The sequence below is a fragment of the Heloderma suspectum genome, chromosome 2, assembly GCF_057233095.1.
Source record: "Heloderma suspectum isolate Gila_16-S chromosome 2, 16-S_ref, whole genome shotgun sequence".
NCBI lineage: Eukaryota > Metazoa > Chordata > Lepidosauria > Squamata > Helodermatidae > Heloderma > Heloderma suspectum.
The window spans coordinates 164269877-164330824 of NC_139459.1; the positions used below are offsets into that span (position 1 = coordinate 164269877).

Here is a 60948-nt window from a genome sequence, read left to right on the forward strand (position 1 = left end):
CCCAAGGAGCAGTTCATTCAAAATAAAACTTTAAAATAACTCCCCCAAGATTGAACAGATTAATAACAGGCTTCTTGATAGTCTGATAGGCTCCTGTTCTTCCTAATCATGAAATATCCAAATGAAAAACATTCGGAAATGAAAAGTTTGGGCATTGAGCAGCCATAGGAGCTGACTCCACAAATGGCCTCATAAAGCCAGAGGGAAAAGCAGAAAGCTTGTCTCGGACCTTACCTTTTGACAGCTTAGCATGAGCCTCTCTCCCAGCTCATCTGAGCAAAAGCTTTGCACAAAATGTTTAGTGCACAGCAGTTGAACATGAGTGTAGGGAAAGGCCCTGACTGCCCTCTTAGCCTGTGAAACAGCGATATTTGTACAGCTCCGTGGGCACATGCCACATCCCCACACCTCAGCTCCAACGTTGTTAGGTGGCTTCAACTCTGTCACATAGGGCTTACTATTACTAGCCTACCTTCCAGGATTGTTGTAAACACTGCTGAGATGTATACGAAGTGCCTGGAGCACATAGGGAAAGGTGCTATAGAAATATTGAGTAGGATTCACAGAAGCCCCATTGTTCCTCCAGTTCCAATTGGGAGAACAGGTTCAGGGGTGTTGTGGAGGCAGAATAATTCAGGGCAGAAGCGGGCCATGAACACTAGGCTGGGCTAGACAAAAGCTCAAGGAAACATTAAAGGGCAGCAGATCTTTCTATATCTAAGCTATTCATACTGTTCTGTTAAAGCAGGGGTTGGCAACATGTGACTCTCCAGATCTTTTGGCCTGTAATTCCCATCATCCTGTGCCAGCAAAGCCTGTAGTGAGGGTTCACGTGAGTTGTAGGCCAAAACATCTGGAGGGCCACAAGTTGCTCAGCCCTGTATTAAAGCTATCAAGGTCTACAGAGATGCCAGAGATGCTTTCCAGACCCAGGGAAATTGCCGAGGTTCAATTATTTGCTATGACTCAGGGCTTCCAAAGCTGGGAATCTTCCCCTTTTGGGAGCAGTCAGAGGCCTGAAACAGGAGCAGAGTGAGGAGACTGAAAGTATCGCTACCTCTTAGCCACATGGGGCCAATGGCCACTCCAAGAGGCAGAAGAGATTCACCAGTTAGGTGCCCATTTGAAGAACAAAAAAGATCACAGAGTTTAGGGTAGGCAACCTGGTGCCCATCAGCTTCCATCAGCACCAGCCAGCATGTCAAATGGACAGGGGTTATGGGATTTGTGGTCCAAACCATCTGGAGGGTATCAGGTTGCCTGCTCCAGCACATTTCCTCTAGGGGAAGAGGCTAAGGACACCTTCCTTGGGATAAAGAGGAAAGCAACAGCAGAACACACACCTGTAGCACAGCAGCAGTGCTCCCTCTACAAGGCCTGTGCAGGATGGGTGGTGGGGCAATCTTTTCTCCTCTCCCCCCACCCTCCCTGGCAAGGAGGCCCACTAAGCCAGGCAGATGTTGATCTGGCTCCACCTGCTGGGCAAAGGCTCAAATTACAAAAGGGAACCTGCTGCTAGGCTCATTGACTCAAGGGACACCTAGTGCTCCTTGGGTGGGAGATTGATAAGAAGTTTATAGATGCCAACATGAGTCCCATGATGGAACAGGAGAATATAAATAAAAACAAAACGTAGAGGCAGATTCTGAATTCAATATAGCAAAAGGGCTCAATCTGACAAGGACACTGTTCTCACGGTGGAAACTGGAAGCAAGAGACTGAGGAGGCAGGTCAATGATGCTCCCCCTAGAGAAGGGGTGGGGGAATTTTTTTCTGACAGCTACATTCCCTCAGGGGCAATATGTCAGGGGGGTGCATGCCGATGAGGGGCAGAGCCACTCCTTTTCTCTCCCCACTCCGCCTCCCTGCTGAGCCAACTGCCAAGGGAGGGATAGGCTGCCTGTGCCAGAAGTCTGAATCGATCACCTGCAGGCTTTCAAAATTAGGCTGAGGGCTGCATGAGGACCTAGGACTGCAGGTTGCTCACCCCTGTTCTAGAGAAACCCTGAGGAGCAGTTAGCCCATGAGGACCCCAGATGTCCACCTTAGGTTAAATACAGGAAATAATGTAGTCGTGCATGAGGAAAAAACAGAGGAGCAATAACTAGTTGCTGAGAGGAAGCTGGAACCTTCGAGGTAGAACTGCATCACACTCATGAACAAGTTTGTGCGAGAATTACCAGAAGCCAGATAGTTCTCTCCAGCAACAACTTTTCACCATCCACAACCAAAAAGCTCGACTGGGACATTATGTAAGCATACAAATTAATAATAATTCCATATATCTGCTACTTTATGGCATTTAGTCTGCATCCAAGATACAGGATTTTAATCACATTTGTGCGTGGTTCTGGTTGTTTTGTTTTTTGGTAAGGTGTGACAGAAATGGATAGAAGGAAGAGATGGGCTTAAAGAGCAGAGCTGTTGGGACAGAAACAGGAAATAGTAACTGAAAGGGGTGTATAAAAGGGTAGTCATAGCCTTGTGTAACCAATGAAAGCCCTTCTCAAAACTCCTATACTTTTCTAATCATTTGTCAGTTACGTTCAAGCTTCTTACAGAATATCGTGATAGCTAGATATACACCTTTGAAAAGAACCAAAGCAGAGATTCTCAAGATGTCAAAATACTTGCCAAGCAAACCTGTGGATTAGGCTTCCTTAAGCTGGCCTCTTCCAGATATGTTGGACTACAACTCCCAGCATCCTGGTTATAGCCCTCAAATGGAGGGAGGAGCAAGAGGCACATGAAAGGAGCCTTGGTGTAATACAAGAGAGCCAGTTTTTTCAAGTTGTGTTCCAGGGAACTCAAGTTTCCACAGTAAGAACAACAGTAATGACAGACAAGGTTCCCTGAAGATCAGTTTGCTCACCCGTACCTATCTCCACCTGCAATATGCAACTGCAGAGGAGTGTACAACACGGTTCAGGGTGTCCTCAGTTCACAACAGGCCAGACTGGACTGAACTCCTTAAAATATGTCCCAGAATCCCTTGCAACATGCAGGGATTTGAGGGCAAATAGGCACGGTTTCTTCAGAAAAGTTGACGTGGAGAAGGCTGTTTGGAAACCACTGGAAGAGAGTGAGTTTACCAGAACCAGGCTGCACCAATGCTTCTGAGCTTCACGGAGGCATGCTTTACATGGGAAGGAGAGGGCTCCCTCCTACATCCATTCACTGCCACCTGGAAGGCACCCCTACTTTTTAACCTACTAGCAGAGGCAAAAGTAAACTTTCCAGAAGGGCAGAAGGGGAGCTACCCTTCCTCTCATCCCACAATGAAATCAAATCATATGCCTACAGCGCAATGGCAAAGACACATCCAGTTGCTTGACCCCAGCACACACACGCCTTTGCCCTTCTGAAGTGTGCATACAAATGGACCTACCACATGTCTTTCCCAAGTGAAGATCAATCCAATAGAGACCCTTCCCAGAACCCTGTCAAGTTTTGAGTACAGCCAAAAAGAAGGCCCAGCATCAACCTTTCCATATTTTCACCTTTGTTCCGAAGACTGAAAAGTAGATTTAGAAAATTGAAGAGGAGAGTGAACAGCGAAGTTTTTTCTCCCTCCCTCATAATACTAGAAATCTCATTGGTCATCCAATGCAGCTGAGTAATTGGAGATTTTGGACAGACAAAAGGAAGTACTTCTTCACACAGCACAGTTAAGTTAAACTATGGAATTCACTCCCACAAGAAGTGGCGATACCCACCAACTCAGATGGCTTTAAAGGGGGGTAAGACAAATTCATGGAGGATAAGGCTGTATATTGCCTCCAGTATCAGGGGCACTACATCTCTGTAAACCAGGAGCTGGGGAACACGAGTAAGGGGATGTTATTGCACCCATATCCTACTTGTGGGCTTCCCATAGGCATCTGGATGCCCACTGTACAAACTAAATGCTGGACTAGATGGGTCTTTGGTTTCATTTTTAAAAAATGAAAGCTAAGATTCCCAGTATTCTGCACTAGAAGCCACAGTCCTATGGCATCAAAGTCATGTAAATTCCTATTCACAAAGAGGACTCTGAATATAGCAAGCCACAGAGGATGGGCACAGAGGCCTAGAACAGTGAGGGATCTTACTTCTGACAGAGCTGGAACATGAGTTTATCCACCACATGCTTGTGTTTTATGGGGCACTAACATTCCAGGAAAAGATATATACAGGTCAACTCTGGTTTGTCTTCCAATAGCACTGAAGGTTGAGGGAGAGGCAGCTTCCAACAGCAGAGCCAGATTTAAGCCAGCATATAAGCTTTCTTGATTCACCTACTTTTTGCAAGTGTTGGCCTTTCACAAGGCTAGATGAATAAATGCAGATCAGCCAGAGTCATCTTGCATTGTTATCAAAAGATACCAAGTGGTCATGTGAATGAGACCTAGAATTCTCACACTGGAACTGGCCTCTCTGTCGTCTTCACATGCCAGTGACAGGACCCTTCTGTTGTACTCCTGCCTCAGGCCAAGTATCAGGTGGCCAGACAAGCAAAGGTGCTGCTCAGCAAACAGCAAACTACAGACACTTTAATTGGCTACGGTTCTTCTTGCCTATTGTTGCAGTGTCCCTCCCCCCTTGGGGAGACAGGACAGCTGTAGCACCACAATCTCCAGGTACAGGATGAACTGATCTGATGCTGTTTGAACACTCTCCCCACCCTGCAATACCTGAGAACTCTGACACCTGCACATCAGAACTAAAATGTTTAAAATTGGTCACCATCTGCCCCATGTTATACTGACAGACAGAAGGATCCTTCTGCCATGGGTAGGACACACCACATCCCCAGCTGTGAATGTGCAAGAAGTGCCCTCGGTTGGTTTGGGACTTTTGGTGGGGCAATAAATAAAGTGGTCCATGGCCAGGATCAGGCAGCCTTGTGATCCGGATGGCTCTTTAGCTTGTGGAACTTGACACTGTCCAACTTCTCGAAGCGCTTGCCACAGTGCTCGCAAGTGAAGTTGTACTGGACTTCTGAGGTATGCTTCTTCATATGCCAGTTGAGAGAGGCCCGCTGCCGGCACTGGTAGCCACAGATCTCACACCTGCAGAGGGAAACAGCCATCACCCCTCTGCACTCTAGCACATGGGAGCAGCAGAGAGCCCACAGCCCCAACGAACGCCACCAGCTATTGCAGCCCATCTTTCAAACTGCGTGTACATAGCACCCTTAACTAAATCAGAGCATGCGTGTCAACCAGTTCCGCCTCAGAGATGGCAGAAGTCAGATTGGCAGCGGTTTCCACCACAGGTAGGAGCGCTATCATACCCAGGGACAGCTCTGTACTGCCTCTTCACAGCAGTTTTAATGCTGGGCTCTAACTAATGTTTAAAGAATGCAGTCAGTCAGGTTAGTTCATTACTTAACTCTACAGCCACAGATTGGAGCTAGTGTTGTCTTCTACAGAAGGCCACACAGTGCTGATGGAACAGCTGTAAATAATCTGCACACACCTCTTCAGTCAACTCCTTAAGGTACCTTTTCTGAATACAATGATTTACTCTCAAATAAATTTACCTCTATTAATAGACTGTAATAATTATTACATGGTTCATTCAGGGTTCCTATCTTTAAAAAAAAAAACACCCATCAATGTCCCCTTCCACTCGGGGATTGGAAACTCCAACCCATCTTGAAACATCCCCATCTCTGCCTTGCTCAAGTCTTGACCTCTGTGTATATAATGCTGCCCTGTATACGTGCTTGTGGTGCTAAAAAGACCACAAAGTGAGAAAACAAAACCCCAAAGCAGCTGCTTGTTTTGCCCATGTCTCCCCAGCAGTCTTCAACTTTTTCATGGGCCAGACATGCCACCTGGTAAACCCAAATCATTAAAGAGCAAGCACGTTCTTAACAAAAATATAGTCATAAATTTAATTGATTATCAGCCCTGCTTTAAAACTCTATACAGTCTGTGAAGCTACTCGGGGCAGAAGAGCAGACCAGGCAGGCTCAGCCCTGTGATCTATCTTGCTCAGCTTCCCAACTTTCACAAGGAAGGCAACAGCAAGCAGGTGCCACAGACCTCACCCTAAGGATCAGACGCTAGAGAATGGCTCAGCCCAGAGGCTTTCTATTCATTCCCCCACTCCAGGTCACTCACTGGAGAGGTGTCTCTCCTGTGTGTGTTCGGCGATGGACTTCCAGATGGTTCTTCCGCTTAAAGGATTTTCCGCAGGTCTCACAGGTAAACTCACGGACTCCTAAGTGAAGAGGAGCAAAATGTGTCAGCCCATCCCAGGAGGGAAACATCTTACATAGAGCCCTCTGTTCCACAGACCAAGGCTGGGGCCTGGGGACCTATCATCTTCCACAAAGCACTAGCTTGAGCAGCTAGCACCACCAATGGCCTAATGCAGTGCCACCCCAGAGGCTGAACACAATCTCAGGGATCAAATGTGTGACACACCCTCAAAAAGAATAGGGCATTGTGTCTCAGACTTTATGACATCTTGCTCCAGTTGTAAACTCAGGCATTCTCTGAACAATTCATTCACTCCTGTCCTCTGGCTACTACCCATGCCCCTTGGCCCGCACCACTTCACATGCAGCCTCCACAGGACTCCTGAAGCCGCTCCTCCCCAGTGGCATTTCCAAGGTTGAGGGGACCCTGGGCAAGATGCCCCCGGAACCTGGGTGCTCTGCCTCTCCAGTTTCTCTCCCCCACCCCCAGATGTGGTCTCTTAGCTCCTCCCCGCTTCAGTGCTCCCGCAGCAGAGCCAGTGGCACCTTCTTTCTCTCTTTGTTAATTTACAGAAGAGGCTGCGTATGCCCAGCATCTGGGTTCCCCCAGAGTGGCTTTGGGCCAATGTAGGGCATATAGGCAATCTGGAGAAATGAAAATGCTGGGTCCAATCCCCTCAAATTATTTTTCCAGTTCTCCCCCAGCCTTCACATCTCTAATGCATAAACACACACAGAGAGAGAGAGGGGGGGGGGAGTGAGTGAGTGAGTACTGGTGTCCCTCACAGCCCAGTCTGAGAAACACTGGACACAAGAACCTCAGGTACCCCAAAGGATTGTGCTTTTAAGATGGACAGTCCACTGATTTGACCCCAGTGCAGGGCTAATCAACGATACGATATTAATGCCATAGGCATAGCCTTAAAGCCATAGGCCACCACAATGTACATTAAAAAGAGAGAGAGAGAGAAAAAAAAAACAGTACAGTCACATATTTGTATATACATAAATTCATACATCCAACAGAATCATCCCTAGTAGGCCGTTTAGGCTTTGGCACGTATTTTCCTTGCTGCCAAGGCAAACTTTGCTACCTGGGCAGTGGTGAAAGCATCAGTGCCAGAAAGAAGGACACATATCTGTTCTAAAGCTGTTCTATTTAGGAGGCTCTGGGAAATAATGGCAAAAAAAATTACGCCTAGGATGGCCATAGAGAGGGCATCTTAGTAAGTAATGAGAGACATCCTCAACCTCCCCAGACCCACAGATACAGAGTCTCTGATGAACTGGGGTATTGTCAAATCTTCCCTCCAAGAAGGCAGAAGGCATGCATTGTAGACGCAATGCTGTAAATGCCATAAGTGAGGCACAGTCAGAGTTGTAAAGTAACTCTCCAGACCAAATGACATCTTATATAGTGGGTACCAGCAAGAATAAGGCATTTGTGAGATTGTAACCACATCATCCACTTAGAATAAAGATAATTTTTTTCTTTAAGCCTCTGCTTTACTCTATCAGAAGGGAAAGAAGGAAAGGACTCAGTATCAATTCCATAAGCTTGCAACATAGGTTTGGTCAGGTTTACCCAAGACTTTTGGGATGGGGTCTGAAGTTGCTCTTGAAAGCATTTTTTTGGAAGGCGGGAATCGCTCATATGGGTCAACTTGAGCCAATACAAAGCGAGAGCAGCGTAAATAGATGTTTTAACTGAAATCAATTCTACTTCTGCCCTTAGAAGGGCCCCAGGTGTACTCCAGGAGACAGTTAAGAGAGATCTCATAAAAGAGTTCTGAACCACCTCAAAAATAGAGGCATTCGTGTATCCCCATACCTCAACACCATACGTCAGTTGTGAAACTACCTGCTTCTGAAATATCTCAACTGCAGGGGCAACCAAACTTCCCCCTTGTGATTGAGAGAACTGAAGGAGAGAATGAGTAGACTGGGATGATTTCAGCTTAATTACATCTAGATGTTGTCTCCATGAAAGTCAGGCATTGAAATTAAGGCCCAAATATCTAAAGTTGTTCATTTGTTCAATCAAATTGGGCTAATCAACAATATTCCTTAGCACAAGTCAACTGGAGTCCAACATTTAAAGGAGCACCTACTGAAGGTTGCAAAAATATCTCCTCTCAGCCAAGACAATGCAATACTAACATTCTAATTGGGACCACAGCCTCTTTCCAATAATTGTACTGTGTAAGTGCTGGAGATGGCATAATCCAAATTTCATAAAGGGAATGAATTATGTGGGCTAGGGCAAGAGACCAATAATTGTTTATGGCATTTAATAAACTGAAACAAAAATACCAAGTTAAGTCAGTATATGAGTGGTGACAGAGCTGGTGTGGTGCAGTGGACAGCCCACCCAGGAAGCGCTTTATGCACTAGCGCAAACAAGAGTGCAAGAACGTGAGTGTGACTAGACTGGAGAATGAGGCGTCACTGTCAGGGTGGAAACTGAGCCGATAGAACCCCAGAGCAGTTCTGATTCTGAGGAGGAACAGCAATCCGTGGGAGAGGAGCACGCTCATCTCTCACAGGCACAGCAGCTGGCAGAGATTCCTCCTGCCAGCATTCCTGGGAGAGATAGTGATCCTGGCAGCGAGAGAGTGTGGGAGGGGGGCTTGCTGGACACTCGACGCCGACAGTGCCGACAGCTGGAGGGCGCGGAAAGGAGGCGTAGCGCTCGTTTGGCGTGCAAGCAACCGTCGCGTCCCGCGGACCCAAGGGAAAGAGGGGGGAACTCTCCCTAGCCCATAAGTTCAGGATCTTCCCGTGATTCTCCTTCAAATGGGGACCAACTGCCTATCCCGGAGCATAGGCTACTCTGCTGTTCCTTGCTTAGTCGCTGGTGATTAGCATCTGAAAGAGTCATTATGTTGTAAAAGGATTAAAGCCTTGAAAAGAATCCTTTTGTCTGTGTCTTGAGTTAGCTATTGGAGTAGACTGAAAGAGGCCGCCAGGGCGCTCCTGACAGTCACACACCAGAAGTCATGAGCACTCTGAATGGCCTTGGGTAACTATCTGTAGAATGGGGGAAGAGGGACAATACCCTCCCCCACAGGGTTGTTGCAAATATGGATTGCAAGGATTAGTTGCGTATTGTGCACAGATTTGCCTGTCTCTGAATTGTTTTCAGTCTTCCTGTTCATTGTGCGCTCATCCCAAATCTAAACCACAATGTGTGGATGTTGTCTCCTTTTAGCTGACAATAGTAAGGTTTCAGCAAATTGGCTGAGCTAAAGAGAACAGGCTTTGAAGGCAGGGTAGTTTAGAGCCCAGGTATTTTGTTCTAACACAACCTGTTCTGTGGGAAAGCATCATTCCTATCTATTTTGCTTGTTAGGACCTTGCTTTAAGATAGAAGGGAGATCGTAGATATTGCAAACCACACTGTAAATGAGAAATGGTTCTGAGATACCTAGGCAACTCTACCCCACATTCTTTCCTCCAATATCCCCTCATACAACTACTCTTCTCCTGCATACCAAGTCTCAGTTTAGCTAGAATTTTTTCACTCTTCTCCTCCACTTGGGAATCCATTTTGACTGTCTCCTTTTCCATGTGGGAATTTGTAATTTATTTTCCTGCAGTTTATGTGCTTGCAGCAAACTTTCTCTAACAAACTTCAAAGATGCTAGTTTCATCATTATTTGTACTTAAAAATTGGGGTGTCACAGTCATACACACACAGTCTAAATTTACACTGCATATATGATGCCAGAAAAGAGAAATTCACACCTGCTTTACCCCTTAGGCTAATTGAGAGGACCTGGCTTGCTAGAAGAGACCGGTGGCTACACTGCTTCTTAATGCCAAGGTAAGAGACAGGGGAATAGAGAAATTTGTTAGATGGGGGAGGAAATTGCCCATACAGCCTGGGGGGTGCTCTATAAATGCACCTAATACCAGGGAAAGAACCCACATGAGGCAAAAAAACTTTTGGAAAACTGTTTTATAGAACAACCGGGACCAACAACCTTACTGGCTTCTAGGCAAAGTTGAATAAAGTCTATTACATAAATATTCTTTCCAGTGTTTAAAACTGAACTCAGTGAGTCAGTCCCAAAGTCTCTCAACCTTTATGTCTTGCCAACTGTTGACCACATTCCCTTCCTGGCTACTGCCAATTTACTGCCCACCAAACCCAAGATAGGCTGCCTATGCATGTCTCAAGGTACTTTCCTAATTCCTGTTCTTAGTGGAAGAGAGAAAGCAAGCCCATGCATCAGAGAGATAAGGCCAAAAAGAATGAACCCAAGCTTCACAATGCTACATGATTGCTAGATGTCCCAGAAGCATGAAGTGTGTGAAATCCTGGTTAGGATCTCCCTACTTTCAAGGCTGTGATATGTGCTGATGTGGGAGCTAGACAGTTTCGTCACAACTACTCTAAGCCAAGATGCAGAAGGAAAGAGCTATAAAAGCATCGCACTAAAGGAATCCTTAGAGCTGACAACGTACCTGAGTGAATTATCATGTGCCTCCGGAGATGGTTGGACAGGTAGAACTTCTTGCCACAACCTGGGTGTGGGCACACCTTCGTCTTTCCTTTCCGATGAACAAGATTAACATGATTCTGGGGACAGAAAGAGGTGGGATGAGCATTCCCCTTTGGAGGTACCTTATTGGGAAGATCTGGTCACTCCATCACAAAGACATGAATACACACTGAATTAGAGTAGCCTCCCCTGCTCCTCACTGAGAGCCTTCAGTGCTTTGCAAGCCAGTAGTTGGGCTTGGAGAATATGCATCATTACTTATTATTCCCCATCAGCTCCATAAAACATTATGTTCAAGTCATTCAAAGTTCTTTTTGGGAAGGGAGGGGGAATGTTAAAGGAACCTCAACAAGGTAAGAAGCTGCATATCACAAATGAAAGGAAAGCAACTGGGCAAATGATGCAATTCCTTCCAAGCAAAGTAGCATTGCTACTGACGCTATTTGCTAGACTCTCTAACATGGAGCACAGTTTAGTAGTCAGAATGAGGGACAGAGGAACCATACCTGGAAACTACTAAGAGCTACATAGACCTGGGTGCACCCTTCATAGGGACAATGGAACATCTCCAACATGCCATCTGCATCCATCACACGGCCTCTTTTGCTCCGCCTCCTCCTAAAGGGAGAAAAAGGGTAGAAAACTGTCTGCAGGAAAGCCACAACCACTGTTCCTGGAGCCTCCTTTCCCCCCTGCATCTCAGAAAACCAAACTGAAAACAACTAACTCAGATGCAATTCATACCTATGCATTCCACTGTATTCTACAAGCAGATTTAGTCGAGCAGCACATAAAAAAATGGAATCAAGAGACTTCACCAGTCTAAGCATTTTCCAGAATCCTGAGAACCTACATTTCAAGGTTGCAAAGGAGAGTCTGAAAACATGAGCCAAAGTCTCAGAAACAAGAACTGACTGAACCTAGGTAGGCTTCAGGGAATCAGGTGTAGAGCTTCCTCCAATTGATAGAGCATCTTGTCAGTCCTCATAACCACAGCCACCCCACACATCCTAGAGCTTGATCCAACTGAAAAGTAAATTCATGCGTGTTTGTCATTTAATCAAATCACACAGATTGTGGGTTTTGCAGGGGTGTCAATGTGGAATATTAAACTTCTGGGCAATGGCAAGTCACATGGTAGCAGCAACACCAGGAAGGCAACCAGGATAATGGCATGCACAGCACTACACAAGACACAAGATAAGCATTTTCCACAACCTCCATTCCAAGAGCAAGCAGTCCAGCAGCAGCGCCCACTCCCTTCCCCTGAACACAGCGACCCAGACAGCCACAATCACCTGCTGCTGCTCACTCACTTTTCAGGTTCCTTTGGAATCTCATAGATAATGGATGACATGTTGTTGCCATCTGTCTCCTCCTCAGGTTCAGGCTCTGGCTCCAGCCCCCCACTCTCATGGGCTGGCTCTGGGTCACAGGGCGTCTCTATTTCTGTTGGGGGTTGCGGCTCCTCTTTTTTGAGCTCAAAAAGCTCCCCGTTTTCTGTCAGCAATCACAAAGCAAAATTGTAATTCTGAATGCTGAAGCCCTCTCCCTGGAGATTCCAGAGATTATACAGAGGCTGAGGCTTGGGTATATGGAGGAGCTAGCCAAGGCCCAATCACTCCTAAAATGCATTCCCTCCAGGAATCTTTTGCATCTGGTTGGGCAGGAAGGGTGGCAGGTATCTAAACCGGCCAGAAACTCACTGGAGTTGTGGTCAGTCTTCTGGGCCTGGCCTTTAGGTCTTGAATAGGTACAGCAGTAAGCTGGAGAGGTCCATTGGTGGGAAGCAGAAGGGAGCAACTACCAATGCCACTCCAAATGGAAATGTGGATCTGTTCTCTTATAAGAGCCTTCATTCTTGAAGACAGGTTTGTATGCAACAACGCATGTTATCATCTCAGGAAGACCAGACAAAAGTAAACTTGACAAAGACTGGTTCTTTTCTTCTTTTAGAATACAAGTGACCAACACAGATGTGTGGGCAGGTGTGTGCTAGTAAAAATGTTTTCAGACTAGTCGTTTTTGAAAACTTGTTTGTAAAGCTGCTTAAAAATGTTTCCTTCAGGCACTGACCAACCCTTTCATGTCCCCTTGAAACAATTTGACACATGAATCAAATACAGATGCACGCACATCCAAAACATACACCTTCCTTCCAATTTTCATGAGCTAAATATACAATTCTGGTAGCCCATTTTACTTTAAAAGGAACACTTTAGGCAATTATATGCTTCGTAATAAGAATGCTTAACACAGGAAGACCCCAACCCTAAGCTTCCTCTGCCATTAATGCTTCAGAGGCAATTGCTGATTGCTTTGTAATCCTGCTCCTAGAGAAGGACTTTATAGCCATAGCATAAGAAGCAAAGCCATTGTGTGTTAGGCTGCTTTGACACAGAATCAAAAGATGGGGGAGAAAAGTATTGAACTGCTCCGAAATTTCAGTTTGTCACAGGAGTCTGGGTATGCTTCTGATAAAACTTATTTACAGAAGGAAGGAAGCAGCAGCAGCAGCTGATTTGGAAGGGGGGTGTTGATTGAGAAGAGCCAGGAGACAGATTCATTTGCATGACGCATACGACTTGGGATATTTCTTTCCATTTTGGAGGCACACAGTTGGGAGCTTACCCTCCCCTCCCTCATCCACAGCAGGAACTGCTACTCCCACACCTACCACAGCGGATTAAAGCTGTATACCTTATTGGGAACACACATGCTGACCACACCTGGCCTGCTTGAGAATAGGCAGCCGGGTGGGTGGAGGAAACTACCTTTTTTGGTTTCGATGTATTCCATGCTCTCCATGGCCTCCATGCTACTGGGCCGTCCGTTCTCAGGCTCTGCCTGAGTATAAGCTGCCACACCCTCAATCATGGCACAGGGCAGCTCCTCTCCTCCTGTGCTAGTGACATTCAGCTGGATTCCCTCAGCTGTGAGGGCATCATAGCCAGGCCCAGCAATGATGATCACCTGTGAGCCTTGCATCACACCTTGCACCGGGCAGCTGGCCACAACTTCACCAAGTGTCTCCTGCGTAACGTTCTCAAACAGAGTCCCATGGCCTGAACTCATCTGCATGGGCACTGGCACGCATACCACAGTTTCCATTGTCTCTGGGCCACTGAGGGGCGGATTGTGGCACATGCTGGCCCCCTGCTCTGCCGTCAGGTTTTCAATATGGTGCTCAAATGGAATGTGGATGCCGTCCTGAGTGATGAGCCCACTGGCACTTTCACCTTCTGCATCTGCTGGTGGCTGCTGCACCTGGGGCTTGGCCTTCTGGTTCTCCGGTTGCTCCTCTGCCTCAGAGCTAGAGCTCTCCTCTGAAGACCCAGAGCTTCCAGCCCCTGTGCCATTGTCAACTGTGAAAAACAAGGATGAGAAAAATAGCAGGGATATTCTTAGCAGCCACAAAAGGACAAACTCTGCAGCTATGTTTCCCACTGGCCTACTCACCACTGGCAACACTTTTTAAAAATGCCAAATGTGCCCACGGGCCCAAAAAGATTGGAGGCCCCTGAGATAGCTAGAAGCCATTGGTAGACCTAGGATAGCCAAGAAAAGAATTTCCACATTCAGAGATATTGTACCAATTTTGGGGATATCTAAGAAAGAAGCCAATTATACAGTGAGAGGCAGAAGCCATATAAAAAGCAACTGCCATGTTTAACCACAAAAAGAATATTTGAGGGCAGGGATGAGGAACAGATGGCCCTCCAAGTGTTGCTGGACCACAATTCCCATCAAGCATTGGCTATGCTGGCTAGGCTGATGGAAGTTGCAGTCCAACAACATCTGGGGGGGGGGCACACATTCCCTATCCGTTTTACATCTTTGAGGTATTTCACCATGCTTGTTTTAGGTCTTTCACCTGTGGGAATTGTCACAACGCTGCACACTCACCATCATCACACTCATTCTCAGAGTCACTGAGTGGCTTCAGGGGGGAGTGAAGGTCTTGGAAATAGCGATGTCCTGCTTCACATTGCCACACAGCTGTGGTGTACATCCCAAAGGTGGGGTCCAGCTCTGAAAGGTGGGGCTCATAGGGGCAGCGGTTCTTGTGGTCTTCGTACCAGATCACGGTGTTCTTCAGGCAGTTCACGTTCCGCCTTCTTCCTTGGGACATGGGAAGAAGTGAGGAGGAAAGAAATAACATGAGTTTGAGAAGCATAGAGCAAAAGGCTCCCTCAAACAATCAAAAGATAAAGCGTGCCTCATCTGAAGACAGAACACATTATGCACATAACACCTATTAAGTAACTCAACTCCTCTTATACTCAGAGAAGACAATAAGGACCACTAAAAAAAAACCATTTTGGCTTAAATAAAATAACCACAAAAGATGCTGAGGCTTGAAAGCCCACTCCATGAATATGAGGCTTTTATAAGAAGGAACATAACTCAAACCCCCACGTAGACCAATTTATTACCATTATACAGGCTGCATTCTATTGTTCACAGTACTAAGTGGGATGCTTAAAGGTGCCTCTATGAGCTGTTTCCATATTGCCAAAAGCAGCATGTAAGCCAAGACATGCTCCTCAGTTTTCCTTGCAACATCAGCAATTTTGGAGCAGCATGCAAAACCAGAGGAATGCTTCAGCAACCCCGGAGATATTGAGTGCACCTCTCAGGTCTAGGGATGTCAGAGAAATCTAAAACGGATTCAAATGAGTTCGAATTTCTATGACTCCAACCCATGGATTCCATTGTAGATCAGCTTTTTCCAGGTTGTGTGGATTCTGCGGACTTGTGGACAGTTTTTTTTTTAAACTTTCTGGAATTATATGTAAACTTAGGGTGCAACCCTATTGAGATACTCAGTAGCCTCCAAAGTCAGGCTGAGCACAGAGGCGATCCTCGCCTCTATGCTCCGGCCATCCTACATTCTTGGCTAGATGGGCAATTTTGCCTGTCTAGCCACAGCTTTGGGAAGGGGGAGGCAAGGAGGCTGCGTGGTGCATAGGAAACTGCATAATAATGCAGCTTCTGCAGTCTCCTCCCTTCCCCTGGGGCTGCCCCCTTTTCCCCATCTCCGTGCTCCATTTCCGAGTGCGGAGACATAGCCAGCACGGAGAGAACCATGCCAGCAATAATGGGGAGGGGGCAAGGAGTGCGGTTTTGGGAACCAAGGTCAGAGCCCTGGCTCTGACCTCAGTTCCCCAAAAGTGAAAAATCCTATGGCCTTCTAGACAATGTCTAGTGACCATAGGATTGCTCCTTTCGTTGTAAAAAAATATGAAGAGAAAAAATGTGCTAATGCGCATTAGTTAATGTGAATTTGCACAGGTGTGCATTAGCGCACATGGGAATCAGTGCAAGGAAAATGAAATTCTCCTACAAAAAATCTGACTCAGTCAATGAGCAGATGATGGAATGAAAGATGTCTGACAATCTGTGAAACACAGATGGAACATATTTTAAAAAATCCATACATCCCTACTGAAGTCGCAAACTTTTCATGGTCACTTCAGTCTGTAGGCCACAAATAAAGGGGTTGAGAGCAACCCCTTGCAGGCTGCAATATGTGACAAGAGGGGCCCCATGTTGTGGTGGCCCAATTTAAAACATGCTATGTCAGCCCTACCTTTCAGAAAGCTAGATCCTTCATTCAACCTGCCAAACTATGGGTATCAAAGACTCCTGCCATAAGCTACTTTGCTGCCAAGTCACTGTTTAGCCCAGAAGATTATACAGTGAACAAGACACCATCTATCTCCCCACAGTTACCTGGCAACACACAGGGCAAGGGATGCTCTAGTAGGGAGACCCAATCTTGTGTAAATGAAGAAAAATATCTACTCGCTTTGGTTTCCAAAATGATTGTGAAGCATGACAACAATGTGCCAAGCTATCCCAGGCAAATTTAAAAGTCCAATACAACACTTCTCAAATAGCACAATTTTCTGTGCATAAGATTATAGCCTGACAGTGCAATGCTACACACAGAATCATAGACAGAATCACAGCATAGTAGGGTTGGAAGGGGCCTGTAAGACCATCGAGTCCAACCCCCTGCTCAATGCAGGAATTCAAGTCAAAGCATCCCTATGTTGGAACAGTGTTCAATGGAACTTACTCCTTAGTAAGTGGGTTGAGGATTGCAGCTTAACAGTGCAATCTCTAGATTGCAGTTTAACTCAAGGCAATCCCATGCCTACTCAGAAGCTCTATTGAGTTCAATCGGGAATTACTTCCAGGTAAGTGTCTATACTTAGGAGTGTAGTCTCAGTGTACCTAATATCGGTCTGTATTATAAGATAGCAAAGTTAGCAGCATTACTGAGAACCTTGGATTTCTACTGAACAGGAGTCATTAGGCTCACTAATTTCAAGTCTGATGTGGGAATTAAGGACAAACCATCACAGATCAAGAATAAACCAATATGAGTGGCAGACTTTAACATCTGGGAAAGGTTTTGTGTATTTATTAGGCCCTCCACTTCACAATTAGCAGCCATTACTCACAATGCTCCGTTAACATTTACACATGATTTAGAAACAAGCTAACATAAAAAGGCCTTTAACAAAGTTTGAACTATTTTGTTAATAATTCAACAGCTATAAAGGATTTTTAAGGGAAATTTATGGCATACATCTAGCAAATACATTTTTATTTTATCATTTATTGATACTTAAAAAGGGGGTCAGACACAGCTTAATTATTTTTATAGTTTCAAATATGAAATAATGGTTTCTAAAATTGTTTTAGAGTTCATATTTAACAACAATAAGATTAAACAGAATATATAATACTAACTATTGGTCCTGGAAATGGAGTAGTCTCAACGCCAACTTTGGTGGACAAATGTAGAATTAACAAGGAACATTATGGGTTGTAATATACCACTGGACCTCTTAGTTCTTTTGTTGGGCCATGTAGTGGATTTTATAGCACAGGAGAATGTTGAATTGGTTTTGAGTTTAACTAGCAAAAATGGAGACTGTGGGACCAAATATCCCCCTCCCCAACAGAAATGTTATGAGAAATATGGACTGTATCAGACTCAACAAAACACAATCTGGTTCGAAGTGGGATAATTTTGAAACAATTAGGAAACATGAGATCCATTTATCTATTTCTGGAACCAATACAAGGGTTAGCAAGAACTCTTACTTAATGTTAATACTTGGAAATGAGTTCAATGACATTTACTTTGCAGAGACCTACTGCTAATCTTTGTGCCAGTGTAAGTCTCCTTTGATCTATTTATTTCATTTCTTAATGCTATGTTTATCATTTGGTTATTTACTGGTTTTGTAGTGAGTTTATTCTAATAACTAACTGGAAGTAAGAACTAGTTGTAATTCATTGGCTTCTGATGAGCTTCTGGAACTGGTACAACTTTGTGCTGAACAAGTTGCTTTCCCTGCTCAAAACTTCCAGTGGTTTACATGTCAGCTCAAGGTCCATAATCCTTCAATATGGGTTCCTGGTCAGCAGCTGTTTGGCCACTGTGTAAACAGAATGCTGGACTAGATGGACCCTTGATCTGATCCAGCATGGCTCTTCTTATGTTCTTATATTCTTGTGTTCAATATCAACCTGCTACCAAATCCCCTTGACCAGCAGGTCTCCATGTAGTGCTGGCACCAAGGACAGAGCAGACCTTTCTACTCTTCGCACAGAAAATAATTCATAAAACATCACAATATATGCCACGCATACCAATACAAATATATTTACTTACTTTTCTTCCGCTGTGGCTCATAAGGCATCTGCTCCCATGGCTTCCTGCAAGTAAAGATGGTAGCATGTCATGGCATGCATGCAGATCTGCAGAAATCTAATTTCAGACAAAGGGAAGTCTAATGCAGGTGAGGTTTTATAGGGGTCCCAATAACAAGACAAACGAGGCCTTGAAAAAAACCTCTTCCTGTATGATTTCTGTAGTCCAACAATCCATTAAGATACCAACTCACAGAGAGGAAAATGAGGCTGACACAAAATGAAGTAACCTGCCCAAGCCACCCAGCAAGTTCAGGGCCAAATCAGCATTTTGCTCTCCAATCTCTCTCATCAGGCCAGTAACAGAAGCATGGCAAGATTCAAACGTCTAAACATGTTTCCTCAGACACAGCAATCACCACCAATGAGCAACTGAGGTCTCTATCAAGAACAGGTATTAGTTCATTGACTTCTGTTCTTTTGCTTTAAAATATAATGTCTAATATCTACATAGACAGGAATAATTATCTGTTCCAGGAGAACTTTGAGATTTCTGAAAGCTTAGGCATTTTCTGAATGTTATGCCTGCACAAAATACATGTGTTCCCAACCTTTAATTAAGGGTTTGCACTTTTGATTTCTTTTGAGGAATTTTCTTTAAGGTGTCAGATTTAGGTTATTCATGGCTGCACAGACATGGCTGGGCATATGTGACAATGGAGGAATCCACCTTGGTATGTTAATATGGCTCACCCAAGATGACCAATTTACACTGTTTCATTCTGAAATAGCCTTACATGGTTAGTTATATACTGCTAAAAAAACACTACTCTGGATGTAGTTGTTGTTGTTGCTGTTGCTCAGTCGTTAAGTCGTCTCCGCCTCTTTGTGAACCCATGGACCATAGCACACCAGGCCTTCCTGTCCTGCACTCTCTCCCGGAGCGTGCTCAAGTTCATATTCATTGCATCAGTGATGCTATCTAGCCATCTCATCCTCTGCCGTCCCCTTCTCCTTTTGCCTTCAATCTTTCCCGACATCAGGGTCTTTTCCAGGGAGTTTTCTCTAAGCAATAGGTGGCCAAAATATTGGAGCTTCAGTTTCAGTATCTATCCTTCCAATGAGCACTCAGGGTTTATTTCCTTTAGGATTGACTGATTTGACCTCCTTGCAGTCCAGGGGACTCATAAGAGTCTTCTCCAGCACCACAGTTCGAAAGCATCAATTCTTCAGCGCTCAGCCTTCCTCATAGTCCAGCTCTCACAGCCATACATTACTACTGGGAAAACCATAGCTTTGATTAGACGGACCTTTGTCGGCAAGGTGATGTCTCTGCTTCTGACTATGCTGTCTAGGTTTGCCATAGCTTTCCTCCCAAGGAGCAAGCGTCTTTTAATTTCATGGCTACAGTCACCGTCTGCGGTGATCTTGGAGCCCAAGAAAATAAAATCTGACACTGCTTCCATTTCTTCCCCTTCCATATGCCAGGAAGTGATGGGGCCAGATGCCATGATCTTCGTATTTTAATGATGACTTTCAGACCAGCTTTTGCACTCTCCACTTTCACCCTCAACAAGAGGCTCTTCAGATCCTCTTCGCTTTCTGCCATTAGGGTGATATCGTCTGCGTATCTGAGGTTGTTGATCATTCTCCCAGCAATCTTAATTCCGACCTGTGATTCATCCAACCCGGCGTTTCTCATGATGTACTCTGCATAGAAGTTAAATAAGCAAGGCGACAATATACAGCCTTATCGTACTCCTTTCCCAATTTTGAACCAATCGGTTGTTCCATCTCTGGTTCTTACTGTTGCTTCTTGACCCTCGTACAGGTTTCTCAGGAGACAGGTAAGGTGGTCTGGTACTCCCATCTCTTTCAGAATTTGCCACAGTTTGTTGTGATCCACACAATCAAAGGCTTTAGCGTAGTCAATGAAGCAGAAGTAGATGTTTTTCTGGAATTCTCTTGCTTTCTCCATGATCCAGCGAATGTTGGTGATTTGATCTCTAGTTCCTCTGCCTCTTCAGAACCCAGCTTGTACTTCCGGTAGTTCTCGGTTCACATACTGCTGAAGCCTAGCTTGTAGGATTTTGAGCATAACTTTGCTGGCATGTGAAATGAGCGCCATTGTACAGTAGTTTGAACACTCTTTGGCATTGCCCTTCTTTGGAATTGGAATGTAAACTGACCTTTTCCAGTCTTGTGGCCACTGTTGAGTGTTCCAAATTTGTTGGCATATTGAGTGCTGCACTTTAACAGCATCATCTTTTAGGATTTTAAATAGCTCAGCTGGAATACTGTCATCTCCGCCAGCTTTGTTGTTAGTAATGCTTCCTAAGGCCCACCTGACTTCACTCTCTAGGATGTCCGGCTCAAGTTCAGTGACCACAATATCATGGCTATCAGGGACATTCAGATCTTTCCTGTATAGTTCTTCTGTGTATTCTTGCCACCTCTTCTTAATCTCATCTGCTTCTGTTAGGTCCCTGCCTTCTTTGTCCTTTATCATGCCCATCTTTGCACAAAACGTTCCCTTCATATCTTCGATTTTCTTGAAGAGATCTCTAGTCTTTCCCATTCTATTGTTTTCCTTGATTTCTTTGCATTGTTCATTTAAGATTCTCGTCTCTCTTTGCTATTCTCTGGAACTCTGCATTCAGTTGGATATATCTTCCCCTTTCTCCCTTGCTTTTCGCTTCCCTTCTTTCGTGAGCTACTTGTAAAGCCTCATCAGACAGCCACTTTGCTTTCTTGCATTTCTTTTTCTTTGGGATGGATTTCGTTGCTGCCTCCTGAACAATGTTACGGACCTCCGTCCATAGTTCCTCAGGCACTCTGTCTATCAGGTCTAATCCCTGAAATCTATTCCTCACCTCCACTGTATATTCATCAGGGATATGATTTAGGTCATACCTGAATGGTTTAGTGGTTTTCCCTACGTTCTTCAATTTCAGCCGAAATTTTGCAAGTAGCAGCTCATGAACGGAGCCACAGTCAGCTCCAGGTCTTGTTTTGACTGACTGTATAGAGCTTCTCCATCTTTGGCTGCAAAGGACATAATCAATCTGATTTCGATATTGATCATCTGGTGATGTCCATGTGTAGAGTCGCCTCCTGTGCTGTTGGAAAAGAGTGTTTGCCATGATCAGCGTGTTCTCTTGGCAAAACTCTATTAGCCTTTGTCCTGCTTCATTTTGTACATCAAGGCCATGCTTGCCTGTTATCCCGGTGATCTCTTGACTTCCTACTTTGGCATTCCAATCCCCTATGATGAAAAGGACATCTTTTTTTGGTGTTAGTTCTAGAAGGTGTTGTAGGTCTTCATAGAACCGATGAACCTCATCTTCTTCGGCCTCAGTGGTTGGGGCATAGACTTGAATTACTGTGATGTTGAATGGTTTGCCTTGGATTCGTACTGAGATCATTCTATCGTTTTTAAGATTGTACCCCAGTACTGCTTTTCCCACCCTTTTGTTGACTATGAGTGCTACTCCATTTCTTCTAAGGGATTCTTGCCCACAGTAGTAGAAATGATGGTCACCTGAATTAAATTCGCCCATTCCTGTCCATTTTAGTTCGCTGATTCCCAAGATGTCGATGTTCAATCTTGCCATCTCATGTTTGACCACCTCCAGCTTACCTTGATTCATTGATCTGACATTCCAGGTTCCTAAACAATATTGTTCTTTACAGCGTCGGATTTTCTTTTCACCACCAGACACATCCACAGCTGAGTGTCCTTTCGGCTTTGGCCCAGCCGCTTCACTCTTTCTGGTGCCACTTGGAAATACCCTCTGCTCTTCCCCAGTAGTATATTGGACACCTTCTGACCTGAGGGGCTCATCTTCTGGCGTCATATCTTTTAGCCTTGTGATACGTTCCATGGGTTTTCTTGGCCAGAATACTGGAGTGGGTTGCCATTTCCTTCTCCAGTGGACCACATTTTGTCAGAACTCTCTGCCATGACCTGTTCGTCTTGGGTGGCCCTGCACGGCATAGCTTATGGCTTCACTGAGTTACGCAAGCCCCTTCACCACAACAAGGCAGTGATCCATGAAAGGGATTCTGGATGTAGACAGACAGTCAATCCAGGTATCCATTATTTCTAACCACCCATTTCTAAAGAAAGATACTGACCTGGTTTGGTGACACAACAGCCCATCGTGGTTAATTAACCTTCAAGGGCTGTGACACATGACGTCTGTCATTATGCATATGCAACCCACAACTAGCAGTTGCTGTGGCTTGCTGTGCCATGTGAACCTGGCCAGGGAGGGTTATGTGAGGGTTATTTCTAGACAGTCCGTTCTAGGCCATGGCCCTTCAAGGATTAATTAACTCCTGATGGGTGGTCATTTAATCCGAGCTGGCCCAATGAGTGAGCAGTTAGGAAGCTGCCTTATACCAAGTCAGACAATTGTATTAATTAATTAATTTTCTTATTCGCCCATCTGGCCGGTCACCTGGCCACTCTGGGCGATATACAATAATACAAACAGTTTAAAAACAATAAAATTACACATTAAAACATCATTTTCTAAAATTTCCCTAGCCTGCCCCAAACACCTGCCTGAACAACCAAGTTTTCAATGCATGACAGAAGCTCATTAAAGATGGGGCATGGCAGTTCCCTAGGGAGGGAGTTCCACAGAGTGGGGGCCACCACAGAGAAGGCCCTCTCCCTTGTCCTGATGGGACAGACAGAAGGCCAGCCAAGGCTGATCTTGTTGAGTGGCCTGTCTGGTGTCGCTAGAGGTGCTACTTGAGATAGGCTAGGCCGGAACTGTATAGGGTTTTAAAGGTCAAAATCAACACCTTGAATTTGGCCCGGAAAACAACTGGTAACCAGTGCAACTAATTCAGCACTGGAGTGACGTGATCATGCCCGCTGCTGCCTTTAATCAGGTGAGCCGACGCATTCTGCACCAGCTGCAGCTTCTGAACCATCTTCAAGGGTAACCCCACATAGAGCACATTACAGTAATCTAGACAAGAGGAGACCAGGGCATGTACTACCAATGGGAGCAGCCAGGAAGGTCGGGGTGCAGCCGCTGTATCAGATGGAGTTGGGACAGCGCTGTCCGGCTCACAGCTGATACCCGAGCCTCCATGGACAGCTGGGAGTCTAAAATGACCCCCAGGCTGCAGACCTGGTCTTTCAAGGGTAGCCGTACCCCATTCAACACCAAGTCAACACCCGCCAACCTCCTCTTGTCTACCACCAAAAGTACCTCGGTCTTGTCAGGGTTCAGCTTCAGCTTATTCCTCCCCATCCAGCCACTCACCATCTCCGGACATTTGGACAGGGATTCTATGGCCAACCTTGGTGAAGATTTGAATGAGAGATAGAGCTGCATGTCATCCGCATATTGATGACACAGCACCCCAAACCTCCTGATGATAGCCCCCAGCAGCCTCACATAGATATTAAATAGCATCAGGGAGAGGATGGAACCCTGTGGCACCTCACACGTGAGCGGTCATGGGTCCGAAACCTCCTCTCCCAGTGCTACCCTCTGGTATCTCTCAGAGAGGAAGGACCGATACCACTGTAATACGGTGTCTCCAATGCCCAACCCCTCCAGGTGGTCCAGGAGGATACCATGGTCAATGGTATCAAAAGCTGCTGAGAGGTTGAGGAGAACAAGGAAGGAGCATTCACCCCTATCCAAAACCCTCCTCATATCATCCACCAAGGCTGTTTCTGTCCCATGCCCAGGCCTGAAACCCGATTGAAATGGATCTAGATAATCGGCTTCTTCCAAGCTTGCCTTCAATTGCATCGCCAACACCTGCTCAATCACTTTGCCCAAAAATGGCAGATTCGAAACTGGACGGAAGTTGTTCAGGACTTGGGGATCCAAGGAGGGCTTTTTTAAGAGCGGTCTTATCACTGCCTCCTTGAGAGCTGATAGCATCACTCCCTCCTCAAGGGAGGCATTCACCACCACCCTGATCCCCTCACCCTGACTCTCTCTGCAGCTCATAATGAGCCAAAATGGGCAAGGATCAAGTAAGCAGGTGGTTGACTTTACAGATGAAAGCACCTTGTCCACTTCATCAGAAAGAAGAACCTGGAACTGATCCCACAAACCAGTTTGCCACAGACTGCCTCTCGCCTGCTAACTGTGCACAGAATAACAGTCCTGATCCGATCAATTTTATCCGCAAAGTGCCTTGCCAAGGCCTCACAAGAGGCCTTAGAATGCTCCAGCAGTTCAGGAGCAACTGGACCGACCAGGCGCTGGACCACTTGGAACAGCCTCCTGGGACAGCACTCTGCAGACACGATAGAGGCAGCATAATATTCCTTTTTTGCTGCCTTCACCGTCATGTGATAGGCTGAAGATACAGCTCTAGCCCGTGTCTGATCGTCTTTGGAGCGAGACTTCTGCCACTGGCACTCTAGCCATGTCACCTCCTGTTTCAGAGCTCGTAACCACGGATTGAACCATGGTGCAGTCCAAGCCCTGTTCAGGGGGAGAGGGTGTTTCGGAGCCACCCAATCTAATGCTCCAGTGATTGCAACATTCCAGCCACCCACCAAGGTCTTACCTGAGTGGCCGTTTGCATGCTCCAGAGAATCCCCAAGCGCATTCAGGAATCCATTTGGATCCATAAGTCACCTGGGGTGGGCCATTTTAATGGGTCCTCCACCCCTGCGGAGGGGTTCTGGAACTGAGAAGTCCAACGTCACGAGACAGTGATCCGACCGGCTACATGAGTGGGCCCAGTTGGAATAGGGTACAGCTCCCAGGAAGCCATGGTCTCCATGAAGTCCTGAGGTGCCCCCGTGAGGACAGCCTTTGACTGAAGTCCCCCAACAACAATAAGTTAGGGGACCGTACACGCACATCAGAGACTACCTCAAGCACCTCGGCCAGGAAGTCAGTCATGCAGCAGAATCCCCAGACTGCCCTTCGGGCCCAACCTCCAGTACATGCACTCAGCAACCCTGGTCTCCCGGAGAGGGGGTCTGGTGAAGACCAAGGACTCCCGGTAGATAACAGCTACTCCCCCTCCCTGATCCCCAGCCCTTGGCTGCTGTGCATACGAAAATCCAGCTGGGCACATGACTGCAAGAGTTGGAGCAGCAGCCTCAGCCATCCAGGTCTCCGTAATACATGCCAGGTCTGCACCCTCATCCTGGATCATGTCATGGATGACAGATGTTTTCTGGGTAACAGACCTGGCGTTGCAGAGCAGCAAACAAAGGCCAGAAGGTGGAGTCACGCCTCCCCCAGCTATCCTTTGGCTCTGGACTGGCCCAGAACAGGGGATAGATATTACACAATTGATCCTTCTACTTCAGTTATTGTCCACACTGACTGACAGCAGCTCTCCAGGGTTTCAGGCATGAGTCTTTCCCAGTCCTACATGGTTGCTGGGGATTTAACCAAAGTCCTTCTACATACTAAACATGTGCTGTACTACTATTCTACAGTTGCTCCTCAAGGCTGCCCTTCCCTCCATCTTCAGGCCCAACTGGATACCATTAATTTTCAGGACCACATAAATCTGGTTTTCAACACTGCCTCAGGATCAAATCCTGCTAGATCTTTCTGTGGTCTTTACTACTGTTCATCATGGAGTTGTGGCAACTTGACTATGTGACCTAACAGGTTCCAAAAGGGCTGCCCTAGAATGATTCCACTCATTGCTTTTACAGGTTCACAGAAAAGTGTGATGGGGAACTGCTCACCTTTCTCCTCAACGTCATCCCTCACAGAGTTCCACACTATCTTCACCCCCTTTCAATGTGTATATGAGGCCTCTAGCTGAGATTAAGCAGAAATGTGATCATCTGCTAATGATACCCAGGCCCCACCCCTCATTTTCATTAGAAATATTAATGCTTACTCAGTGGAGTAAATTACAGTGAAGACTGAATGCAGGTGCGCCAACAAAAGTTCAAGTCAGACAAGACTGAAGCAATGACTGTGCACAGAACCTGACTTGGAAGGGATAGCATTCTACACTTGTGAAGCCAGAGTCAGGAACTAACTTTTCAACAAAATGCTGGACTAGATGGAGGTTGGTCTGATCCAACAAGGTAATTTTATGTCAGGAGAGCATAACAGTCCCACCAAAAAATGCAGCAACCCTACCCATAGTGATTATGGTTTGTGTCTGTGTGAGCACAGAAAGAAAAATGATCCTGCTCTAGTGAACAGATATAAGAACATTACAATTGACTTTGTTGAATCAGTCCACACTCCATCTAGTCCAGCATATTATTTTCATCAGCTGCCAGCCAGAGGACAGGTCTAGTAGCAGGTCAAACAGCACCCCTTTCCTTACATCTTCCCTGCTTGGCCCCTTTGAAAACACATTGTTATGATTCATTAGTCGTGTGAGTCTATGCATATTTATTCATAAATACGATATCCAGTGGGGCTTACTCCCAGGTAAACAGACATAGGAGTATAGCCCAACTCCATGACTGACGTTTATAAATGAACATCATTTTAACTCCAGATTTAACTAGCCACATTTATTCTCCCAGCTACATATTCTGAAGCCATATCTTAACAGCTGAACTCCACTCCTACTCATGTATTGGAAACATAGCTCACCACCCTAGGTTTTAAAATGGGCGGATAGGAAGTTAACTCTAAGAACAAGAACTGAAGTTTGTTTCTATTCCTTGGGAGCTTTATGAATCTATAAATCCCTAGCACTATGGACTCCACTGCCACCTCAACTCCCACTGTTCATGCACACCAGTTAGTCTTCTGCTTCTCCAGAGCAGTGGTCCCCAACCTTTTTGGCGCCAGGGACTGGTCCAATTTTTCCACAGACCGGGGGGGGGGGGGGGGTTCCCACTGGCAGACTTCCAGCCACTGGGCCGCAAATGGCAGATGCCATTTGCATCCCTATTCTTTGCAGTAATTGGCTACGTAAAGATTTACGTAGCCTATTACTTGTAGAACAATTACTTGTAGAGCATCTGCCATTTGCGTCCCAGCGGCTGGAAGGCCGCCAGCAGGTGGAGCCGGCCGGCGAGGATTCAGGGGGGGGGGATCCCCCCCCCGCAGACCCAAGGTGAGGGGGTTTCGCACACCCCTGCAGCCCGGTTGCTGACAGGCCACGGACCGGTACCAGTCCGCGGCCCGGGGGCTGGGGACCCCTGCTGTAGAGGATCACCCTTTCTCCTTTATAGCCCCTTATGTCTGGAACAGCTTCCCTGATACCACTTCTCTCTTTTCAAACTCACATTATCTGTGATGCCTTTGAAGAAATCCCTCAATCGTGGTCTCCTTCTGACACTCACGCTGCAGCTGAACTGGACATATTCTTCCCGTTAGCCCTCCTCTTCATCTTCTTCGCTCCCCCCGCCTCAGTTGCCCACCGCCTCCATAGAATTTTAGATTATAAAGCTCCTCGGGGCAAGGGGCCATGTTTGCTACTCTGCACAGCACCACGCATGCTGATGGCACCATGTTATAGCAACTGTACAATGAATAATAAAACCGCTCTCTCTCCCTCACCCCCGCCTGCCGGCTCTCACCCGCGGCGCCCGGCCCGTTGCTCTCGCTCCAGTTCCAGCAAGTAAGCCGCCAGTTTGGCGTCACTCCAGCCACTGCGCTGCCTCAGGTCTACCCACGGGCCGTGAGACTCGCCCAGGTAGACCCTCCGCACATCGTATTTCTTGCGGGATTCGAGGCGCCGTCGTACCCGGTCAGACTCGGTGAGGCGCGGCCTACCCCGAGCTTTCCGCCCACCGCGGGCCTTCCGCCCACCCGGCGCAGGCTCGGCGTCCGCAGCGGCGGCGGCCTCTTCTTCCTCCTCCTCCCCCTCTTCTTCCGGCTCCCCACCCTCTTCCTCGCCTGGGGCCGGGCCACGCTCCGAGTCACTCATCCCTGCCTGGTAAGCAGGGAACCCTCCGCTCGAGGAATCCTGTTGTTAGGGGCGGGGTGCGTCGCACGGTACCGACGTCACTGGCGACGACTAATCGGACGCGCCTTTCCGTTTCGGGGTTTCAAGGAGCTTACTGGACCCACGCGCCCAAAGGCATGTGACACCTTCCAAAAGGCAGTTGGGCAACTTTTAGCCCTATGATTTAGCCTACAGCTCCCGTCATCCCTTACCATTGACTATGCTGGTTAGGGCTGATGGGAGTTATGGCCCTCCAAATGTTTTGGCCTACAAGTTGCCTACCCCTTCGTTTACTTTTTCCCAGATAGAAATTCATGACATTTCTATTTCCAGAGGGGTAGCTGTGTTGGTCTGTTGCAGCAAAAACAACAAAAGAGTCTTGCCGCACCTTAAAGCTAGCAAATTAATTACAATAATAATACTAATAAATGTGTTAAGTCTCTAAGCCACCACAAGGCCCTGCTGCTTTTGATGAATTTCTATATAATTTTGTTGCAGTGCTTTAAAAGCATCATATTCTTTATCAGGAACTGCTGTAATGTTTATAAACAAAGCAAATTAATCTTATTGACAGAATACCAACTTTTAACATACTCTGCCTATCTTCTTCCTTCCCGTAATTCACCAACAGACCAAATACCTCTTTCTTTTTAAAATCCCTAAAGGCCTAATACCCCTTCATGGATCACTGCCTTGTTGTGGCGAAGGGGCTTGCGTAACTCAGTGAAGCCATAAGCTATGCCGTGCAGGGCCATCCAAGACGGACAGGTCATGGCAGAGAGTTCTGACAAAATGTGGTCCACTGGAGAAGGAAATGGCAACCCACTCCAGTATTCTGGCCAAGAAAACCCCATGGAACGTATCACAAGGTAAAAGAGATGATGCCGGAAGATGAGCCCCTCAGGTCGGAAGGTGTCCAATATACTACTGGGGAAGAGCAGAGGGTATTTCCAAGTCGCGCCAGAAAGAGTGAAGCGGCTGGGCCAAAGCCAAAAGGACACTCAGCTGTGGATGTGTCTGGTGGTGAAAAGAAAATCCGACGCTGTAAAGAACAATATTGTTTAGGAACCTGGAATGTCAGATCAATGAATCAAGGTAAGTTGGAGGTGGTCAAACATGAGATGGCAAGATTGAACATCGACATCTTGGGAATCCGCGAACTCAAATGGACAAGCAGGGGCGAATTTAATTCAGGTGACCATAATTTCTACTACTGTGGGCAAGAATCCCTTAGAAGAAATGGAGTAGCACTCATAGTCAACAAAAGGGTGGGAAAAGCAGTACTGGGGTACAATCTTAAAAACGATAGAATGATCTCAGTACGAATCCAAGGCAAACCATTCAACATCACAGTAATTCAAGTCTATGCCCCAACCACTGAGGCCGAAGAAGATGAGGTTCATCGGTTCTTATGAAGACCTACAACACCTTCTAGAACTAACACCAAAAAAATATGTCCTTTTCATCATAGGGGATTGGAATGCTAAAGTAGGAAGTCAAGAAATCACCGGGATAACAGGCAAGCATGGCCTTGATGTACAAAATGAAGCAGGACAAAGGCTAATAGAGCTTTGCTAAGAGAATACGCTGATCATAGCAAACACTCTTTTCCAACAGCACAAGAGGCGACTCTACACATGTGTTAGATAAAAAGTTCTTGCTTCTGGTTGAAAGAAAGGATGCCAGACAGGCAGCAGTGGATCCAACACTATTTTATTGAACGTTTTGCAAAACGGGTGCAGAGCAGTCAGCAGTCTGGACCCCGAGCTAAGCAAGCATAAGTCTTTTTATACCCCCTCCCCTTTACAATTTTTTGTTAGCCACATGTCAACTGACTGAGCCGTTAGCTGACTCCTTAGAGCACGACTGTGTCTACATGTTTATTTCTGATTATGCTTATGTGACTGTCTCACCAGACTTCCCCTTTTTAACAGATGTACACTGCCACTGGACATGTGTCCGGTGGGCTCAATAATTATGACTAATAGCTCAAAGGTCTAGCAAAGAGCTGACAGCCAAAGAATAAGAGGACAGTCTTTTTCTAACACATGGACATCACCAGATGGTCAAGATCGAAATCAGATTGATTATGTCCTTTGCAGTCAAAGATGGAGAAGCTCTATACAGTCAGTAAAAAACAAGACCTGGAGCTGACTGTGGCTCAGATCATGAGCTGCTTCTTGCAAAATTTCGGCTGAAATTGAAGAACGTAGGGAAAACCACTAAACCATTCAGGTATGACCTAAATCATATCCCTTATGAATATACAGTGGAGGTGAGGAATAGATTTCAGGGATTAGACCTGATAAACAGAGTGCCTAAGGAACTATGGACGGAGGTCCGTAACATTGTTCAGGAGGCAGCAACTCAATCCATCCCAAAGAAAAAGAAATGCAAGAAAGCAAAGTGGCTGTCTGATGAGGCTTTACAAGTAGCTCACGAAAGAAGGGAAGCGAAAAGCAAGGGAGAAAGGGGAAGATATACCCAACTGAATGCAGAGTTCCAGAGAATAGCAAGGAGAGACAAGAAGGCCTTCTTAAATGAACAATGCAAAGAAATCGAGGAAAACGAGAATGGGAAAGACTAGAGATCTTTTCAAGAAAATCGAAGATATCAAGGGAACGTTTTGTGCAAAGATGGGCATGATAAAGGACAAAGAAGGCAGGGACCTAACAGAAGCAGATGAGATTAAGAAGAGGTGGAAAGAATACACAGAACTATACAGGAATGATCTGAATGTCCCTGATAGCCATGATAGTGTGGTCACTGAACTTGAGCCGGACATCCTAGAGAGTGAAGTCAGGTGGGCCTTAGGAAGCATTACTAACAACAAAGCTAGTGGAGATGACAGTCTTCCAGCTGAGCTATTTAAAATCCTAAAAGATGATGCTGTTAAAGTGCTGCACTCAATATGCCAACAAATTTGGAACGCTCAACAGTGGCCACAAGACTGGAAAAGGTCAGTTTACATTCCCATTCCAAAAAAGGGCAATGCCAAAGAGTGTTCAAACTACCGCACAATTGCGCTCATTTCACATGCCAGCAAGGTGATGCTCAAAATCCTACAAGCTAGGCTTCAGCAGTATGCGAACCGAGAACTACCGGAAGTACAAGCTGGGTTTCGAAGAGGCAGAGGAACTAGAGATCAAATCGCCAACATTCGCTGGATCATGGAGAAAGCAAGAGAATTCCAGAATAACGTCTATTTCTGCTTCATTGACTACGCTAAAGCCTTTGATTGTGTGGATCACAATGAACTCTGGCAAATTCTGAAAGAGATGGGAGTACCAGACCACCTTACCTGTCTCCTGAGAAACCTGTACGAGGATCAAGAAGCAACAGTAAGAACTGGACATGGAACAACCGATTGGTTCAAAATTGGGAAAGGAGTACGACAAGGCTGCATATTGTCGCCCTGCTTATTTAACTTATATGCAGAGTACATCATGAGAAACGCCGGGTTGGATGAATCAGAGGTCGGAATTAAGATTGCTGGGAGAATTATCAACAACCTCAGATACGCAGACGATACCACCCTAATGGCAGAAAGCGAAGAGGATCTGAAGAGCCTCTTGTTGAGGGTGAAAGAGGAGAGTGCAAAAGCTGGTTTGAAACTCAACATTAAAAAAACTAAGATCATGGCATCTGGCCCCATCACTTCCTGGCATATGGAAGGGGAAGAAATGGAAGCAGTGACAGATTTTATTTTCTTGGGCTCCAAGATCACTGCAGATGGTGACTATAGCCATGAAATTAAAAGACGCTTGCTCCTTGGGAGGAAAGCTATGGCAAACCTAGACAGCATAGTAAGAAGCAGAGACATCACCTTGCTGACAAAGGTCCATCTAATCAAAGCTATGGTTTTCCCGGTAGTAACGTATGGCTGTGAGAGCTGGACTATAAGGAAGGCTGAGCGCCGAAGAATTGATGCTTTCGAACTGTGGTGCTGGAGAAGACTCTTACGAGTCCTCTGGACTGCAAGGAGGTCAAACCAGTCCATACTAAAGGAAATCAACCCTGAGTGCTCATTGAAAGGACAGATACTGAAGCTGAAGCTCAAATATTTTGGCCACCTAATGCGAAAACTCTCTGGAAAAGACCCTGATGCTGGGAAAGACTGAAGGCAAAAGGAGAAGGGGACAGCAGAGGATGAGATGGCTAGATAGCATCACTGATGCAATGAATATGGACTTGAGCACGCTCCGGGAGAGAGCGCAGGACAGGAAGGCCTGGCGTGCTATGGTCCATGGGGTCACGAAGAGTCAGACACAACTGAACGACTGAACAACAACAAAGGCCTAATAACCAGTAAGAGAGAAGGCTCATCCAGTGATCAAAAGAATTGGTGGAGGGGCTCCAGTGCAGAGGACATGGTTATTTCAAAGTGTTGCAACATGGGTGGGGTGAGGAATAATTTTCCTGTTTTATATGGGATTTTAAAAACATTGATTTATAGTGATTTCCATTATTCTTATGTTACATTGTGGATGGTTCTAAAAATTGTAAATGAGAAACATAAGTGGATTCTATGTAGGAGCGTTTGGGTGTTTTGTTCTGATTTCCTTTGAACCTCTTCCACAGAAATAAGAACGACTGACACATAATTGATCTAAATAGGAAATGGCTGGGTTTTTATTGGAGAAGTCATTTTTAAATCTCCCCTGGGGCAAAAGTGAGAGCTGCCCATTGATATCAATGGGAAGAAATCTAATAAGATGTAGCTGTAATTTAGCAGCAGCATGTCTCTGTCGATGCAAATTCCAATGCTAACAGAGTCTACTTTCCTCGTATTTGTGTGTGGGGTGTGTGTGTGTGTGTGTGTGTGTGTCTGAGACAGGCTTACAACAATCTTGAAATGTAGTCTATTGTTGATATAATAGGTTGGAGGTGTGGCTGAGGCTGGTTTGGGGTTTCCACCCCAGATCCTCTAAAACATTTTCCCTCGGAGTGTAGCAAAGGTTAATCTATTTAAATTACCTCAATAGTGAACTCAGGCAGTTGAGTGCCTATTAATGTGGAAACAAAATGGCACCACCCTAAAATAAGGTAGCATCATTTAAGGGCGAAATCCTTTCAGGATAGGTGGCTGCCTCCATCTATCTAATGCAGGGTGGGCGGAGTGTGAAGGGGATCTTCTCCTCCGCACTGGCCGCCCTCCATTCGCAGCTAGAAGGCTGATGTCAGCTGTCTACCTACCAGACTTCAGAGCAGGGGTAGGGAGGAGGCTGGACAGCGCATAGGAAGCATCATACTGGCACTTCTGCATTCCCCGCCCCCAGGAACACCCCCTTTTGCCCCTGCACTGCTCTTCCAAGTGTGGAGCCTGGGGACAATCCAACCACCTACAAGGCAGCAGGGGAGGGGTCAGTGAGGTGGTTTTCCGGGAACCAACCTCAGAGCACAGGCTCCAAGGTCTGTTTCCGAAAACTGAACAATCCTATGGCCATCTAGCTGCTGTCTAGTGGCCACAGGATTGTGCCCTTTGTCTAAGACATAGGATGTTCATATGTCAGTTGAAAATAGAGCCAAAATGGAAAATGGCAGGCAGAGAATTGACATGCTCAGGCCCCTGATGGCTTATAGTTTTCCTGGAAGGTGGTGATTATGATTTACCATCTCCTCCCCCCCCCCCCCAGCAATGAAACACTCAGGCTTGGGGCTGGCAAACCTCTAGCACTAAATAACACAGGAGGGAAAAGTCTCTAGGTGGGAGCAGGGGGAGGGAAAGTGTGTCCTTTATTTCTTCTCCACCCTTGATACTCCTCACTCTTCAAAAGCCAGGACAGGAACATTCCTGATAGCTGATGGAGATACGCTACAACATTTTGTTGCAGGGAGTCAAACATTATTATTCGATTCAGTTCCACTTCACAGGGATGGCGCAAGACATTTTGCTGCCTGAGGCAAAGGAGAAGATGGTGCCCCCCCTCCCATTCCATGTACAAAAGGTGACTGGATTGGCAGTTTAATCTTTTTTCAATACTGGCACTAGGGCAGCATCCTCCACTGCACCTGAAGGAAGCAGGCTAACTTAGTGATCAGGAGACAGGCCATGGAGCACAGATCTCTCTTCTCCAGCACCTAGCTGCTGCCTCCCAGCATCTGCTGCCTGAGGCGATTGCCTCACTCTGTCTAATGGTAGGGCTGGCCCTGCCTGTTTAGGTTCAACTGCAATAGAAATTGTTCCAGTCTGGTTCTTGTTCACACCAAGAAAGGTTATGTAACCTGTTCAGTGCCCATGAACCAACCAGTTCAGTTCTGAATCTCAAGAGAGAGTTTAAATATAAGCTCCGAGATCGGTTCCTGGGAACTGAACATTCCTACGGCTGTCTAGCCACTGACTAGTGGCCATAAGACTGTGCCCTTAGTGGTGCAGCTAGGTAATGTTAGACCCTAGACTTCATGGTGTTATGGGCCCACCTTTTAGACAGCCATTTGTATGACTTCAGTAGTGAAGCACACAGCTTTAACATTTCTTTCTCCCCACCCCAGCCATTTCATACTTTACAACTACTTCCACTTTCCTGATGTCAGAAAAATAAAACTGTTCGTCAATCCTGATTTTAAAAACTTTATGTGCAGTTTTGCATTTTAAACTTGTATCATAGCACCATCATGATTACAAGAATAAAATGGCATTTGCTTCTGCTGCCCTCATCACCTTCTGCTCCCTGTTCTGGGGCCCTGGACTTTGTCCCCAAGGTACACCATTGAGCAGGCTACTGTTCTCTTCCTGGGACCCTGCAGCTCTAGTCACCATAGAGGCACTGGCTTTTTATCTCGCTTGCTTGCTCTGCTGCCACACAAATATGCAATACACCTGCTCATGGCACACTTGTGTTAAGAACTGTGTGGCTTTAAGAGCATACAACTTTGGGCCACAGCATTTTTACTGGACAGCATGTGGATAATTCCAGCTCTGCTTGTCCAGTGATTTGCTGTACTGCCCCTCCTCAGAACTGTGATCATTCCTAAATATTATTTGGCACCTAATCAGCTTTCCAGTATTAAGAACCTCGACTGCTTTCAGCAGGCTTTCCCATGTCCTTCTTTATCAGGTTTTCCCCTGCATTCACCAAGGTTGCCTTGAGTTATATGATTTTATGTGTGTGTGTGTGTGTGTGTGTAAGTAATATGAGGTGGAGGACCGCCTCGGTTCACTTCCCTTCTACCAGAAAAGTGGCAGTTGGTGTCTCAGGTATTAACTTGCTTAAGAACACCACCAGTTGATGGACATGCCAACAGCAATATTGCCCTAAGCCCAGATTAGGCAGCAATGTCAACAGTCATAGTTTATAACATACAGTCACTGTATTCTCAGTTATAAACCTCAAAACTGTGCTATTAGCTCCAAATTTTGGTTACCCTGAAACAGGGATCTAGCCACCATCTGCAAAATGAACCTTGGAACATATTTGTACAAAAATAATTAACATTTTAAGAATTTTCAGAGCACTCTGCTTGTGATTGTCTTGTTTAATCTATAGTCATTCAAGCTTTAAATTAAATGCCCACACAGACATGTTATTTGAGATTTATTATGACTGGAGCTGTTATGCAAAGGCCCAACTCTCTGCCCTTTGCAATGGTGCTGGGAGGGAGGTACAGAGGCAGCTGCATGTCAGAAAGATGTTTCACAGACTTTTATCCTCAGCCCTGATCAAGCTTTCAGGCTAAAGAGCCCCCAAACCACTAATTCCAGCTCAGTGTCAATGAGACAAAGGAAAGTTCAGTTTTCTAACTGCCAGGGCTGCAATGATGATAGGGAACAGAGAAATAGTTGTCAAAGAATGGAGGGCCCTCCCCTTAAAAAGGCTGATACTAAAAAAGCAGCAGGAGGAACTCATGGTGTGCGCATTTGTGAGGGGAAGTGCTGCAGAAAGGAAAACAGCTGTAGCTTCTCAGACAACTGAAAGAACAGCAGATATTAAAACCTAGGAGTTCTTGGCTTGACATTTCATTTGCAAAAGAACAGGCTGAAGGGAGACCAGCATCAGCAGCCCTGTGCTACTGTTATAGCAAAGGTCTCTTAGTACTGCAGCTGAGAAAATAAGTGCCTTGTCTGCAAGAGCAGATGCCCTCAATGTTCCCATGCCTACTTAGGATGCAACCCAAAACTACTCAGGCCAATTGAAGGAATGATTGCATCAGCCTCTTGGGATTTAAAACACAGGCATGAAATTACACTCAATAAATTATACACCACTACTGTAACCTAAAACATGATCAGCATGTTCTCAAAACTCTTGGTTGAGGCGTTGAGCTTGCGCTGTCTCTTCTTCATTATCATATGAGTCTGTGCTTGACTGCAGCTCCCAAGGCCCAGGTGTGAGGCGGAACACGACCGGCATTTGACGCAAGACAGGGTTTGTTTCCTGAAGGCCCACAATCCACTTGGCCAAGGTAGCCTGGTCTCCTGCCCCTGCCATACACATGGCAAAAACAGGGCCCTCCTCAACTGCAGAGGAAGGACAAGGAGCATCATTTTGAGGTAGGTAAAAACACAAGAAAGCCCAGCAAGAATCTCAGCAGTGAGCCTGATTACAATGCATACAAAAGCCCAGGTCAGCAACCGGAGCTGGAAATGCAGACATCCCAAGGTCAGTTCTTCATTCAGCCACTGTTAAGTCAAACAATGCAGCTAAGACCTTCTGCCTCCTGCAATGTCACATGCATGGGATTTTGCACATAATTCAGGTCCTGATGCCCTACATTTTCATAAAAGCCCTCATGGATGGGCGGGCTGGCAGTAGTACAGAATACTCCTGTGCTAAAAGGGAGGCGTCTGTATGTCTAGCATAGCTCCCCATTCCTAAGTCTACCACCTCCCGGTCAACACCATGTACTGAGACAAACTCAGAGGATGTTGGCAGGAATAAGAATGCCAGTGATGCCCATTAGCACCAGTTTTCTCATCCTTCCCTTAGTTTTAACTCTTGGAACAATTTCATCCCACTGGGAAAGGTCCAGATTGTTTCCTATTATGTCTAGGTTCTCTCTTGCTGCCTAACTGATAAAAAAAGAAACCAGAATGCCCACACAATTGGCAAGTATGGGGACTACCTTTATCTATGTCAAATTCTTCATCATCCCAAAGGCCCCGTTCCAGGTCAATATCCAGATACATGGGGTAATAGAAATTCCTTTCTGGGTCAATCACTTCTTCCTTCTGTGAACAGAAGAGGGGTGGGGGAGAGCACTATATTATTTCAGTAACCAACAAAGTGGCCTGACCATAAAGAACACTGGCCCTGGTGTTTCATGTGAGTGCCCGTATCCAACAAGAAATCCCACACGAAGAGCAAGATCAGCCCTATTCCTGCCTTCCATTCTCCACTGATGCCAGTCGCTTCGAAGAATACTGCGGAGCAGTTAGGAGTGATGTGTTTCTTTCTCATTCAGCAAAGTTTTACATACATCCAAAGGCAGGCAAAGTTGCTTGCTCAGGCCAATCCCTGCTGACAGCCAATATTTAGACTGCCCTTCTCAGAGCCTGCCTAACCACTCGGATACATTATATTGGTTTTCTTTATCATGTGAAAAAGGTTCTTCCTACATAAGCAACAGTTGCCTGTTTGCTTTCTCTGCATCACCACTGGAATTAGCAGTGAACAGTGAGGTGGTCAAGTTTGCTGATGACACCAAATTATTTAGGGTGGTTAAAACAAAAAGTGATTGTGACAAGGATCTCTTCAAACTAGGAGAATGGACATCAAAATGGCAAATGTGTTTCAATGTAAACAAGTGTAAAGTGATGTATGTTGGGGCAAAAAAAATCCTAGTTTCATGAATATGCTGATGGGATCTGAGCTAGTGGTGACTGACCAAGAAAGAGATCTTGAGGTTGCAGTGGACACCTTAATGAAAATGTTGACTCAGTGTGTGGCTGTTTTGAAAAAGGCAAATTCCATGTTAGGCATAGTTAGGAAAGGAATTGAAAATTAAACTGCCAATATCATACTGTTCTTAAACAAATCTATGGTGCGACCACACTTGGAATACTGTGTACAGTTCTGGTCTCCACACCTAAAATAGATATTGTAGAGTTGGAAGAAGTGCGGAAAAGGGCAACTAAAATGATCAAGGGGCTGGAGCAACTCCCCTATGGGGAAAGGTTACCGCATCTTGGACTATTTAGCTTTTTGAAAAAAGGTGAGTAAGGGGAGACATGATAGAGCTGCGCAAAATTATATATAGTGTGGAGAAAGTGAAAAGGGAGACATTTTTCTCCCACACTCATAATATTAGAACCTGCGGTCATCCCATAAAGGTGATTTGTGGGAGATTCAGAACAGACAAAAAGAAGTGCTTCTTCACACAGCGCATCACTAAACTATGGAATTCGCTACCACAGGATGGCCAAGAATTTGGATGGCTTTAAAGGGGGATTAGACAAGTTCATTGAGGATAAGGCTATCAGTGGCTACTAGTCTTGATGGCTATATTCTACCTCCAGTACAGAGGTGGTATGCCTACATAAACCAGTTGCTGGGGAACATGGATGGGAGGGTGCTATTGCGCTCATGTCCAACTTGTGTGTTTCCCACAGGCGTTTGGTTCACCACTATGTGAACAGAATACTGGACTAGATGGACTCTAGGTCTGATCCAGCATGGCTCTTATGTTCTCACCGTTTCCTTGCTAAGTTAAATCTACAGACTCAGGTCTATTCTTCCCACTTCTGCTCCTGCAGGTGGAAACCCTCCTTTCCCACACAGCCAGGATTTCTTCAGAGATCCCCAGCTTTCCATGCCTTCTGGCTGCATGCATCCATACACTTGCTCTAGTGAATTTCTAGTGGAGATTCAGCCAAGCAGTGACCAGAAGGGTACAGATGGTAGATAAAACTGGACTAAACATATACAGTAGGTGCCTAATGTGCTTGCTTTCTGAAAATAGCTTCTAGACTGACTAGTTACTGCTTCCAACAATTGTAGTGAAGAGCTCTTGAAGCTTTTGAGTATGCACACCATAGCTTGCTCCTATGGGAGTTTCCAAGTTTGAATCAAAATTTGAATTCCCACCTTCAAGAGCTACCAGTAAAAGTCTGATTTGCTGCCTTTTCTGGTTCCTTAAAATCAGCTAATAGCACCCAGGGGTCCAATGACCAATTTCTTTTGGAGATCACATCAAGGGGGGTTATTGCAATCATTCCCATACTCTGGTAAACTCTTATTTGGATTACTGTAATGCATTATATGTGGGGCTGCCTTTGAAAATGAAACAGAAATTTCAATTGGCCCAAAATAGGGCAGTGAGAATGTTAATGGGGACTGGCCAATATGATCATATTACACCAGTGATTTGTGATCTGTCCATTTCCAGGCCCAATTCAAAAGAGCAGGTTGTTGTTGTTGTTGTTCAGTCGTTCAGTCGTGTCCGACTATTTGTGACCCCATGGACCATAGCATGCCAGGCCTTCCTGTCCTGCGCTCTCTCCCGAAGCGTGCTCAAGTTCATATTCATTGCATCAGTGATGCTATCTAGCCATCTCATCCTCTGCCGCCCCCTTCTCCTTTTGCCTGCAATCTTTTCCAGTGAGTTTTCTCTTCGCATTAGGTGGCCAAAATATTTGAGCTTCAGCTTCAGTATCGGTCCTTCCAATGAGCACTCAGGGTTGATTTCCTTTAGGATTGACTGATTTGACCTCCTTGCAGTCCAGGGGACTTGTAAGAGTCTTCTCCAGCACCACAATTTGAAAGCATCAAGTCTTCAGCACTCAGCCTTCCTTATAGTCCAGCTCTCACAGCCATACATTACTACTGGGAAAACCATAGCTTTGATTATACGAACCTTTGTCGGCAAGGTGATGTCTCTGGTTCTTACTGTGCTGTCTAGGTTTGCCATAGCTTTCCTCCCAAGGAGCAAGCGTCTTTTAATTTCATGGCTACAGTCACCATCTGTGGTGATCTTGGAGCCCAAGAAAGTAAAATCTGTCACTGCTTCCATTTCTTCCCCTTCTATATGCCAGGAAGTGATGGGGCCAGATGCCATGATATTAGTTTGTTTAATGTTGAGTTTCAAACCAGCTTTTGCACTCTCCACTTTCACCCTCAACAAGAGGCTCTTGAGATCCTCTTCGCTTTCTGCCATTAGGGTGGTATCATCTGTGTATCTGAGGATAATTCTCCCAGCAATCTTAATTCCGACCTGTGATTCATCCAACCCGGCGTTTCTCATGACGTACGCTGCATAGAAGTTAAATAAGCAGGGCGACAATATGCAGCCTTGTCGTACTCCTTTCCCAATTTTGAACCAATCGGTTGTTCCATGTCTGGTTCTTACTGTTGCTTCTTGGCCCTCGTACAGGTTTCTCAGGAGACAGGTAAGGTGGTCTGGTACTCCCATCTCTTTCAGAATTTGCCACAGTTTGTTGTGATCCACACAATCAAAGGCTTTAATATAGTCAATGAAGCAGAAATAGACGTTTTTCTGGAATTCTCTTGCTTTCTCCATGATCCAGCGAATGTTGGTGATTTGATCTCTAGTTCCTCTGCCTCTTCAGAACCCAGCTTGTACTTCCGGTAGTTCTTGGTTCACATGCTGCTGAAGCCTAGCTTGTAGGATTTTGAGCATAACCTTGCTGGCATGTGAAATGAGCGCAATTGTGCGGTAGTTTGAACACTCTTTGGCATTGCCCTTTTTTGGAATGGGAATGTAAACTGACCTTTTCCAGTCTTGTGGCCACTGTTGAGTGTTCCAAATCTGTTATCATATTGAGTGCAGCATTTTAACAGCATCATCTTTTAGGATTTTAAATAGCTCAGCTGGAATACTGTCATCTCCGCCAGCTTTGTTGTTAGTAATGCTTCCTAAGGTCCACTCTCTAGGATGTCCGGCTCAAGTTCAGTGACTGCACTATTATGGCTATCAGGGACATTAAGATCTTTCCTGTATAGTTCTTCTGTGTATTCTTTCCACCTTTTCCTAATCTCATCTGCTTCTGTTAGGTCCCTGCCTTCTTTGTCCTTTATCATGCCCGTCTTTGCACAAAACCTTCCCTTGATATCTCCGATTTTCTTGAAGAGATCTCTAGTTTTTCCCATTCTGTTGTTTTCCTTGATTTCTTTGCATTATTCATTTAAGAAGGCCTTCTTGTCTCTCCTTGCCATTCTCTGGAACACTGCATTCAGTTGGGTATATCTTCCCCTTTCTCCCTTGCTTGAAACTTGCCATCTCATGTTTGAACACCTCCAGCTTACCTTGATTCATTGACCTTACATTCCAGGTTCCTAAACAATATTGTTCTTTACAGCATCGGATTTTCTTTTCACCACCAGACACACGCACAGCTGAGTGTCCTTTCGGCTTTGCCCAGCCGCTTCACTCTTTCTGGTGCTACTTGGAAATTGCCTCTGCTCTTCCCCAGTAGTATATTGGACACCTTCCGACCAGAGGGGCTCATCTTCCGGCGTCATCTGTTTTAGCCTTGTGATACGTTCCATGGGGTTTTCTTGGCAAGAATACTGGAGTGGGTTGCCATTTCCTTCTCCAGTGGACCACATTTTGTCAGAACTCTCCCCCATGACCTGTCCGTCTTGGGTGGCCCTGCACGGCATAGCTCATGGCTTCACTGAGTTACGCAAACCCCTTCGCCACAACAAGGCAGTGATCCAAGCTCTAAGCGGCTTGGGGCCAGGTTACCTGAAGGATTGTTTCCTCCCATATATATCTGCCCGGATCTTAAGATCATCTTCAGAGGCCCTTCTCCAGGTGCCCCCACCAAATGAGCTGAGCCAGGTGGCTACTAAGGAGAGGGCCTTTTTGGTGGTGGCACCCCATGGCTGGACTACTCTCCTCAGAAAAGCTTGTCTGGCACCAGATGAAATCCTTTTTTTAAATTCTCCCTGGCTTTTTATTCCTTCACTTAAAAAAAAATTGCACTAGTGTATTTTAAGATCTTTGTACCGGTGCTGGCTTTTACATTGTTTTTTTACTCTTGTTTTATTCTGTTTTAAACTTCAACTCTGTTTTTATATTATGTTTTAGTAGGTTATTGTATTTTATGGTTTTAAGTCTTGTTTTTTGAATGGTCCAGAGAGCTTTGTCTATTGAGCAGTACAGAAACTTAAGAAATAAATACATTCTAAAATCCTTTATAAAATGTTAGGAACATTTCCAGTGCTCTGAATCACCAGTTTCCCCTTCAAAACACGCACACACACCACTCTCCCCACATATAGTTGTGCATACATTTAAACTGTTTTTACTGTATGTTGTACATCGCCCAGGGTGGCTGGGTGACCAGCCAGATGGGCGATTAATAAATTTAATACTAAATAAAATAAATATACACACAGAGTATCATCACAATGCACAACCTTTCCAAAGTAAGTTCCTTTCCCACTGAAACACATCTCACACAATTCAGCACAGTGATCTCATGGATCCTCCAGCACATAGCTGGTTGCTAGAAGAACCCTTTTGTGGGAAGGGGCACATCGTTTACCCTTTCTTCTGGAGGCAGCAGCTCTGCCCTGAGCAAATAGTAATATACACAAGTCTTCTTGAGCCACAAGCGGAAGGGGCCTTCAATGAAAACTGGCCTGTCAGGATTGTGGTGAGTAAGGAGTGACTGCTGGTCAAGGCTCTGGATTCCTAAAGGGGGCAGAGAAGACAGACAAGAAGAACAGGTTACAAACCAGGGGTTAGTCAACACAGTCATATCAGAACTGAAACCCTGGAAAGTGCATGGTGAAAAGAGGAGGAGGGATGCTAGCAACAATCCAGTGTCACACAGCAAGGATCTGCTGTGCAGATCTCTCAAATTAAACAAAAGCCGAGATTCATCATATAGCTTGTTTTACTTGTTTCAAAGCAGGAATGCAACCAGGCAGGTGCTGTCTGCTGAAGAGTTGAGGAACCAGAGAAGAACACGGGCAGGACTCCTACAGATTAGTGCTGGGATTTCTATACTATTTCCACTGAAACCCTCAGTCCATCTCTCCTTTCGGTCCTGGCTCTTTACCACCTCTGTCCTTACCAAAGAAATCTGACAGCCCGAGAATCGCAATTTGAAGAAATCTTATTATAATTTTTATTTGCTTGACACAGCACTTCTCCCACTGCACAACATGGCCATTGTTCACCTGGATTTCATTCCTAGTTCTGAGAGAGAAGAGAAGGTGCCGAGCCAGCTAGGGAATTCGGAGCAGCTCCTCCAAGCACTAAGGTGTCAGGTGTCAGAAGAGTAAGCGGAGAAGACCAAGGATTCATGTAAGAGGCTGAATACTGCTGGCAGGATTTCTCTGTCCTCTTCTCCTCCCTGCAGCCCCCTGCATACCCTTCAAATCTGCTTCAATTAAGTTGGATCCAACCCAAAGAAAGAAGTCTCTAAACAGACTTACTTATTCCCCTTCCAGAATTTTAAATTTTAAAATTTAAAATTAAATTTTAGAATTTAATGCTCTTGAAGATATAGGGAGGGAAGCCAGCCTTGCTTCTTTTCTCAGCACAAGAACAGACAGGACAGAAATACCTGCTCTTCACAAGCCTGTTCAACTCAAGTGGTACAGTAGTTTGGTCTTGCACACCAGTTTCTGTCTCCTTTACAGCATGCTTACTCCACTCTAATCTAGAACACGGAATCTAGATTATGCACTCAACATAAAGAAACGTGAACCAAAGAGGTTAGTACCTACGATATGTGGATAGTTGACAGCTTTTCCAGAGTCCAAAATCTCCACATGAGGCAGCTGTAAAGGTCAAGATAGTTTTATTATTAACTGGCAGTTTTTTCCATAGCCCAAGAACACTCCCCAAATCAAGAATGGTACAGACAGTCTGGCCTCACAGCTGTAATGAATCTGAAGCACAGCAACCAAACCCAAGTTTAAGAATTCCAAATTAGAGTCAAAGTGTGTTTTTATTTCTGCATTTGACTAAAGAATTGGAGGGACCAGAAGACCCTCTAGTTCAACTCCCTATCCAGCAGACTCATAGCCAGATATTTTGTGACTGGAGACGGGGGAAGACATAGGGAGGGGATTAAGCACTGAGCTGAGGTTTCTGAGTCAATATGAAACAGGAAAAACTGGAACACAACAGGTCTAATATGTTTAAAGTTCTATAATTAAATGTAATAACAATTTTAAGAAATTAGTGCTATAGGCTTGTCAGTCACCTGGCATTTATTTGTTCAATGTTCCATCCAATAAGTGCAAAGATACTGGGCACCTTCATACATAACAGTAAACCAGGATTCTGCAGAATCCTGGCTTACTGTGATTGACACAGCCTGTTTGCTCCCACTTGGCTTCTCCCACTAGTAAGAGCAGCTAAGCAAACCAGAATGTCCAAACCCAGGATCCTAGTTTGTTGCTGCCAAAAAGTCAGGATTCATAAGCCAAGAATAAAACCTGGTTTACAATCCTGTCTTGTAAAGGGAGCAACAACTGGGTGACATGATAAACCAGCCTTCCCCAACCTGATAACCTTCAGATGTGTTGAATTACAACTCTAAATGGCCATGCTAGTTGGGTATGATGGGAATTGTAATCCAACACATCTGGATGGCACATGGTTGAGGAAGCCTGCACTAAACAAATCATGGCACCTGGGGAGAGTTCCATCTGCATGTCTTTCCTTGCATCTGTGGAAGTAGAAGGCTACACTTCAGACTTTAAAAACAATGAAACTACAGAAATTCTCACACAACTCTTGCAGAAAAGATGGTGCATAACATGAAAAGTAGCAGCCTTCAAGCTGATAGTATGATCCAGAGAAAGTCATGCACGCCTGTCCTTTTCAAACAGTGTGCTTAAATCTCATTGTGAGACTTTTTTTTCTTAATTGCAGCCAGACCTTTTGGAGAGCAGACCGTCTCTAGAACTCAGTGGACACTGCAGCTAGTGTGAGCAGAAGCAGCGGCCATCATGCTTCTTACATTATGCTATTTCTTTTACCATCTTCTTACTCCCCTACCAAAAGCAGCAGAATGCCTCCTCAGTGCAATACAACACATAGAGGAGGTAAGTATGGAACAGTGGTAGACATATGAGGATGCTAATGTGACTGGAGTCTGGGAGGGAGAAACAAGGCATAGACCTGTCAAACAGACACTTTATGCAGAAACTTCCTGAAAATTTCAAGTTTACCCTTCCTTGTCATGAGGACTTGAAACTTGGGCAGTCATTTTTCCCTGCTTTACAAAAAAGCTGGATCATTAGATAATCCTAGTTGTAACCTAGAACTACACTGTTTTGATTGGGGCACCAACATGCCAAAAGTCTGCCCTTGTTTCAGGAATGCACCTTTATACTCCACAGAAAGCCATGGGTATACACATATCACAAAAGGTCTCAAGCTCTAGACACAGGATTTGGGGTTTCCTTGTAATGTAATCTGAAGCTTTGCACATAAGTCTAGAGGTACATCATCCCAAGAAAGCATTGGTGCTGGTGCAGCTGGTGCAACTAATCAATGAGCTGGTGGAGTGAACTGTCCTCTCCCTACAAGGCCTGCCAGCAACGCTGCTGAAAATTACTCATAATTTCAAGTGGCAAACAGAGTAGATAAACCCTTGCACCACTACGATGCCCAAGTGTCTTGACTTACCTGATATACTGTAACCCTGGCATCCAGGTCAGCTGCAATCCTCTGCAGGCTCAACCTTGCCAGGTCAACAGGATCCTGTGGCAGAGGATCTGGGACTGGGTAAGGGTTGATGTGTTTGAATTTAGGAAACCAGTACATGAGCCTTTGGTATTTCCTCACAGGGTGGCTCTTGTCCCCGAAGATCTCGAGCAGCAGAAACTTGGTCTCCTTGTTCGGCATGATACCTTCAGGGCAAGAGGAACGACAAAACTGTCAGGAGTGAGGAAAAGCTCCTGTTTCTACTTGTCATTCAAGTAGAAACAGGAGTGAATTAAATACAACTGCAAGTGTCTGGAACTAGTGCTCCAAGAGATAATTAGCCTACTCATCAGTGGGGGCCAATTTTAATTGGTGAGACTGAAAGTTAAAGACTCACTTGGGTGGGGGGGAGTTTATTTTGATTCTGTTATGCTGCTGTTATAGGGAATATATTAAAATGGCCTTTGTTTCTAAACTTAAACTTAAAAGAAATTCTTTCTTTATTATCTCTAACATATGTTAAATGTCACTCACTCTCTCTTGGTAGGATGAATGGGTCTTTTAATTTAATGGGTCTTTAAACACTGGACAGGCGTATTTGGAAACTCTGGAGACTGAAGAGCTTTATCTATGCTAGGCAAAAACCATCAGCTGGGACTCCTTCCAAAGAAGCTTAGTAGGCATTACAGTTTCCCTGTGGCTATTCCTGTGAAGAGCTAACATGTTAGGAAGTTTATACCACTGCAAAAGAACAGAACCAGGAGAGCCAGTCATTTTAAAGCTAACTTACATGACCGCGAGAGGGCAACAAAAGTTTAACAGAATTCTTCAGATTCTTCAGCCCTTTTGTCAGCATTTTTCAAAATATTGTCTGCCTCTCAGAGGGATACAAAACAATTTTTTTTAATGAAACCTGGATTGGTCAGCTGAGGGTGGTGATGGTGGCAACGTGTGGTAGGGAGACCACGGGGTTAGACTCAAAAGAGAGTGCACAGAAAGAGTGAGGATGGGGCACCCTCCCCAAAATCCCTGTGACAGGCTTCTCTTTCCTAACACAAATGGGAAGGGGTTAAAATGTCACCCACTGTCTTTTCCTCCCACTAACTCTTTACTTGGCTTCTTGGGGCTTCATTTTTTCCTCCTAGGCTCACCTCTCTTCATCCCAGCCTACCTCTCACCCCTGATCCCTTCCCTTTACATAGCCTTGAGAACTCTGCAGACAAATTCCTCCCTAAACTAAGGTACCATGAGGCTTCCCCAGCATGCTTTCTCCAAGATGATCCACACCAATGTCTACCAGTCCTCACTCACTGCTGGCTCCCAATTGGCTGGTCCCACAAAGCTCACTTATCAGGCACAAATGCTCCATCACTCCCTCCCTGGTATCATTCCATTTCCTCATATTAAGACTAACAAGAATACGCTGTGTCATGTATTGTCATCCACCACCACCACTGAACTATGCTGTCCATAATCACTCCAAAGTAAAGAACAGAAAGAACTCCTCAAAGTAATGAAAACCTTTCTGTTAAAGACTGTTCTGCTGGCAGAGTTTGACACTAGTTCAGCAAGCTGCGCTATGGTTATTTATAAAACATATGTAGCATTTTTCTGTGCAAAGCCAGCAATGGGGGGATGGAGAAGTCTACGGTTTCTTCACATAAATAACTATCATGAAAAGTGTCCCCATTATTGCTAACTTTTCCACCATTTGCATCCAACCTTTCCACTATTAAGTCCTCAAGGTGGCTCACAGCATCAAACAGCAATGAAGTACAATCCACATATTACCCAAAATGATACAAATCTGCCACAGCCAAATGGAAATGTCTTGCTCTCAGGGAACAACAAACTCTAGATAAGAAATGTCCAGCAAAAATGAAAGGCAGTGTTGACTTGCACAGAATTTTATATTATTGATGACAAATTATGTGTAACTCAAAAGATTATATATCCCTACACCAATAGAAGTTAGTCCAATAAAAAGATAGCTTATTTCCTATTTTGGAGTATTTATATCTGGGTTTCCTATAGCACCAAAGCTATTGCCAAGCTCTGCAACTAGCCCCTAGGAGTGTCACACTCCATTCCTTCCTCTGACCCCAGCACAGCCAAATCCCTTGGAAACTATAAGGAGTCTTGCAGCACCTTGGAAGGTGCTGTCCCTCTGCTCCCTCTGTGTCCCTACCATAGTTCTCCATCTGCTCCAACACCTGGACACCACACTCCTGTTGCCGTGGGTAGTGGTTGAACATCCTCTGGATGAAATTGCGAGGCACAAACACTTCCTTTGGGAAGACATCCAAGATTTTGTTGTAGACATCGATGTTCCTCTCCACCCCAAACTCTGGCATCTTCTTCAGGGCTGCATAGATGAACTCCACGTGACCCCTGCGGCGGATGTCCCGCTTGCAGAAGACGTCCACAGCTTGCTGGAATGTGGCTTTAGTCTTTGCTTCTACAGACACTCTCTCAAAGAGATCTTCAACTGTCACCAAGGACCGGTTGGTGGACTCTTTGTCATTGTCCTTGCCAGGAGGGGTAGCAGTGCCAAGAGCTGTGCTCACTTGGATGCTTCTCACAGGAACCAACCTTGAATTCTAAGGATAAGAAACAAACTAAGGGCAGGGCTGGACTTCCATGGACCAAGATGAGCCTCTTGGTTCAGGTTGTGGAGCAGGAGGGGCAGTGGATCATGCCTCTCTGGACCACCCACTGCAGTGGCACTGCCAGTCTGCCTCCTGTGTCGTCTGCAGCCCCCCTGCCTTTGGACATCTGTCCACTCCCTCCCGCACAAAATACTAGGGTCCAGGCATGCCTGCCAGCCACAAAACATCACTGTTTGCTTTGCTGGAACAACAAAAACTGTTTCAAGCTTACTTTTAAACTTTAAGCAGTATTTGCTGCTGCAGCAAAGCAACCTCGCAGAAGGCATTTTGCTTGGTTGCCCCAGTGCCTTGCTCTGAGGAAAGGTCACATGGGATCACAAGGCATTGTGGGGTGGGGTGGCTCCATGATGGCAAAAACAGGGCTTTCCTAGGCCATCTCGTCTGGTCCCTGCTGCCTCCCAATGCCTTGCTCTGCAGAAGGAAGCTAACATCCGTCCTTAGACTGAAGCATTAGGGAGTGGGATGCCTGAACCATCAGGGTGGGGACAAAGAGAAGAAGTAAATGGCAGTCATCACAGGTGCATCATGGTGGGGAGGTCAGGATGTGGCAGCAGCAGAGGAAGCAGCAGCTAGGCGGCATTTGCTGGTTCCACCAAAATATCTCGGCCAGCCCTAAAGAACATTATAAGGCTATTCACACAATATGACATCCCATTGTGGGTTAATTAACCTACAGTGAGGCTGCAGTGTGTGCAGCCGCCATTTTGAATATGCAACCCCTGCTTGGGGGTTGTTGTGTCATGTGAACCCAGTGAGCATGGGTTATGCGAGGGTTAAATAACCCTCATATATCCCATGGTCTGTTTTAGGGTTGCTGGGTTTGCATGACACAACAGCCCGGGTGGGGGCTACATAAGCAACTTGGCACCCACACATGCTGCAGCTCATTGTGGATTAAAAAGCCCATGGCGAGTGTGTCATCTGACCCCGGACACCGTTTAGGAAAAGCCAAATAGATCAAAACAGAGTCAAATCAATCCTGTATCTAGGAGCTGGCCCAGAACTGAAGAAGGCCTTCATTTTAGAATGGTCTTGGAGAGCAACTCTTTTACCTGGGGACAGCCACTTCTCTGTAGTTGCAGGAGATCCCCCTTAGAAGCAGCCTGCCTCAGGACAATCCCCCTTCCTGCAGAGAGCTCCCGGGCCAGCAATAATGCCCATGTGCAGTTCATGGCAGGCAGCCTGTCTTTCCAGAATCAGAGACCAAAATGACAGAAAAATGCTGGCTGTATCAAAGGACTGGAGGCAACACACATCAGCTATTCCCGAGATGCAGAGTTTGCTAAGGATAGAAATACATGCAAGCATCAGTTACTGGGACATTATTCTTTTTCTGTCACTCTCATACACCCACACACCTCTACCCCACAGTCATAGAGACAGAGTATATTCCATCACAACTGCAGCACTCAGCATGTACAAAACTTCCCCAAAAGTTTGTGCTCTACTGGTTGGGGAATGCTGAGAGTAGTAGGCCTTTTTTTCTGTCTAAACATGCATAGGATTGTGTCCCAAGTGCACTTTATAAACCCCCCCACCACCACCTATCTCAATCAAATATTTCTGTTCTAATTTTGGCTATTTCAGATATTTAAGCAGCATGAAAAAAAATAACATGACTTACATTTAGTAAACTTTTAAATGGTCAAACTAGCTTGCTAAATCAGATCTCCATTGATTTACAGCAGGGGGGAAATTTTGATTCAGAATTTCCCCAAAACTCACATCACTACCACCAACAGGGTAAGTTTGTACTACATTTGGGAGGTTATTGGCCATGTTCCCTTGCCCACAGAAACCCTACTCCTTGAAGCAGATTATCTCCCTGTGCACAAGAGCTGTGCCCCCAGCACCCCACAGAAGACCACCAGATTGACATCCACAAACCTTTATTTTTCTTTGACGAATACATTTTAAATATATACTCAGTAAAGTTAGACATGAGTAGCTCCCAGTAATTCTTTTCCAGATGTCCAACCTGTGCAGCCACTCCTACGCATATTTACTCAAAAGAAAGACCCATCAAGTGCAGTGGGACTTACCTCCAAGTAAGTTTACACTGGGCTGAAAACTAGATAAGTCTGCAGCAACTTTGATCTCTCAAAAGAGTCAGGCGTGGAAGATATTCACACGAGTATCTAAAATGTATGAGGGAGACCATCATCCGTGGCCCAAAGATTTTGCTATGCTAAGCTATCAGAGGTTCTGACAAGCCATTATCACGGGGCCAATTCACAGACTGCAAAGGTAGGTTTGCAGCTCAGCAGGAAACTGCAAATAATCCTGGCTCCCTGCACTTATTAATACACGCATTCACGTTGCTCGTACAAATACACCATTATATTACATCTTTGTCGCATATAATACATGAAATCCTATTTGCCACATTCACATGTCACTGCTAAATTGTTAAATGGAGTAAGATGGAGAGGCTCTACCACCGCCAACTCTTTTTTGGATTTGACCGGCTCGGGTACGCGCCTCTCCCTCCCTGTCAGCAGCCCCCTTTCTACGCAGCCCAGCCCCAGTTATCCCAGCATGCGTGCCCCTTCCGCACCTGACCTCTCTCACTCGACGCAGCCATCTTGGAACTTCCCAGGGTGACGTGATCTTCGCAAAATGCCCAATCAAAGAGAACGTGCGAAGCCTCGTCCCGCCCCCTCACACTCAGGCTCCTCCCGCAGCGAGGGCGGGGGACGAGGTTGGGGACCAAAGAGCAGCGGCGTGAGAACGGCTTCGAAGGGGGGCGGGTGCTTCAGGGCAGCTGAGGTGTTGTCAGTGGGGGCTGGTGGCTCCGATTTCGGCGGGGCGGCGCATGCATTCTGGGTTTCAGTCAGAACCAGCCAGAACTCCAAAGGAGCGATCCAAGGTGCTGAACCTGTTTTGGGGATGGGGTTCATCTCCTCGGATCGCTCCTTTAGAGTTCTGGCTGGTTCTGACTGAAACCCAAATAGATTTACAGCCCCACCAACATCGGAGCCACCAGCTTCCACTGGGTTTTGTTCTAGGCCAGCGGTTCTCAACCTGTGGGTCGCGACCCCTTTGGGGGCCGAACGACCCTTTCACAGGGGTCGCCTTAGGCCCTCACTACGGCAACTTGGGAGGGCTCAGCTGGGTGGATTACAGCGAGCCCGGCGGCTCCGACGGGGCGCGCCGCGCCACTCGCCAGCGCGACGCTCACGATACGCTCGGCTCCGACGGCGAGCGCGGGAGGCGTCGGGCCGACGGCGAGCTCCGCCCCCGAGGGGGCTTTTCTGCCCGCCCCGCCGGCTTCTCTCTCCCTCGCCCCCGCCCCCGTCTCGCCTCGCGCTCGTCTCTTCGCTACACAAAGGCGTCGCTGTCGTGTCCCGCTGCCCGGGGCGAGCTCGGAGGGGCGCCAGCCGCTGGACGGGGCCGGCGGGGTTTCGTGGCAGGCTTCGTGGGCAGGCTCCGCAACAGGCCCAGGGCTTGCCTCCGACCATGTGAAGAGTTCCGGAGACGGGCCTATCCAGGAGGCGAGAGAGGATAGGGATGGGGATGGGGATGAGGATGAGGAGGTCGGTCTTGAGCCAACCCTTCGAGGTTAACCGTCAAAAGAAGCCCAAAATCTTTGGGTAAAATCCAACTAAAGCCCTACTTAAGGTAGACGCATTGAAATGAATGGTACTGACGTTCATAGAATCATAGAATAGTAGGGTACGAAGGGTCCTCTAAGGCCATCGAGTCCAACCCCAAGGTAGGCATGACGGTTTTAAGTCCCGTTCATTTTAATGGGTCTACTCTAAGAAGGGCTTTAGTTGGATTTTATCCAGAGTTGCCCAATTGCCCAGCTGTGGATTTTGAAGTTATTGCCTGGCTTCCCACCCCTGTCTTGGCCTTTTACGTAAAGAGAGGAACGGTGTCTCTGAGCGTGCGCAGAGTTGCAGCTGTGAGAAGATGCAGAGTGGGCCTCTTGAGCATGTGCAAAGGTCTTGTTGTTGTTGTTCAGTCATTCAGTCGTGTCCGACTCTTCGTGACCCCATGGACCATAGCACGCCAGGCCTTCCTGTCCTGCGCTCTCTCCCGGAGCATGCTCAAGTTCATATTCATTGCATCCGTGATGCTATCTAGCCATCTCATCCTCTGCCGTCCCCTTCTCCTTTGGCCTTCAGTCTTTCCCAGCATCAGGGTCTTTTCCAGGGAGTTTTCTCTTCGCATTAGGTGGCCAAAATATTTGAGCTTCAGCTTCAGTATCTGTCCTTCCAATGAGCACTCAGGGTTGATTTCCTTTAGGATGGACTGATTGGACCTCCTTGCAGTCCAGGGGACTCATAAGAGTCTTCTCCAGCACCACAGTTCGAAAGCATCAATTCTTCGGCGCTCAGCCTTCCTTATAGTCCAGCTCTCACAGCCATACATTACTACTGGGAAAACCATAGCTTTGATTAGACGGACCTTTGTCGGCAAGGTGATGTCTCTGCTTCTTACTATGCTGTCTAGGTTTGCCATAGCTTTCCTCCCAAGGAGCAAGCGTCTTTTAATTTCATGGCTACAGTCACTGTCTGCGGTGATCTTGGAGCCCAAGAAAGTAAAATCTGTCACTGCTTCCATTTCTTCCCCTTCTATATGCCAGGAAGTGATGGGGCCAGATGCCATGATCTTCGTTTTATTAATGTTGAGTTTCAAACCAGCTTTTGCACTCTCCTCTTTCACCCTCAACAAGAGGCTCTTTAGATCCTCTTCGCTTTCTGCCATTAGGGTGGTATCGTCTGCATATCGGAGGTTGTTGATAATTCTCCCAGCAATCTTAATTCCGACCTCTGATTCATCCAACCCGGCATTTCTCATGATGTACTCTGCATATAAGTTAAATAAGCAGGGTGACAATATGCAGCCTTGTCGTACTCCTTTCCCAATTTTGAACCAATCGGTTGTTCCATGTCTGGTTCTTACTGTTGCTTCTTGACCCTCATACAGGTTTCTCAGGAGACAGGTAAGGTGGTCTGGTACTCCCATCACTTTAAGAATTTGCCACAGTTTGTTGTGATCCACACAATCAAAGGCTTTAGCGTAGTCAATGAAGCAGAAATAGACGTTTTTCTGGAATTCTCTTGCTTTCTCCATGATGCAGCGAATGTTGGCGATTTGATCTCTAGTTCCTCTGCCTGTTCGAAACCCAGCTTGTACTTCCGGTAGTTCTCAGTTCGCATACTGCTGAAGCCTAGCTTGTAGGATTTTGAGCATCACCTTGCTGGCATGTGAAATGAGCGCAATTGTGCGGTAGTTTGAACACTCTTTGGCGTTGCCCTTCTTTGGAATTGGAATGTAAACTGACCTTTTCCAGTCTTGTGGCCACTGTTGAGTGTTCCAGATTTGTTGGCATATTGAATGCAGCACTTTAACAGCATCATCTTTTAGGATTTTAAATAGCTCAGCTGGAATACTGTCATCTCCGCTAGCTTTGTTGTTACTAATGCTTCCTAAGGCCCACTTGACTTCACTCTCTAGGATGTCCGGCTCAAGTTCAGTGACCGCGCTATCATGGCTATCAGGGACATTCAGATCTTTCCTGTATAGTTCTTCTGTGTATTCTTGCCACCTCTTCTTAATCTCATCTGCTTCTGTTAGGTCCCTGCCTTCTTTGTCCTTTATCATGCCCGTCTTTGCACAAAACGTTCCCTTGAGATCTCCAATTTTCTTGAAGAGATCTCTAGTCTTTCCCATTCTGTTGTTTTCCTCGATTTCTTTGCATTGTTCATTTAAGAAGGCCTTCTTGTCTCTCCTTGCTATTCTCCGGAACTCTGCATTCAGTTGGGTATATCTTCCCCTTTCTCCCTTGCTTTTCACTTCCCTTCTTTCCTCAGCTACTTGTAAAGCCTCATCAGACAGCCACTTTGCTTTCTTGCATTTCTTTTTCTTTGGGATGGATTTCGTTGCTGCCTCCTGAACAATGTTACGGACCTCCGTCCATAGTTCCTCAGGCACTCTGTCTATCAGGTCTAATCCCTGAAATCTATTCCTCACCTCCACTGTATATTCATCAGGGATATGATTTAGGTCATACCTGAACGGTTTAGTGGTTTTCCCGACGTTCTTCAATTTAAGCCGAAATTTTACAAGAAGCAGCTCATGATCTGAGCCACAGTCAGCTCCAGGTCTTGTTTTTACTGACTGTATGGAGCTTCTCCATCTTTGGCTGCAAAGGACATAATCAATCTGATTTCGATATTGACCATCTGGTGACGTCCTTGTGTAGAGTCGCCTCTTGTGCTGTTGGAAAAGAGTGTTTGCTATGATCAGCATGTTCTCTTGGCAAAACTCTATTAGCTTTTGTCCTGCTTCATTATGTACACCAAGGCCATGCCTGCCTGTTATCCCGGTGATTTCTTGACGTCCTACTTTAGCATTCCAATCCCCTATGATGAAGAGGACATCTTTTTTTGGTGTTAGTTCTAGAAGGTGTTGTAGGTCTTCATAGAACTGATCAACCTCAGCTTCTTCGGCCTCAGTGGTTGGGGCATAGACTTGAATGGTTTGCCTTGGATTCGTACTGAGATCATTCTATCATTTTTAAGATTGTACCCCAGTACTGCTTTTCTCACCCTTTTGTTGACTATGAGTGCTACTCCATTTCTTCTAAGGGATTCTTGCCCACAGTAGTAGATATGATGGTCACCTGAATTAAATTCGCCCATGCCTGTCCATTTTAGTTCGCTGATTCCCAAGATGTCGATGTTCAATCTCGCCATCTCATGTTTGACCACCTCCAGCTTACCTTGATTCATTGATCTGACATTCCAGGTTCCTAAACAATATTGTTCTTTACAGCATCGGATTTTCTTTTCACCACCAGACACATCCACAGCTGAGTGTCCTTTCGGGTTTGGCCCAGCCGCTTCACTCTTTCTGGCGCTACTTGGAAATACCCTCTGCTCTTCCCCAGTAGCATATTGGACACCTTCCGACCTGAGGGGCTCATCTTCCGGCGTCATCTCTTTTAGCCTTGTGATACGTTCCATGGGGTTTTCTTGGCAAGAATACTGGAGTGGGTTGCCATTTCCTTCTCCAGTGGACCACATTTTGTCAGAACTCTCTGCCATGACCTGTCCGTCTTGGGTGGCCCTGCACGGCATAGCTTATGGCTTCACTGAGTTACGCAAGCCCCTTCGCCACAACAAGGCAGTGATCCATGAAGGGGGCAAAGGTCTTGGGCATGTGCAAAATGGCCCTGTTGGAAGGGAACACTGGAGATGCAGTCAAATGGGGTGAGTGGGCTATGGGTGTCATTAAGGCTGCAATTAAATGTGTGCTTATGTGGGAGTAAGCGTACTTGAGAGTAAGCCCCTATTGAACTGACAGCGGGGCTCACTTCCTGGGCAGGACCAAGGTATTTGGGTGCCTGAAGCAGAAAATCCAAACATAATTCTTCCTGCTACCAAATTCATGCTAACATGGGACCTGACCCACCAAGACATGCTCCTGCACAAGCCCCATTGAAAGTGCAAGTGCTTTCAGTGTGGGGCACACACAGGGGAACGCCCTGGTGGGTTGTGCGCCAGAGATCAGACAATCTGCCTCCAACTGCTGTGTGTGTTTTAGTTTATAAAGTTTTATAGTAACTTTCAGTTTTTTAAGGGAGCAATGACACAAAGCAAATGGCAAGATGTGGGGTGAGGGAGTAAGGGAGAAGGAAAAGATCTGGAGGAGAACATAAAGATGCAGAGGGATAAAATCATACCATCAGAGTTGGAATGAACTCTGGTCCAGGGATGGGGAACTGTTCTGGCCCCAGGGGCCGGATTGCCTCCTGGGACAACCTCTGGGGGCAGGATGTTGTTGGGGTGGGCTCACTCTCTCCTGAAGCCCCACCTCCTTTCTCCAAAGCCCCCACTCCTGACATCTTTAACTGCTCAGAGGTATTTTTTAAAAATATGATAAGCAATAAATAAATCTATGAAATAAATAATAAACAATCAAAGTCTCTTTTTCCATGAGTTGAGAATATGATGAGGTGCTTAGCCTTCCCCAATCTGGTGCCTTCCTAATGTGTTGCACAGCATCTCCCATCATCCCCAGCCAGCTTGGCCAACTGAACAGGCTGGGGATGCTAGGAGTTGTTGTTCAGCACATCAGGAAGGCAGCAGGTTGGGGAAAGTGGCCTAGATAGAAGGTGAGTTTCTTTCACCACAGAGGATATCTTTCATCCTGCCGAGATCCCTAATCAAGCGGGGAGATACCTAATCAAGGAGGAGGCTCTTGGACTTCCCGACCTAAGTGTCTTATTTTCTGACCATCTTGAATTCCACCGGCTGAGTTCATGCCTGATCTGATGGGTTATGTAAGTTGTAAATGCTGTCTGCTCCTCCCCAGTCCAATACTCCAGTCCCCACCAGCCTTCCCCAACCTGGCGCCCTCCAGGTGTGTTGGACTACAACTCCCATGATCCCCAGCCAGCATGGCCAATAGGAGTTGTAGCCCAGCATATCTGGAAAGCTCCATGTAGGGGAAGGTTGATTTTGCAGCTGTTACAGAACGTGGGGGCTTGCCTGATTAAAGGCAGCTGCCGGCATGATCACATCACTCTGGTGCTGATGGAGTTGTACTAGTTACCAGCTGTTTTCCCGGCCAAATTCAAGGTGTTGGTTTTGACCCTTAAAGCCCTATATGGTTCTGGCCCAGCCTGTCTTAAGGAGCGCCTCCAGCAACACCAGACAGGCCGCTTAACAAGATCAGCCTCAGATGGCCTTCTCTCTGTCCCATCAGCCAGGACAGCTAAGCTGGTGAGGACGAGGGAGGGGGCCTTCTCTGTGGTGGCCCCTACTCTGTGGAACTCCCTCCCTAGGGAACTCCACCATGCCCCCTCTTTAATGAGTTTCCACCACACATTAAAAACATGGTTCTTCAGGCAGGCATTTGGGGTTGTTATATTAAGACTGTTACCCATGCTACACCATGCTTCAAGACAAAATTTCATTTATTTGTAATTAGAAATAAATATTTCACAATATATAATTACATATTGGTTTTGTGATTAATCACTATGCTTTAATTATGTTCAATTTGTAACAATGAAAATACATCCTGCATATCAGATATTTACATTACGATTCATAACAGTAGCAAAATTACAGTTATGAAGTAGCAACGAAAATAATTTTATGGTTGGGGGTCACCACCACATGAGGAACTGTATTAAAGGGTCGCAGCATTAGGAAGGTTGAGAACCACTGTTCTAGGTTTTCTAGAGCCTGTAGGATCGCAGCAGCGTATACAGTGCACTCTAGCGCCCCTTGGCTTCTGTGCTTTTATAACAGTTGTGTGCCAGGCAGAAATTCAACAGGTGACACGCCTCTCTGACATGCAGTGTAAAGATGGGGAAATGTTTGACCAGATGGCAGGTGTTTTTCATGCAGCTGTAAACACTGTTTTACAGTAGCGGTGAGCAGAAAGACCTCCAGATGTTTTGGACCGCAACTTCCAGCATTCCTGACCATTGATGCTAACAGAGACCTTGAGGAGTTGGTCCCAAACATCTGGAGATCTACCTTCTGCCCACCCGCTTTTCAACTCAATACTATGCATGTCTGCTTAGATGTGAGTCCTATTGAGTTCAGTGAGACTCACTCCTAGATCATTGTGTATAGCAGCCTTCTCCAACCTGGTGCCCTCCAAATGTGTTGAACTGCAATTCCCATCATTCCCAGCCAGCATGGTGCCTTCTGGAGGACACAAGGTTGTGGAAGGTTGGTGTATAGGACTGCAGCCTTAGTATTGCCTTTAACTGCAACATCGTATAGGGTGAAAAGTCTTTCCCGCAGCAGGCAGGTAACCACCAGAAGCCATCACTCTTCTGCCTCCCTCAGTCACCCAATAGATCTGAGACAACTCTCCCACAACACCTCCCCACCCATTTCCTACAGCTCGCTTTTGGCTTCCAAGAAAGGCTGTCGTTCTTCAAGCAAGAGAGAACACGTTCTTCCAGTTGCCTCTCACCAATGCTTGTTTTGTTTCCCTGGCAAAGCTCCTCCACATGCAACAGAGGCCTCAATGAGTTAGTAGCCCTATTTCTGAGTAGCTTGAAAAGGCACGGGAGACCCTCATGACCACTGAATGCTCTCCTATCACTTCTCTTAGGAAACTAGATGTAGGGCCGACCCAAGATAGTTTGCTGTCTGAGGCAGCACAGCCAATGGTGCCCCACCCATTCAAGTCAGCCCCATGCTTGGAAGGGGAGCACAGAGTGACCAAAACGGGGTGTTCCAGGGCAGGGAAGGCAGAAATGTGGGTACAGCAGCCTCCTCCCCCACTCTGCTGTTGTGGCAGGGCAGGAGAAGTGTGGAGGGAACAATCCCCTCTGTGCTTCTCCTGCCCTGCATTGGATAGGCGGCCACCTATCCCCATAGGTTTGCGCCCTAATTTGCTTTTTAGTGTATGATTTATTACTGGATTTGTTGTCTGATTTTGATGTGCTGTACACTGCCTTGGGTTCCTGTGGATGAGGGTGTTTTATAAATTTAAATTAAAAAAATAAACCTAATTGTCAGTGACAAATACATTTAAATAGCAGGGGACTTTCTGAATACATGTGCTGAAGTTTACATTTTATTTAGTAATGTATAGTGGGGGAAGAGGAATCCACACTGTGCACAGGTTCCCATAAAGTTGAAAGCCCAGCTCTGGTGATGTATATTGGAAGACAGGGTCCTGGGGTTGAATCACAATTTTGGGTGGGGTGGTGAAAACTAGATCTCAGTTTCCTTTCTAGATTATTTGCTTCAGTTTCTCCCATCCCAAGTAGCTAGAATTCTTGTCATCAGCTAATGCTTACCTTTCACTCACATTTGAACATGCTAGGGCTGGTAACACTCTTCTTTATTTAACCTAAATAATAATGGGGTGTTGGTAGCCAGTATCTGCTTGGAGGACTAAAAAGAGCAACAGCTCTCCTTCAGGAAAAATCCAGGCTCAACACTCTTCTGCATTTAAAGTTTTCTCTTTGAGGGACTCTGTTACTGCCAACATCTAGTTTTGTGTAGGGAGAAATGTAGGTAATCCCACTGAAATTAAAGTGACTGAAGGCGCAATCCTATGCATGTTTAGAGAAAAAAGTCATTGCTGGCTAGGGAATGCCAGCAGTTGTAGGACCTTTTTCTGTCTAAATAGGCATAGAATTGCACCCGAGTTTAGCCCTCACATTCATGTTTGGTCCAATGCCTCTTGATCATTTCAGGCACAGGAGTACCAGCTATTCTAATCAAAGATTATTCATGCTGTTTTGACAATTGCCCCTTACAAGAGTAATTGATGGGTACTTGTATGAAATCTCAGTTGTTTGGTATCACACAGTTTATATGCATTTGGGGCTGTGGGGTGCTTGATCTAGATTCCTGAAAGCTATTTTACTGGGGCTTACTTCTGTGTCAGCATGCATAGGATTGAACTGTGCTTTGCATGCTTAAAAGCAATTGCGCTGGGGCTTACTTCTGAGTAGACATGCACAGAACTGAACTGTGGTTTGTATGCTTGGTGGGAAAATGTCAAAATTGGTAATAATTACAGTGGTGTATGTCTATAGCTCATGTTCAGGCATTTGCAGGACCGCGTGAGGGCTTAAAGTGTGCTGGCCCCACTCCCTTCACTTCAGACCATGCCCTGTTGAATCAGCAAGGTACAAAAAGTAGAAGTCTCTGTGCGAACGAGAACCCTGATGTGTATGTGTGCACACACATGCATGCACACACATGTGCAGCCCCCAGCATACCCAGGATGCAGCTCTCAGGGCTAAAAAGGTTGTGCATCCCTGATCTAATGGGTTTACTTTCCTTTTGAACAAAACATTGGAGCCCTCAGCACAGCTAGGAACACAAGCACATTCTTCCCGTAGGGAGCGGAAATCCAGCTGTCTCATGAAGAAACATGTTATTGTTATACAAGGGGGGAAACAGATTCAAGAAGATAAAGTGCATCACGCAATCATAGCTTGGGGGGAATAGAAACATGCATTTTACACAAATTAAAATACACAAATAAGCAGGACCAGTCCAAGTCAAGGTGTATGGTACCCAGAGCTGGGCATTGTTGTTGTTGTTAAGTCATGTCCGAGTCTTTGTGACCCCATGCACGCCAGGTCTTCCTGTCCTCGCTGTCTCCTGGGGAGTGCTAGAGTCCATATTCATTGGTGATACTATCTACCCATCTCATCCTCTGCCGTCCCCTTCTCCTTTTGCCTTCGATCTTATCAGGGTCTTTTCCACTGAGTTTTCTCTTCGCATTAGGCGGCCAAAGTATTTGAGCTTCAGCTTCAGTATCTGTCCTTCCAAGGAGCAGCCAGGGTTGATTTCCTTTAGGATCGACTGCTTTGACCTCCTTGCAGTCCAGGGGACTCGTAAGAGTCTTCTCCAGCACCACAGTTCGAAGAGCTGGGCATACGAGACGGGAAATCCCACAAGCGCCTTTCCCCGTCTTTGGCAGCAAAGACACAAGAATGAGAACAGCT

The 60948-nt window shown here is 45.9% G+C and overlaps 2 protein-coding genes across 8 annotated transcripts; both read right to left on the bottom strand.

Moving 5' to 3' along the window:
- Nucleotides 1–2270: 2270 nt before the first annotated feature.
- ZNF653 (zinc finger protein 653) lies at nucleotides 2271–28318 on the bottom strand. Of its 3 annotated transcripts, none has more exons than XM_084835679.1 (9): nucleotides 27884–28318; nucleotides 18395–18438; nucleotides 14605–14820; nucleotides 13473–14063; nucleotides 12015–12198; nucleotides 11205–11316; nucleotides 10661–10775; nucleotides 6111–6210; nucleotides 2271–5051 (listed from the first exon to the last, which is right to left on the bottom strand). In XM_084835679.1, exons 1-9 carry the CDS (start codon nucleotides 28231–28233, stop codon nucleotides 4874–4876), a joined length of 1890 nt encoding a protein of 629 aa, XP_084691805.1. In that variant the 5' UTR covers nucleotides 28234–28318; the 3' UTR covers nucleotides 2271–4873. The 3 variants fall into 3 exon arrangements, 2 of the variants coding, with proteins under 2 accessions (XP_084691805.1, XP_084691806.1); XM_084835680.1 differs by having other exon boundaries at nucleotides 27864–28284; XR_014787974.1 differs by having other exon boundaries at nucleotides 2299–5051; nucleotides 6038–6210.
- A 7214-nt stretch (nucleotides 28319–35532) lies between these two features.
- On the bottom strand, nucleotides 35533–51096 carry ECSIT (ECSIT signaling integrator). Of its 5 annotated transcripts, none has more exons than XM_084835684.1 (9): nucleotides 51057–51096; nucleotides 50537–50632; nucleotides 49547–49776; nucleotides 48014–48425; nucleotides 45808–46031; nucleotides 43889–43946; nucleotides 42701–42849; nucleotides 37315–37420; nucleotides 35702–36709 (listed from the first exon to the last, which is right to left on the bottom strand). In XM_084835684.1, exons 3-9 carry the CDS (start codon nucleotides 49664–49666, stop codon nucleotides 36489–36491), a joined length of 1290 nt encoding a protein of 429 aa, XP_084691810.1. In that variant the 5' UTR covers nucleotides 49667–49776; nucleotides 50537–50632; nucleotides 51057–51096; the 3' UTR covers nucleotides 35702–36488. The 5 variants fall into 5 exon arrangements, with proteins under 5 accessions (XP_084691807.1, XP_084691810.1, XP_084691809.1 ...); XM_084835683.1 differs by having other exon boundaries at nucleotides 51052–51096; XM_084835685.1 differs by having other exon boundaries at nucleotides 50933–51096.
- Nucleotides 51097–60948: the final 9852 nt, after the last annotated feature.

Excerpts from the sequence above, each read along its gene's own strand:
- ECSIT (XM_084835681.1), bottom strand. The coding sequence starts at position 49,666 with ATGAACTGCACATGGGCATTATTGCTGGCCCGGGAGCTCTCTGCAGGA. Across the intron at positions 43,947-45,807 it reads CCAGGGTTACAGTATATCAG|CTGCCTCATGTGGAGATTTT; the intron begins GTAAGTCAAGAC and ends TGACCTTTACAG. Across the intron at positions 36,710-37,314 it reads AGAATTTGACATAGATAAAG|TTGAGGAGGGCCCTGTTTTT; the intron begins GTAGTCCCCATA and ends CTTCCTCTGCAG.
- ZNF653 (XM_084835679.1), bottom strand. The coding sequence starts at position 28,233 with ATGAGTGACTCGGAGCGTGGCCCGGCCCCAGGCGAGGAAGAGGGTGGG. Across the intron at positions 11,317-12,014 it reads ATTCCAAAGGAACCTGAAAA|GAGGAGGCGGAGCAAAAGAG; the intron begins GTGAGTGAGCAG and ends TTCTCCCTTTAG. Across the intron at positions 6,211-10,660 it reads GCACATGATAATTCACTCAG|GAGTCCGTGAGTTTACCTGT; the intron begins GTACGTTGTCAG and ends CTCTTCACTTAG.